Genomic DNA, 70288 nt, shown 5'->3' with positions numbered 1-70288 from the left:
CATAATGATGCCAAAGTAGTGTAGCTCCTCGACAATCCCTTCGCCCCCCCACCACCCACACCCACTAACCCACACACACTTTTCTTTTCTGCCTGTCATGTACACACTCATCGCATTCACTCGCTGTAAATGACAACATTGGCAAAGTGACTCACATTCTCTCTTGTGGGATTTTCCAGTCAAATGGAAAGAAGCTTTGTTCCCGAAGCAGTAGATCAGCACATAATTACTGCTGAATCGAATTCGGGGTGTGTTTGTGCGCGCATGTGGTGACGGTAGAGACGACTGAGCTTCTTGATTGCACCTCCAACCGTTTAACTAAATTTTTATTAATTTTTTTGGTGTTCCTTCCGGTTTAATTTGGCTTACGATTCATTTTCATCATAACAGGCTGGTCCCGCTCCATTGGTTAACGGCTCCTCTGTCTCCTTTTCAATTAAGGCGCGGAGGCTACGAGTGGTGCTCTAAACCAATTTAGGATCTTCACCATCATCATCCAACAAGGGTTTGGGCTCCAGATCCTTTCAGGCCCACTAAATTATCATAGCTAATGGCTTTGGTGTAGTTACAGTAAGATTTCAAAAGTTCTTGACAGTTGCAACTTTGGTTTTGGGGTTGTCTTAGCCAAAGCTTGCACTCTGGAATGTGCTTTACCGCCAGTTGGAACACAACACAAACAGAATTTACGAAATGCTTTGGATATATGCTCACTCAACCAGAAACACATTTTTTGAGGGGGGTGGGGCATATGAAAGGGGAGGAGCTTCATTCAGACAGCCAATAGGTGCATTCAGATTTTCGCAATTTGCAGCTTGAGTACATATACCACCTTCCATTTCGCTGTGGACAATTTCTCCTCTTAGTATTTGAGGGATGTTATGTTCATGTCGCATTAAACATTTTTTAAATTTTTAATACAAAATTGTACCAAACGGTCAGGGCAACGTGCTATATCAGGGGTGTCAAACTCCTTTTTGTCGCGGGCCACATTGTAGTTCCGGTTTCCCATGGTGGGCCGTAATGAATTTTGGGGAAACCATATCAATGTTTTCAATTGATGGATAACTAGTTTTAAAGTCTGAGGTCAAAAAATAATCACTGTTATTGTTGATTACGAATGACAATTTGAAATTTTGGTTCAGACTTTAGCAAGCATCATTGAACTTTACATGCTTGATTTGCTCTCACGGGCAACATAAAATGATGTGGCGGGCCAGATCTGGCCCCAGGGCCTTGACTTTGACACCTGTGTTCTGTATGATGCCCTCCCATTTTTGCAAGGTGGTCAAGGTTGTTTTTAACCACAAGCCCCTGGACCAACACCATCCCGCTTCCTCGACTGGCCTCATCTGCTGCGACGCGTTCACTGCGCAGATGTGTCACAGGTTGCGTTCGTTTGCCAAATCTGTCGGCAGCCCGTGCGCGCATCATTAGGTAAATTCATCTTCCTCCTCTTCCTCCTCCCACCGCCACCGTTGTTTTTCTGCTTGAAATCCACGAGGCGGCAACTGTTTGCACCCACCCCCACCCCGTCCCCCCACGCGCCCCCTTTACTGTGCCTTCTCTGAATCATCTAGTTCGCTCCCGAGCGATTGTCTTGGAGTCACTCGTCTCTTATTTCCAACACACTGCTCCTTTCAATTTTCTGTCATCCTGTCTTCATCTCGGTGCAAATTGCACTCTGATTGACTCCCACAATGCACCTCTCTTCCTTCCCCTCCTCCCCTCTTCCACTTTGCAGGAATTGGTGGGTAGCAACCCGCCGCAGAGGAACTGGAAGGGAATAGCGATCGCCCTCCTTGTCATTCTGGTCATCTGCTCGCTGATCGTCACCTCCGTCATCCTGTTGACGCCAGGTACGCCGCACAGAACGCCCACCTTGGGGTGGGGTGAGGATAGAGGGGGGGGGGGGGGTCATCGGTTCGCGACTCATTTTGCGCAGACGTGGCCATTAGCTTGCCAATAAACCAACGATCGCTTTTGGCCAAGGTGGCTCATAAAAGTCCGAACATCAAAGGGAATCCTTCTCGCACGGCTAGCCAGTAAGCTAAGGTTGACCTTGAAACGTGTGTTTTGGCCTTCACGAGTTCACTGAGCTCGATAACTTCACAGAGGAGATCACATCATTGCAAAATGACTCCTAAACTTTGTCCAAAGAAATCCAGCTCAAATTTGACGTATTTCCAAACTGGTATGTTATTTTTATTTTTTTAACAGAGCGCAGTGGTTTGGAAATTGCGCATCTGGGAGAAACACACACTGAGATAATCCTTGAAAATTCAGTGCTGCTCGGGTAAGGTCTCGGATTTAATTAATAAGTCACTTCCTGTCTTTGGCGCTTCCACTTCCACTTCCAGATGAGGCGCTTTGTATGGTATTGAAAATGAGGTCAGTGAGCGATAGCATTGGCGTATATGAACTGCTGACGCCGCCCCCATTTTGAGATAAAGGGTTGAACCTTAGCCACGGAAAGGGATTTCTTCTTTGCTATTTATAAAAACGAAGTCATCTGTCCAAGTCGGCGGTTTAATCCGTACATCTGGTTATCGTAAATGACAAAAAAAAAAAAAGCGTCATTTATCCTTCGAACCTCACCATCTGACATGACTCGCCTTGAAAGATAATCTCTCGGTGGCGAGCAGCAGCAGCCGCCATTAACTCATTCAGTACCTGACAATTCTGGACCAAGTCTGAAAAGACGTTTAAAAACGTCTTTGGGAGTGAATGAGTTAAAGGTGTTTGTCTTTCCGTTAAGACGTCGCTGAGGATTAGCGGGTGCGCGTCCATCTGTTAGATGCAATATGACACACAAACTCACACACATTGTTACACAAACACACACCGCCGCCGTCACAATGCACCTTTTGGATTTTCCTGTCTGACGCCTTGCTACACTCATATCTTTGTGTCATTGCACCAAGATGAGTTACTGCTCGCCTGTCCTCATAAACTCCTGAAAACTTTCAACCCTGATAGTGCATTTGGCGTCACACTATGTTGGTTTTATCACTCAAGATGCTCTTTGATGTTTTGGGGGCTCTCGCTCCAAAGCCAAAAGGCTGAAATGAAACACGATTCAATGGGTTTTAGGAGGCAATCGCACTCGATGCTCCGCTGTGGAGAAAACATTTCTGGAGGAACCCCAAAATATCACATTCCATTACAATAAACCTGCATCATAACCCACTGAGCACATAGTTAATATGAAATAGTCAACACAGCTTGTATACTGGAGCGAGCTGTTGTGGTGGAAAATCTCAATGATGCCATCTGTGAGCTTGCAAGTTTGAGCCAGTCTTGTTTTTGAGGGCTACTATCTCGTCAATGTGGGTCATACCATTAATGGTCCTGCTTTTGGTAACTTAAAATTGGACTTGCAGCTTGGGTCCTGACCCTAATTTATCCTGTACATACTAAAGTTGTTTATATGTATTATTTTTTTAATGCATGCAAATTTGCTCCTCCCATACCAGATCGCTTTTTACAGTTCTCACTCGCAACCCCAGAAGAATCGATTGGAATTATGAAAATAAAAGCTATAGTACTTTTACATTTTTGGATAATGCGTGTTGGACCACGGCCCGGCCGACATGCTAACTCCGATTTTTTTTCTGCATTGTTTGGCAGTTGGGACAAAAAAATGTTACATTATTACTGGCATACAAAGACATTGTGGTGTCTTCATGGAAAGTTAAAATCAGAAAGTGTTGTTCTGTAAACAATGTCATTTACTTACTTCAACGTAAAAATACGATCGATAACCGGAGTAGATTTCAAACTTTTGGCCCGGCCCTCCACAAAATATTCTGCTTCTCATCTGGCCCCCCCGGGGGGGGGGGGGGAATAATTGCACACCCCGGTCCTATACGGTCACAGTTATTAAAGTTTGAGAATCCATGCAAAATATGGTCGTTTCAACTCTGCTGAATCGGCTCCTTTCAGATCATGTTTTTGCTTTTTGCCGTCTGCAAACATTTTGAGCCGAAGTGTAGCCACCTGTGTAATTAGCAACTTTCTCGCAAGCCTCTCCCTCCTTCGCCTCCTCCGTCTTTCAACACGCTCCGGCGTAAAAGACTTGAGACGAAATGTTGCCTCGTCCGCGCCAACTGCGGTTAAGCTGACGGATTCCCACCGATACCACGCCAACTTTGATCGCAAAGTGCTGCTATGCCTTGTCTTGCCAGGAGATTCCTCGCGGGTGGAAATAAATCCCAGCCAAATGTGTTTTAAAGAGAAAAGCAGCCAAAGGTTAATCACGTCTTCCAGTCTCGTGCGTGTGTGGAAGCGATGTCGAATGAAAATGCAGACGAAATGAAGAGTTTGCGGTAGCTGTGGCGGCTCATGCTTCCTGTGTGTGTAAACTTTGAACACTTGCAGCCCGCAGGTACCTGTTGAAGATTCAGGCGGCAATCCAGACAGTAAAATATTCATGCTCATGTCCCCCCGCGCTGAAAATGTTTGTTTCTCTGCGTTTATAGGTGAAGATGACCGTCTGGCTCTCAAGGGCAAAGTTAGCATCGAGGACCTTTTCCGAAAAGATTTCAGGATCCGTGACCCCAAAGCTCGATGGATCAGCAGTAAGTACGCTAATGCTTTCACGTAACGGTCCTTTTTACGAGCCGCATGTCGAGCCTGCCGAATCTTAACGGACTGCAAGATTTGGAGGGCATTTGCATCTGGACCCCAAATTGTGGTTCTTTTGGCCGTGCGAACATATCAGACACACATCAACACATCAGAAGGGAAAAGGGGGCTGCTTCAGTGGTTTGCATAATTGGGATTTTCGTCCTGAGGGCGAAGCCTCCCTCTTGGTTTCGAGTGCAGCGATGTGTTGAGAAATCATTGCCAGTTTTTTGGAAGCATTTGACATCTAATTGTGGACGGTAAAGGCCGGTTCTACCCCCCCCCCCCTCCCGCAACCGTAACGCCCAACTCCGAAAAGGTTTTGAGCATCGCCTGTTGTCAGCCTGAAATTGCGTCTTTAACGCCTGATCAATTCTCATTCTTGTCCTCGTAAAAATCAGCACCGAAACATTTGACGTCCATCCCCCGCCCCCACCCCACCTTTTTTCTTTCCTGCAAATCACATGCAATCTTGTGGTAGGCGGATCGTCCGAGATAGACGCTCACTTGTAAATCAAATCAGCCAGTTTCTCCTGATTGAGGGGACAGCAAGAAAGTGCCTTGAGGGTCCAGAAGTGCGCTTCAAAAATATCTTTACGTATACCGACTGTTTCATTTGGTCTTGCCATTCCGAAGTTCAATTTGGGGAAGAATGCTTTTAAACCAAAGTCTTTGCATTCCAAACGGCATGTCGTTTGTCGCGTGGCGTAATGCTGCCCAAGAAATACGTCAAACACGGTTGCGAAACAATAAAGCGGGCATGCCCGAGTGTCTTCTATTTGCGGCGGCCGGCCATCTCGTCCGTCGTGGAACTCGGCTGTGCGTTTGCATCCGAGCCGTTTCTTCTGCACGTCCAATTACCTGCGAGCGCCGAACTCGTATTTTCTCCCGCAAGAGGCGGCCCGCTATTGCCGCAATAAATAAACCATGGCGCAAACACTCACTTGGCTGCAGGGGACCGGCGGCGAGGAGGCGGAAATTATAGACTTGATTTTCCTCCGCGCTAAAAGCGCCACCGGGCATCACTACGCCCGGACGTGATGGGATAACGAGGCTGATTTTCTTTTTAACCGACGCGGTGGAGGGTCGCGCGATTATAAGCGGCCCCACCGATTGGCTCTCGTATTGTTCCCCATTTGCGGCCCATCCGACGCGCTGATGAGCGCCGTGATTGTTGGGCCTCGTTGGTGTGATCGCGACCTCTGTTCGCCGTATGTTGCGGAGGCACGAGACGCCTCCCAGGCGACCCGTTTTTTTTTTTTTTTTTTTTTTTGGCGCCACCGCAAATGCGAATCCATCGTGCTCCAGCGGGCTTCGCGGAGAACAAAGTGCTCTTAACACATCTGGAGCCCGACATCTGTTCCGTGTCGAGCTGAACAGAAGCCGCGCGGCAGGCGGGCTGAACCGTACGCGATCTTATTATCTCCGCTGGCGATTAAATATGTTGTCGCCGAGAGTCAAGCGGTGCAAAATCGTCGGGTGGCAGTTTCAGCGAAGGATTCGGCGAAGAACAAAATGTCGGGCTAATTCAGGGGTCGGCAACCCAAAATGTTGAAAGAGCCATATAGGACAAAAAACGTCCACAAACGCACCCATAGAATTTATTTTGTAATTTCCTCGCTTGATTTTTTTTGTTTTGGTGCATTTTTTTTGTTTTTCATAATGTCAGTGAAGTGATCATTAATTTCCGTTTTTCGGAGGCTGTCTTTGAACGCCTCTCGAGTCGAACGAGAAGAGAGAAAGCACGGAGTCGCACGCAGACGTGCGTGTCGAGACTGTTAAAAGCATAAATAAAGTGTGCGTTTTAAAAAACCAACACCAAAGCTCTCCTTTTTCGGAGCTGCAACATGTATCTATATTTGAGCTATATTAGCCTACTATCAAAATCTTTTTCCATTTTCAAAATTTTTTATAAAGCTCCAGGGAGCCACTAAATGTCGCTAAAGAGCCGCATGCGGCTCTGGAGCCGCGTGTTGCCGACCCTCGGGCTAATTTGAACAGCTTTAAGTTGGGAACTTAACGTCCAACGTAATCTTTGATGATCCAGGTGGACGTTAACTACCCGTTCACTGCCGTGGATGTTTCTATTTGTCAACTGGACGGCACCATTTATTGCCAACGATGTCGAATACATTCATGGAGTATGTTTTGCGTTAGGTAGGCATGGGAGAGGGTCTCGCCGGCTTGTGGGTGCAGGAAGTCTGCTTTGAAACCGGCCGGCGGTGAGTAATTTGAGCAGTGAAACATTTTCTGTCGCGCTGTCAGCGCATACATAGCGCCCCACGCGCACACGCAGATGTAGCCCCCAGCGGATTATTTGGCCTCGTTCTAACCCCCACCACCTGGCCTCCTTTTTTTTTTTTTTTTTTTTTGGGCATTCGCAGCTTCCACTGATAAGGGCTGAAAATGGAATTATCAGAGCGGCGACCGTCGTTCGGCCGCCGCTTTTTATGTTTTCCTTATCACGATTAAGACGCTAAATGAAGTGATCGCGCCACTCGATCATCACGCAGTGTAAAACGTCGAGATGATAAAATAATGAATTTGCGCTTCATCCGTTCCTCGCCAAACAAGCACTCGAATGCTTTTTATGGTCGCTATCGCAAAAGAATAAGATATACCTTGCGTTCTTGCGACCGCTGCTTCTTCGGAAATGAGGTGTCCAATTAGCCGTTTATTGTTTTTGGGTCAAATAAGTTCCAACGCGAGGCACACTAACAACATCCCGCTAATGATGATCATTTTGTTTAAACGGGATGTTATGGAAACTATGCGTGTTAATTGCTTGAATCTAAACATGCTCTCAAGTGTGAAATTAGACAGCCAAGTAAATATTTGGTTAGCTGCTCCTGTTTAAAAAAAAAAAAAAAAGTGTTTATACAAACTGCTCACATTTTGACCCCACTCTGACTCTTAACATTTTAGCGATTCTCTTATTAGTTTTTTTCTTGATCACAATGATTTATCAACAGTGTACGACGTGTTAGCATGTTAGCATTCACGCTCATCAAGTTCCACGGGTTTGAAAAGTCTTGATATTCAGGCAGCCGCAGAGCAAGGGCGGGAAGCCGCTTCGTCTCGAAGAGAATGAATTATAGACGCGCAAAAGGTCAATTTGAATAATAGAGAAGCAAGGGTTTTTTTTGATGTCTTATCGGGCAGCGGAGACATCGCAGGGACGTTTGAGATAAGGCGACAAGGACTTTTACAGCTGCTGCAAGTTTCCGTGGCGAGAACGGGATTATCGCTTGTTATCACAGATCGCCGGATAAAGAAATAAAAATTAAAAACAGTTCCAGGAAGCTGTCGTTGCTCGTAGACGATGTCATGTCGTTTATTTTTGGTTGATCACACGGTATGTCATCGTAATCGCTTGCCAAAAGGGGACATACTGTGGGAAATTATTTTATGTATTTATGTCTCCAGAATGTGTGATTAAATAGCAAAGTACTCTCGACTCTTCTTTCACCAGAAAAAAAATGATTGTTTTTAGCTTTTTCCATTCTTTAGTCATTGGGTTTCTGACCAAAAAGTGGAGAAAACAACCTTTGCATAAAAATCGAAATGGCGAGCAGAACAGTGACACGAATATAAACCAAATATTATTCTACAAATCAAAAAACGCCGTGAAAGATACCGCCACCTACAGGAATATTTTGGCTACGACAATAATTACAAACCTGAATTACACACTAAAGTACAGGGGAAAAAAAAAAGAATATCGCCGTGATGCCTGAAATTCCAGCTCGCCGCCATCCGCGTGGCGAGCCAGCAAGCGAGCGTGTGCTTCGGCCATCATTATAAATCTCCTGCGCAGTCAGGTGATTGCAGTTCAGGGACGTCGCATTATCAACATTATTCTGTCGCCGCCAAGGTGAAAGCCAAACCCCCGTGGGACGCCTCGCTGGGACTGGAGCAGCTGCTCGCCATTTGAATACGGCAAGCGAGAGCCGTTTAGTGCCGCACTTAGCCAGCTGCGGATCCCACAATGCAATGTTGACTTTGACAGTGTCCCGTAACCACGATGCGTGTTTTGTCCTTGTAGCTCATGACGCAAGTGAAGCCCGACCATGAAGAGTTGAAAAACTGCAGGCAATTGATAACCTCCGCTTTCAAAGTAAGGAGTAAGGCTTTAAAGTCGGGTTAGGACCTGACTTTTGACACCCTACTACAAGCTTCTTTCCAAGGTACTTAGGCCTTCGACAGATTTGTGACACCTGAAAGGGGTTTCAGGACGGCAATCGCAAAAAATAGCAACATTGTTGAGTTTATCAGCAATCAGCTGAGGATAAGTTGAACAGAACAACAACAACAACAAAAAAACACATTGATCTTATTGACTTTCTTTTCGTTTACCCGCTACACAAGTAACGACGCGAGTGTCACCTCTTAATGGCTTTGCGCAACGGGCCATTCTCTTGCCAATGAGACAGAGCTAATTAGCACAAACATTAAGTGTTAAGCGCGCGGTGCTGATTTAGTGTTGTGGAGCAAGCGCGTTAGTCAAAGGTGGCACCGAAATATTCCGTCTTATAAATGCCCATTAAGAGACGAAAAATGGCCTTTCTTTTGATAGCTGTCAATAGGCGTATTTTATTTTTTTTAAATACAAACGTAAGAATAGGAAAAGCATCAGTGGGCCTCTCAAATTCAGCGCTACGCTAGCTACTAAGAACAAAGATGTTACCCTTGCGCATGCCATCCTCCATAGCCGTTTCTGCCCCTTAGCTTTTGACTTTACCAGTTTTCAGAAGTGCTTTTTAACCGTCAAAAAACAAAAACAAAATATTAACTAAAGTTAGTGAGTTAGTAGGCTAAAGTGTGAATTGACAGGCAGAATGGATGCTAGCCAAATGCTAACGTTTCATTTTAGAAACCCCGTAAAAGCAGCGAAATTGGTGCAGCTGTCGTTTCATCTGACAGAAACAAGCTGTCGATATTCATGTTCTGTTTTTAACACAAAGGGGAGGAACATAAACACGAACGAGCCGTCCTACATTTGTAGCAGAGTGACTCATAACAATTTTAGAAGTCTCTGAAAATTGTTGCCTTTGAACAAAGATGTAAAACCAGTGGGGGGGTTTTTTGTTGTCATTTCATGCAAGTAGAGCTGTTTTTCTTCCAAAAATCTAGACAGATGAGTTTTTTTTTTAAATAACCACGATTCCTTTCCTACTTCCTTTCTTTCTTCATTCTCACTTCCCTTCCCTAGACCTACTTGGGACTGACTGTTTCTGAACATTTGCGTTTTTACTCGTCTTTGTGTATTTGCAGGGAACGCTCCTGTCACATTTCCCTTATTTTCATGCGTTTTTTTGCACAATGGCCCGCCGCTTTGCCAGCGCATAATAATAGCCTTCAACAAGCACTTGAAAGCCATCAATTGTCTGCAGGCACGAGGGAACGAGACGAAAGGGGGCGTGAAGTAACGAGGAAGGCAACTGCGGCCTCCGACGCGCGCAGGAAAACAAAGAAATAGTCTTTGCTTCTGCTTTTATGTACACGAGGGCGCTCATTGAACTACAAAAACATGGTGCGATTGTCAAGGAGTAAACCGCATTGTCACAAAGAACGGCAAGGTTATAGCTGAGTCTTTCTGTGATCGTCTCATTTTGCAGGCCAAATGAGCGTAAAGACAGATGTTTGTGCCAAGCCACACGTAACAAAATAATGACAGGTAGTGAAGGCTGATTGACATGCCTGATTTTAAAAACATTGGCAAAAGTGTCCCGGCAGCAGATTGCCTGCAGCCTGGAATGTGTTTCATAATTTGATGCCTTTTGCTCATTTCTTAGCGCGCTCATTTGTCAAAGAATTGAAATTCCACTCGGGCTCTTGAACAGTCAGAAAAAAAAAATCGATTGCAACCTTTTTTTTTTTCATTCGACGCATAAAGGGAGAAAAAGGCTATTTTTATATTACTTTATAACACATAAATGCCGTTTAAGATATTGTCGAGTGTTTTTTGAATCGCATCTGTGCCATTAGACGGCTGGGATTAAAGATCGCAGTCCTGCTGTTGACTTTATGCGCGCTCGCATAGACGGCGTAATTCACGCTGACTTTTACGTGCCGTTTATACACAACCACTCGTCTTCCTTATGACCTCGACGCGTCACGCAAATGATGTGGAAACTGGGGGAAGAATGCTATTTTATGTGCACCTTTTAACGTGGTTCGCTTCATCGCTTACCAGGAGGTGTGCAGGAACTAGCGTTTTTTTTTTTCCCTCCACTCCAAATTTTTGTTTAAATTTTTCACTTGAAGTCAAGATTTGAGTCCGTGTCAAACCGCCGCGTCTGATGCACATCTGGAAGCATGTTGTATTGTCATCCCATGAGCCGAACAGGAATAAGTACCACAAAGACCCATTGATGCAACCGTGAGGTACGCAGTGCTCGACCTCCCGCGTGTGGCCCAAGGCGTGACGCCGTATTAATGAGACGTAGCGCCAATGTGAGGAGTCATACATCAGAGTGGCAAACGGCACCGACGCGGCCGCCCCGGCGAGGTTCGCCGGGGAAAAAAAGAGCGGCAGAGCGATGGATGGAAGAGAAGCGGCAATGCCTCAGGTAGTGTGAAAATGTGTGAAAACAGCTGCCGGCCTTGAAGTGCAAGCGAGAATGGAGAGTTTGGGAGGCGATGCAGAGATGATAAGGACTGAAGTGATGAGGCGGAGGAAGGCCTGACAAGGGCAGCTTGGTGGGGGATGGCGGGGGCGAACCATCTTGAAAGAAAGTCGCTGCATCATGATGAAAAGAGGAGGAAAGACAGGCACTTGTGAAGAGGAACTTCATCTCAACGATCTTAATCCAGATCACAGTGTTTCACCTTCAGAGGTAAAGTGTATCAGCCAGACTGTATGGTTACAATTGTGTTGTTAATTTTCATGCATCACCGCAGTGGACAGCTCATCAAGGCGTTTTAGTCTGATGTGCACTTCAGTGGATGGCTGTTGAAAGGGTTAATATCAAAAGTGTGCGTGAGTCGCTACCTGTGCTGCCACAGTTACCTTGAAGAAGTAACTTAGTTACTTGACTCATTATTTTAAAAGTAACTACGTTTCCGTTTTAATGAGGTTTTTTTTTTTTTGGACATCATGGAAAAGATCTTGAAGCTAGATAACACCTTGCCTACAGCACAGAGTACGCCACCTACCTTTAATATTTTCTTCATCTGACACATTCCATCTTGAAAAAAGCAAATCTCTCCTTTTCCGACAATATTGTTCATGCGGTTGGAACGTGACATGGCGCATGATAGCAAAGTTTACACATCAGCGTTGACAGTCGATGTGAAACTTGAGCATCCGTCTCGACATTTGATTTGAAAGCGGTTGCAAATTGCACATCAGCCGGCAGTGGACAGCTACTCAAAAGTTGCATTCCATATGAATGCTGTCAAAGTTGCCCATCAGTCGCTACTGCGGACAGCTTTTTTAATAACCGCTTTCTTCCGTTCCTTCTCCCATCTAATGCCAGCTCTCTCCAAGGAGGTCTTGGGGGAGAACACGCCAAAGTCGCATAATGAAGCCACTCTGCTTTCGATACATAAGCTCATTGTTAGCTTCTTAGTATTCTGCTGGATTTGTGTAACAAGGAGACGAGGAAATGGGGAGAGTGACGGGGAGGGCGGGGTTGGTCCTGGGACTTTTCAGAATCTAAAAATATCCGCCTTTGCTCCCACGAGCACGTTGCCAATCAAAGCCTCTCTAATGGTAATTTAGTCACCTCTAATGGTCAATTAGCTAGCAGCTAGCAAACACGCCGCATAACAATCTCCGGCTGCTAATTAGTTGTTGGAGGGAGGGAAGGGGGGGGGGGTTTAGCATCGGAAAGCTGCTGGACTGGAGGTGGACGTGGAAAGCTTGTTAAACAGGAGAACAAGCAGTGTCAACTTCCAGCGCCTTCCTTCCTCGGAGGGCTTTACGCGGTTGCTTTTCATTTGACAAATGCGCAGGAATTGTTCAGCGTGGCCAAACGTCCGATTGATTCAAATATTTATTTTTTCAAAAATGTAGATAAACAGGTGTAATTTTACAAGTCGCGTACGTAGCATAATGTAAAAATTTGTAATGTTACACAATTAGTAATTTTTTGGGGGGGGGGGGGTTATATTCATAATCTTTGAAGAATGGCCACATTCTGTATTCTTTTTAGACAGAAAGTCATAATATTAAGAATGCCGCCGTGTTATATGAAGGTTTTGACATTCCTGAAATTTGACAGTTGTTTTTTAAAGAGATCGTATCAAAGCCGTTGTGCGCTATTTAGAAAGTTTCACCACCTTAAATAAGCATACAAAAAACCTTGTCGAGGATAAATGGCAAATGGCAAAATGTTTCGCACTATAAGGTGCATCGAAAAGTTTTCCATTTTCTGAAAAGCTCACAGCACGCCTTAAAATGATGCACTGGATTATAAGACGCAATCTACAATGCATCCACTAGATGGAGCTACACTCCTTCCGTTCGACTCGAGAGGCATTCATGACCGCCTCCGAAAAACATAAATTAACGATTAGTTCAATGAAACTACGAAAATTGAAAATACTGCATCAAAACAGAAAATCAAGCGAGGAAATCGCAAAACAAATTCTATAGCCCCCCCAACAGAATTTATTTTGTAATTTCCTTGGTTTTGGATACAGTACACAACAAAGGAATAAATTACACCCAATTCTGAGACAGTCCAGTCTCCTACATTTTACTGACATTTGATCGTTCAGTTGGACCCAAGGCCGTATTTTAAAGGTGAAATTCGTTCTGTGTTTGGTCGAAGGATGACGCAATGTTCCCCAAATCGGCAAAATATTGGAAGGAGTAGAGATGAATCGATTTTCACAGCACGTGTAATGTAATTTATCAAACCTCAATCAAATCTTTTCTGGTTGTGTCAACATTTTTGAAATACCAGAAACAAAAAAAACCAAAATTATTTGCATGTCATGTTCTATTCTGCAAAGCAATTTAGAAGCTTCAAAATGATCTAAAAGGCTGACTTTGCTTGTCACAAGAAGGAGTCATGCCTTAACATTTCCTTGCATCTGACTATTGCTGATCTGAATATAAAAAGACAACACTTCTCCTCTGCAGATAATGAGTTGCTGTACCGTGACCGCGACGGCAATGTGGTCCTCTTGGACGTGGACAATAATGACAAGACCATCCTGCTGCATCACAAGAAGTTTGTAAGTCATCCAATCACAGGAAGAGAGGGCGCCAGAGGAATTCCATTCTAATTTTACCGCAGCTTCAGCAATATTCCCCCCCCCCCCCACCCTTTTTTTTAAGCTTCATTAAACCGAATATTACGACTCACAAATGTGCTGCGCACGGTTAATACTCGGCTTGCTTTTTCCCTGTAAACATCTCCGAGGAGGCGCAAAGACGAATGCATCTGGGGCAGCGGCGCGTCGGACGTTTAAAGACTTCATTTAAAAGGAAACGGCGGCGTGCGTGCTTAATGATGTCATTGCTCTCGTATAGGAGATGTACAAAGCCAGCAAGTACGAGGTGTCTCCCGACATGAAGCACGTGCTGCTGGCCTACAACGTGGCACCGGTGAGCTCGCCCTCTTTTTTGCTAAGGCTGCGTGACGGATGCCCCCCCCCAGGCAGCAGAATGAGTTCATGGTGGTGGTGGGAAATGTTCATCATAGAATAGAGTGTTTTTGTCAACAAAGTGGCTTTTTTCCAGGTGTACCAGTATTCCTACACGGCCTTCTACATCATCTGCAGCCTTGAGACGCCGTAAGTCACCACAGCACGATTTTTTTCTAAACAGCGGCATTTTTCTGTGATTTTTAAGCTTGGATTTGACCAGCAATTCAAGTCGAGGTAGCAACTTTGATGTTTTGATGTTAAAAATGTCTGATCGCCTTCAGGGAGACGTGGAACTTGAACCCGCCCGAGGTGCGCAACGCTCAGTTGCAGTATGCCGGCTGGGGGCCGCGGGATCAGCAACTGGTAAGGACCACGTTCAGTTTCACTCCAAATAATGTCGGTGGGGGATTGTGACCCATTCCGACGTATACCGCGATTTCACAACTTTTAGAACAGACCATCGTAACCCTGTAACGTGATAACATGATAAGCAACCACTGTCCCTGAAAGGGTTAAGCTAATTGAACGTTTGCAACCAGTTCTGAAAGTTACCGAGTCTACAATTTGTGAAACAAGCACTAACGGCTTACTACCGAGAGAGCTTACGAGCATGGCTCATCTCAGTTCGTTTTCCGCTCTGACATTACTTCCAAGTGGAAAAGGGCGGAGAAGTACCTTCTCATTCCCTGACAAATGAGTTCAGTTGTTTCTTTTCAGAATCATCTTTATTGGCAAAGTATGTCGAAAACACCAAAGGAATTTGTCTGCGGTAGTATGAGCCACCCAAGTATTGTAGAACAAGCAACAATAAAATAAAATGGGCAATCAAATTGTTTAGGGAGTTCATGGCAGAAGAGAAGAAGCTATTGAAATATCTGCTGGTTTATACTTTCAGGTAGGCAACTATGTACACAAAGTACATAGTTGCCTACCTGAAGGAAGGAGCTGAAAGAGGTGGTGACCAGGATATGAAGGGTCTGTGAGGATTTGGCCCGCGCGTGTCTTGGTTATTTTCTTTTTCCATTTCCTGATGTACCGACAGAGTGTGCGCTTATTCCTATTTGAGGTCCGGAGAAATTATGCAGAAACTAAATTTCCAGCTCTAGCCTTCCTCTGTGGAGTTTGCGTGCGTGTCCTCAGGTGTCCTCTATCAATCTCATTCCAAAAACATTGAATACGCTAAATTGTCCATATTTATATTTATTAATTTTGCCGGCCTGCGATTGACTGGCAACCAGTCCAGGGTGTAGCCTCACCTCTTGCCCAAAGTCAGCCAGGACTGGCTCCAGATCAGCGTTACAGAAAATGGATGCCGTTCCTCTTCTTCGGGGGACGAGGGGGAGGGTCGATCTTTCAAGGATTGACGACGTGGACGGAAAGACTTGAGAAATATTCTCTCCTTCCCCGCGCGCTCGTAAAGTGCGACGGTTTACGAGCGTGCCGAACGATTGACTGTGGCACAGTGCACGATGGGGAAAAAGGCCACATCGGCAAAGCCCTTCAAGATTCTTTGGGAGGGTTTTTAATTCTTTTTTTTTCTTAAATGGTTGTTAGTTACTGGAGCATTTTGAAGCTGAAGTTGACTTTGCCAGGTAAACAAACTTCAGCACTTGCCGGTATGTAATTAGCTTTGGTCTGGGAAATTGATGACATCCCGCAGCACAATGCTATTAATTATTTGTTATCAGGTCGGTAGATTAATTAGCATGCTGGCTAGATAGGTTTTGCCTGGAGATGGCTGGCGCTCGTCATGATTTAAAGAAAAAAATGATAAATTAGGAGGGGGGGTAATTAGAAAGCCAGAATCGTCATGGTGAAAACACACAGACGTCAAGGTTGTCGAGTTTGAGAGCAGCTGCAGCTTGACAAAAGTGGCTTTAAAGCATAAATGGGAAACACTAACCCTAGCCTGGCTGTAAATCAGATTAATAGAAAAAACCCAAAAAACAAAACCCTGACCTAGGCTTGAAACCTAAATTGGAAATGAGGTTTCAAATCCTAATATTGAAATGCAGCCCTGTCAAGGGATCCAAACTTTCAACTGAGCAAGGCTAAGAAATTTCACACCAGGCTTCCAAACACTTCGAACCCTGACTTTGACCTCCATTTCAAGCCTTAACACGGCCAAGAGAGCTTCCCTCAGCTTCTCCTCTGTTGCATCCATTCAGCCTACCGCCGCCATGCTGTTAATAATTCTCCTCCTGTATTAATGAACCTGTCCTTGCCGAGAAGAGGACAATGTGAAGACAGGGTAGCTGCGAGTGTAATCAAAGGTCTGCTCTATTTACCCAGAAATAGGGTCAGGCGTTCTCCCTGTGGCGCGACCTAAAAAACGACTCCAGCTGCACTGTAGCGACACACATGGGACCTCGTCACACCGAAGAACAAAGTGAGAGCTCGAGTGAGAGTAAGCCACAAGATGGTGCCAAAGCGCTACTTTTATCCAAATAAAGCTGTCCAATATAATTTACGAGAGCGCAGACCTCCACCAAGGCCAAGCAACATTGTCTGAAAATGGTTAGAAGCCATCGAACCAGGTGAGAGCCAGTGATGAAAAGCCACAGTTTGCTTATCAGCATGCAGAGCAGGCCAAGGTGGGGCGCGCACACGCCTTATCATCAAAGGGGGGGGGGGGGGGGGTCTGACCCTGGTGGCGCAGCAGTCACCTTATCACAGGTGAGAATCCACCTTGGGGTGCCGACATGCATTAATGTGAGGCCTTTTAACCTGCCTGACACCAGAGATCAACGTGCGGATTTCAACTTTTATTTATGGGGGCAGCCAAGAAAATGTTAAGCAATGGGGTAGGGGGGGGGGGGGGGACTTTACTCTCATTTTGAGATAAGGCGGCGAGCACAAGGGGGAGCAGATGTGGAACTGTATTCCACGCGGGGAGATTTGTTGAGCCGAGGAGGCGCGATAACTCGAGCCGAACTGTTGACTTACGGACAACAACAGACGCTCGTTTTTACACCTTTTCAATCCCAGCCCCCCCTCCCGTTGATTCGTAAATTTGGCTAGGGTTGCAAATTAGGGTTTCAAGACAGTTTAAAGGTAGCAAATTAGGGCTTTAAGCAGGGCTGTATTTTCAAGTTAGGGTTTCAAGCTTGATAACATAAACCTGTCCACTGTAGTAACTGCTGTCCCTGAAAGGGTTAAAGTTTTAAATTCAGGTCTTCAGACAGGTTACGGTTCTAAATTGGGGTTTCAAACCTGACCTTTGTCTTCATATTGTATGTGAAACATGACGCTGAGTGCTGATGTGTATCACCCCCTGACCCCTCCTCGGTTGTGTCTCTTGAAGATCTTCATTTTCGAGAACAACATCTACTATCGCTCGACGGTGGAGAGCCGCTCCATTCGTCTGGTGTCCTCCGGCAAGGAGGGCGTCATCTTCAACGGCCTCAGCGATTGGTTGTATGAAGGTAAGGTGTTTATTGCCTACAACACCGATTCGCAAACTCACCAGTTTTCCGAGTTTGGTCACGTGACTTTAGCAATGCGAGCCCGAGGGCACTTTGACGTCCATTGTCGTCAACGGCAGGGGACGGTGCTGCATAAAATGTCCGCCCCCTTAGGTGGCTGAAAACAATTTTGTTTCTTTCGAATTTTAGTGCGAAGAATATTTTGAAGTAGACTCCTACTTCCTACCACTGGCAACAACAGTACGTGATGAAGAAAGTAGACAAGAGTGAGAGAAGCAAAAAGGGGCCAGGTTCCGCGTTAGCATCCCGCTAATGAATTTGTATGGGCGGCCTTGGAGTGCACGCTCTGCTCCAGTGGAGCAGACAGGTTCAATATCACGGCCGCGTGGCAGAGAGTGAGATAGAAGATGGAGACAAACTAGTGCACACTGTACAACATGTTGTAAGTCGTGAAGCAAAAGCTACGTTGTTGGTGGCGTAATGTAATTTAATGCCACCATGCAAAGGTTACCCACTGCGCCAGGATTTAGCCCGCTTTTAATTTCGTGTCGAAAGCGCCTCGTAGTTCGTTCTTCAGGCTGACATTTAAAAGGAAGCGAGTGCGTGCTTTTGGGGCACGGTTCATTCGCTGCTGTTTAAGCCTCAAACTGTGCCGCGGTTGCTCAGCAGCTGCTTCGTGTTTATCGCTTGCTTACTCTGAGGGATGGAAGAGAATACAATGGCAGTGTTTCGATTTCAGGGAATTCATGCGCTGAATGTTTGTTTATTCCGCTCAATTTGACCATTATGTGGCTGAAAGGTGTGAATTAGACTACAAAAAACAAGAACTACAATTTATTGGGCTGCTCCTCTTAACTATGTGGAGTCCCGCAGAGGTTCTCTCTTAGGTCCATTCATGTCACATGAATCCTGCTGAGTGTATCTTGTGTTTAGAGTTTCAACATGGAGTTTCAAAATATGCTATAGGCGTTCAACTTGAGGTATCAACCAGGGTTCAAGGCAGGTTCAAGTTAACAGTTTCAATTTGTAGTGCTTATACGCTTAAACTGTTCGGTTGTCAGGTTAGTCGTCCACGTTTCCCCAAGACAGAATTGCTTGACATCTGTATTGTTAGCATAACCCCTGAATGCAAATGGTTCTCGGAAAGATCCCTGGGGCACGCCAAAGAGCTAATTTGAACCTGACTTACAGAATGCAATCAATGCAAGCCATCCCCTCCTTTTATCCTTGCATCGCTGAGTCAAACCCTTTTCCCAAAGCTCGACCGTTGTGAATGGGCGGCAATCGAAAGGCGATGTCATTTATTAAAACTGAAGACTCCCCGTTCTCACCTGAAAAACTGTTTAGTGATGCTCGCTTTGAAATGGGAATCAGCTCGGGCCATTTGTGTATTCACACTCGGCCGCCGCTGATTTTCCTCCCAATGACTCAGACTCTTCCGGGGGGCCAAGGTCAAGCGGAGGCTCAGGCCGCCGCCGAGGCGAAATGAAGCTTTAAGCCGCATCTGCCTGTCACCGAAAGGGGCGGGTGAAAAGGTAGGCGAATAATCTCCCGGCCTTGAATATCTTTTGGCCCTTGCATCGCTGCCTTCATCTTCCGTATGTGTGTGGAAGGTGGAGACTGCAAATATGAAAAGCATATTGAAAGAGTTGTGTGCAATGGACACACAGTGTCTTGGGGGCTTCTGCTATTTGAATTACATATATAAAAATGTGTGTGTGTGTATGTATGTATATTCATCAGATTCTGCTAGGGCCTGATAAACGCAAAGAAACACCCGCCGTGACTTTGATTTGGGTCCCTTTTGCCTCGCAGGTATTTGTGTTCCTGCGGGCGGCTTCCAAGTAGTAAAGATATCAACTTCAGATTTCCTCCCTTTGAAGTGGGGCGGCAGGCATTTTTAATAAACTGACATGGAAACACAATCAAGAGTGCACCGCCACTCAGGCCGCCACCGTCGCCGTATCAACTCCTAATCCCACAAAAGCATCTCTAATGAGATTTTCCTAACACCGCAGTCGAGGCGGAGGGAACGGCGCTCTATTCAAATCAATTGTTGGCCGGCTACATCACAAACAAAGACGCCCACTCAATGGAGCGCCGCTGGTAGGGCCAAGTTTGAAAACAGACAGTCGTCCAAGGTCAATGCTTATGTGAAGTCAAGGGAAAAAAAATCATAATAATCACAAAAGATATACAGTATATGGAGAAAACCTAAATAATGATGATGATGGTGGTGATGATAATACTGGTTAACAGCCAATTTTAATCAGAGATGGCTTTTCGTGTCACAAAACATATTTTGGAGGCTAATTTCAGCATTCCCAAATGTCTTTTTTTTCTGGCATGCCAGATTGTTGATTTTATAAATAATTAAAATGTGGTCCACGTGCATGTAAAATGTATCCTTTTTCAAATACATTATTTCTGCTTATCTACACTAAATGGATGGATTTGAATATTCACCAAAATGTATCAAATGTTTTCAGTCTGTAAGTATTGTCTTTCGCAAAATGTCCAACATGTGCCAGCGGTGCCGTCTGCTGAACACATCAAGCAAATTTCCCCTCATTGGAATGCACAATAGCGCCGGCAGCTAATTGCCCGAAATGAGTCCAGTGGCGTTTGGGGCAATGATTATTGGACGTTTGCCCGAATGCGTTCGCCAGACGGCATTTGTTATGCGGCGGTGGACGATCACCTTGAAGGCAAAGAGGCACCATTAGCACTCGTCAGGGTCCGGCCTCACGGTGCTGAAGGGTACTCGAGCCAAAACGTCAAATCGGCCGTGAGGAGCAGGCGTGCCGCTCGTGCTTTCAAGATGCCGTTGAGGCCACGCGTGGCCAAGAACATTCTTGAAAAGAGCCAATTAGCCCAGGGTGACGCTTTGCACTTGTCGGTCGGGAGTCAAGTGGAAAGCCATGTGGAGACTTGAAACCGTGACGTGAAAGATGCAAAATGGGGACGACTGCGTGCAGCTACACGAATGGACAGTGCTACATAGAAGTCAATGACAACAAAATGTTATCTTGTATACTGTCTACGTGGATGTCAGTGTCAAACTATGGATAAATAGATTTTTTTTGCGGCTTTACTGCACTGCAGTAGGTTTTTTTTTTTTTGGTAATTTCAATCATGGGCACGAGATTTCATTGTGTGTATTGCTGACTCGCATCGCAATAAACAGGAGCCTAAAAGAAAGAGTGCTGTCAAAACAGAAATGTCCTAAGTTTGGGATCATTTCACACTTAATAAACTCTTTCATTCCACAAGACGTATTTGTACGTCTTTTTAAAATTAGGCCCCGCTTACTAAGGACGTACTTGTACGTCTAAGTCTTTTTTTGCGTCATAGAGAGAAGGAGGGTCTGATGCAATCTGTGAATGAGAATACACCATTTGCATTCTAAATCATGTAAAAAAGCGACCAGTAGGTGGCAGTGGTGCCTCACGTGGTTGAAATGCATGTTTTTTAAAAAAAGCTTTTTCTCAGTTTTTTGCCCAGGAATCGCCATTTTCATGAAACTTTGCCATTTTGTAATGCCGATTGCTAAAGAATGGAAAAAGATGTTTTTTTTGTTGTTGTTTTTTTACCCTTTCAGGGACAGTGGTTACTACAGGAGACAGCGTATTATCTTACACGGTGCATGAAAGTCTTCTTAAACTTACAAAAGCAAATTGATTCATTGTTGCCCAGGGTATAGAAGGAGCGACCGCTCAATCCGGGAGGGCAAATGAAAAAAAACCCCCAACATATATGACACGTTGCCAGTTTAAGTCGAGCACTTGGAAGCCCGTAGCGTATTTGCATGCAAGTCAAACAAATATGCGTCCAGAGGGGCTTTGCTGCTGATGAAGTCTTTCCAGCAGGGTGCACACTTGATGAAAATGCTAATGTGGAAAGTGTGACATAGATATTGGCGCACTTGAATTTCAACTATTGATATTCATGTTTAAACTTGTTAAACGGCATGTTTGTTCAACGGTTGATCTTAGGGCGCAAGCCATTTTCTACACTTTAGATTGGTCCAAAAATTTTTTTTTCAAGCTAACATCCAGACGTGGACTAACCAAATTGATAAGGGTGTTTTCAGCCCTGACGCTAGCGATATGTCAGCATTAGGCTAGCAAAATTTAATTCTTACCTGTTTGAATTTGTCGCATGTAACTGTCTTTTGTTTGATGTTTAGTTTGACAGTAAGTTCAATGCTACACCGCTTTCCTACTCCCTCACTTGAGGTACATTTAAGGCTTGGTGGGAAACAACACGGAATGTATTTGTAATCATAGGCTGTCACTTGTTAGCTGTCAGACAACAAGAGCGTTAGCATGTTAGCATGCAGCCATGTCATTCAAAGGCCTTCTCGTTGGCTCCCTTCACATGTTCATTTACGCCGTTTCCCCCCCACCCCCCATCTCATTTCAGAGGAGATTTTCCATTCCCATGTTGCCCACTGGTGGTCTCCGGATGGCGCTAGGTTGGCATACGCCACCATCAACGACACCCTGGTGCCCAAAATGGAGCTTCCGATGTTCACCGGCATGCCCTACCCGACGGGCAAGGAGTACCACTACCCCAAGGTTGACTCCTTTTATTTCACGCAAATGGTGTTTGTTCAGTGATTCTCTACGTTTTTCGATGCGAAGGAATCGTCCGTCTGAGCATAGTTCAGTTCTAGTTAATGTTTTGGTTGTGCGAATTTGTGTCAAACTCATTTTTGTCGTGGGCCACATTTTAGTTACCGTTTCCCTTGGAGGGCCGTGATGACTGAAACTATATAAAGAATAAAGTTTTATTCAACTATTTAAGTAATTGTTATGAGGGGTTTGGTAACAAGAAAATGTTTACAATATGTCACTGATTTATTAGATATGGAAATTTGAAATGTTGGTCCGCATTTTAGCAAGCATCATGGAAGTTGTCATCTTTGATTAGCATTCGTGGGCCACTTAAAATAATGTGGCGGGCCACATCTGGCCCCCGGGCCTTGTGTTTGACATGGGGTCTAAGAAGTCATGTTATATTTGGCTCAAATTCATTTGGCTGCGTGCAGGCGGGCGAGGAGAACCCGGTGATCACGTTATACGTGGTCAACCTGAACGGGCCTCTTCACACTATCGAGATGAGGCGACCCGATGACGCCAGAATGAGGTGCGAAATCCCAAATCAGCTGTGTAATGCTGCCATTTTTCTTTTTCCTCTCCATCCTATTCATCATGTCACTCGGGTGTTGACGGTGTGCGTTTCAGTGAGTTCTACGTGACCATGGTGAAATGGGCCACCACCACCAAACTGGCCGTCAACTGGCTCAACCGAGCCCAGAACATCTCCATGCTGACGCTTTGTCAGGCCACAACGGGGGTCTGCACCAAGGTCAGCCTCGATGTGTGTGTGTGAGGGAGCGGGGGGGGGGGGTGCTGCTGCTGCTGCTGCTGCTGCTGCTGCTGCTGCTGCTCGACAATTCTAAAAACATCCTCTTACAGAAACACGAGGATGAAAGTGAAGGATGGCTTTACAGGCAGGTGAGAACATCGGCATCATCGAAGGAGCGAGTGTCCTTTTCGCGTGTAAAATAGCGCCATCAGATTGACTTGAGGATTCGCTCGTCTTTGTAGAACGAGAAGCCTCTGTTTTCCAAAGATGGTCTCAAGCTGTTTTTCACGAGGGCCATCCCGCAAGGCGGCCGGGGAAAGTTCTTCCACATTTCCATGGCCATCTCGCAGGTATGACTCGCTGCCACCCGCGGAGGAAGTTATAGACCAGAGGTGGGCATACTACGGCCCGCGGGCCGGATCCGGACCGTTGATCTTTTTAATCCGGCCCGCCGAAGGTTGGTACGCAATTAAGGTTTGATGTGAATGATTGCATTCATTTCATTTGGACTGGTAATAACATAATTTCAACACCAGATGGTGCAATTACTTCAAATTGCAGAGCACAGGGAGGGAGGGGGAGAAGAAGAGGGAGAGAGTAATGACCGCGGAAGGGACATACTGTATACCAAAGTTGTTTCACTTTTGTCATTAAAAAAAAATTAAATTAAAAAGAATATGTTCACACTTTAATGCTTTTGTTCTGTTGATGTTTGGTATGGACTGTCAACATATGCAGTTTTTTATATGTAACTTATCTTGTGCTGACCCGGCCCACCTGTCAAATATTTGAAATCAATGTGGCCCCCGAGCCAAAAGTTTGCCCACCCCTGTTATAGACTCATGGACACGAACGGGTCCGAGTCTCTGATGGACCGGATCGTGACTATTTCCTGGTTTTCGAACTCCCGATTGAACGTTTTGTTGTTGTTTCATATCGTTTGCGCAGCCAAACACCAGTACAGACACCCTGCAGTCCATCACGTCCGGAGACTGGGATGTCACCGAGGTCCTGGCCTATAACGAGGAAAGCCAGCTCATGTGAGTCCACACGACCGATGCGTTTGTTGGGACCAGAGCACGGGGTTAGAAAATCTAGAAAAGTTTTCCCGAAATGTGCCGGCAAAGCTCTGACGAATAACTCTCAGGGACCCTTGCAGGAAATGAAACGGGAAGTCAGCCATTTTGGTTTGAAGAATTCCGAGACAAACTCTTACAAGGGAATTTGGCCAAATGACCACCAATTAATCATTTTGAGAACAATGTCATTTTTATAAGCGGTGATGTCTAAAATCTGAATGAATGACAACCTTCTCTCCCCCCACCCCCCCGCCCCATTCCAGCTACTTCCTGAGTACAGAAGACGGCCCAAAGCGTCGTCATCTCTACAGGTGCCACTTGAAATTTTGAGATACGACAACTTTACTTGGTCAAGCTTGACATTTATTTATTTATTTATCGTCGTTTGTCTCCTCAGCGCCCACACGTTCGGCTCGTTCAACCGCCGCTGCCTCTCGTGCGGCCTGGCCGACGCTTGCGGCTACGTCTCCGGCTCCTTCTGCCACAATATGAGCTACTTCCTGCTCCACTGCCAAGGTGACACTGTGCTCGCGTTGCTCACTTCGTACCCGCATACATCGACATACAATATGTGCAAATCCAGCGGATGCGTGATAGGGGTGAACATGAAATCACATCGCGGCTCCCATTTGGCACACGGGCTCCCGCTCGCGCCGGGGAGGGGATGAAATTCCTTTCCTTCACCCCGCCGGGGTAACACAAGGTCCACGCCGACCCGCTCCCGGTGGGCCGCTTTGTAAAAATGATTTGATAAAGTCACGGCATCATCATGGCCGCAGTGCGGAGTGGAAAAGTGACTCGTGGTCCCAATTTTGCTAAGAGCATCACTACATTGATTTGTTTTGCTGTTTTCAAGACGGGCATCTTGTCTTCCTACTTTCCTAAAATGGGATGAAGTTGTCTTTGGAATCTTCTGGTTCACGATTCATCCGAAAATGACTTCTTATGTCTCAAATCTTGTTGTGATGCTTTCTTTAGGACCGGATGTGCCGTTTTTCACCATCTACAAGACGCAGGTGGACGAAGAAAACGCAGACGACGATGCAGAGTTGGGGGACAGAGAGAGTGAGTGAGACCGAAAACGTAAGACGTCGAACCAGAGGTCACCATTTTGCTTCACATTTGCGATGAGAAGGAAAGAAAATATACCGCGTAACAGTATTTGTTACTTGAGGCGCATATTCCAAGAAAATCTGACTAGCGCAATAACGACATTAACAACGACCTTCCGCGAGTGGATGTTTGTGCTGCTTTTGTGGTAATCTGATTACTCCTCTCCAAGGATGTGTTTGGATTCAATTACCGGCGTGCGCCGACGCCATCAGCACATTGTAATCGCGCGTGACACGTGTCTCGCTCTTTGGCTGCTCGAATACAACGTCCCCGACGTGTTTGCATCACATTTGCACCTGATTTGTTTTCACATCAATCTTCTAAAAGCAGATAGATGTTGTCGCCTTGCGCCAGAACAAATTTGAACGCTGGTTCTCCCTTTAGATGTTACAAGATGGCAGCGCAACACTACCTTTGCTGGAAACGAAGCTCCTCAACTCACGACAGTATTATACGCCAAGTTGGTGGCAAAGCACTGCTTTTGTCGAAAGGAAGCCCCTCAAACTCCATTCAACCGTTTCTCGGCCCTGAGGCGGCGGCGAAGCTCCTCTGATGGCTTTCGTGGGTTTTGCAGGGTTCCCACCGGTCCTTAAAGTTCATAAAAATCCATTAAAAAGAAGTTGTAAAATTATGTTCTTAATTGTCCTTAATTTTCAGGAAAAGCTTCTAAAATCAATAAAAATCGTTTAAGAATTATTTTTATTTGAAAATAAATAGAAGTTTTATATTTTCTAAATTTACATTGTTCTTAGTGTACTTTATTTGAGAATGAATTCAAGTTTTTTTCATTTTCCGACCTGTTGAAAATTTGACATGCAGTATATCAAATAAAGGGTTAGCTGATTGCCCCCCCAAAAATAGATGTGCCCTTCCTTTGGCAGCAATGATTTGAACACCAGCTCTGTGAGATGTGGCTTTCTGTTCAACCCGCATATTGCTAAGCGCGCATTAAATCCACCTCGAATCCCCTGCTGAATGGAGAAAAAAAGTCCTTAAAAATGGCTAAATTAGCTCTCAAAAGTCCTTCAAAGGTCCATAAATAAAAAGCAAGTGGAAGAGTGGGAACCTTGTTTTGTGGCGCGCAGGTATGGCGGAGGTGCGCAAACTGGAGAGCAACGACGTGCTGAGGGCGACGCTGGCCAACATGCAGATGCCCGCGGTGGAGTATCGGGACATCAGCATCGATGACTACAGTACGTCGTGTTGGCTTTTCAAGCCGGGCGAAGCTCAGTCAACAGGAACAGGCGCGCGTGGCGCATGTGTCGGATCTGTGTTGGGCTACTTGATGTATTTGGGTGTGTTCCTCTCAATCTTGCCTTTTCAGCTTTATCGATGCAGATCCTCAAACCTGCCGGCTTCGTGGAGACGGCGCACTATCCTCTCCTACTGCTCATGTAAGTGATGCGCAGGCACACACAAGACTTTGTTGGAGAAAAAAAAATACAAACTCACTCATAGAATTTAATTTATGTATTCAATGAAAGTCTATCTTCATTTTAACCATACGGTGTCACGTAGCTATTAGCAATGATGCGGCACATTCCAGCCCGCCCGTGTTTATTTGTGCTGCTCCTGCGTGCAGCGACAGCACCCCCGGTGGCCAGAGCGTGTCGGAGCGCTTCCAACTGGACTGGGCCACGGTGCTGGTGAGCAGCTTCGGGGCGGTGGCGGCGCGCTGCGACGGGCGCGGCGGCGGCTTCCAGGGCACCAACCTGCTGCATCGCATCCAGAAGCGGCCCGGCGTCCTGGAGGAGCTCGACCAGCGCGAGGCCATCAAGTAGGTGGCGCCGGCACTGTCGTCAGGCGCGCCGACACTCGGCTTGACGACATTTGCCGCATTTGTCGTAGCGTTATCCTGAAGGAGCCTTACATCGATAAGACCCGAGTGGGAGTCTTCGGAAAGGTAACGAACGAACCTTTGTTTCCATTTAAATGAGGAGTCAAGTAAAAAAAAAAAAAAAAAAAGTCTTTCTGATTAATCTTGTGTCGGAGGATGATGAACAAAATTTCATTCAAGCTGTTTTCTGGATTTGGTCATGTGACTGTGATGTCATTTTCCGGCGACAGCAAGCGGGCAATACAAGACTAACAAATTCCTGGAAACTTTTTTTTTTTTTTACATTTTATATTTATCTTCACTTTTGGCAGTGCCAGACAGAAGAAAAAAGTGTCATGGTGGATTTTGAAATTCGAAATTTCATCATGTTCATGTTGCCTCTGCGCTGTTTTCAGGAGTACGGCGGTTACGTCGCCAGCTTGTTGCTGAGCGCCGACCTCTCCCCTGCCAGATGCGGCGCCGTCCTCTCGCCCGTCACAGACTTTGAATTATATGGTGAGGCTCCTTCTGCGAACCGGTCCAAACCCGACCTCTACTTGCAAATTGGGAGCATGGCCGCAACCTCTACTTGAAACCCTAACCTTTGTTTCAAAACCCTATTTTTAAACCCCAGCCCTACTCACCCTAAGCCAACCAAAAATTTGAAAGCACTCACCCTTATTTGTAACTGTACTCGAAACCCTAACCCTTGTTTAAAATGTCAAACACAAAATGTATTTGGAGATCTAAGCTTTGCTCGAAGCCCGACTTGCTAATGCGAAGCCTGTCTTCTTTGTTTCAAGCGTCCGCCTTTTCCGAGCGTTACCTGGGGATGCCCAAACCTGATCCTCGGGCTTACGCGGTACTCACTCCACATTCCCGCCGCTAAAGATTCTTGTCGTCTTTGCCCGTTTCCTCCTTTTTCACCTGCCGTCCTTTGGTATTTTACTTCCCACTCAGATGGCCAACCTGGCGCACCGAGCGGCTCAGTTCCTGGACAAGAAATTCCTCATCATCCATCCGACGGCAGACGGTAAGAAAGGGCTGCGCTGAGGACGCCGGACCGAGAGGCTGAATTTTGGCCTATTTTGTCCTCTCGTAGAAAAAGTTCACTTCCAGCATTCGGCCAAACTTATTGCGCAGCTCATCCACGAGAAGGCCAACTACACCTTGCAGGTAACCGGCACCGGTGAAATGAAAACACAGAGTCATAGATTTGTCGTGTGGTCACTCGGTGGCAGGAGCAATTCTGTTGGTCCTCGTCAGATCTACCCGGACGAGGGCCACTTCATCCACAACGAGGCCACCCAGCAGCACCTCAGCCAATCGCTGGTCAACTTCTTCGAGGAGTGCTTCAGGCTACCTGAGCGACTTTTGGACGACGAGCTAGACGACGACGACGACGGCGGCGAAGAGGAGGGTTAGCCTGACCTGGTTTCGACCCCCAACCGCCCACCGCACCGCCTCGCCCGCCCCGAAAAAAACCCGACTAGCTAGCTACCGCGCCCATCTTGGACCAAGCGCATATCCACGGTTTTATGCAACGTTCTCGTCCGCAGATTGGACTTCAGACTGACTCCAGAGCAGCTGAGGATCACCGCCATCTATCCTCTGTCATTTTGTCCTCGGACCCCCCAAATTGTCCCAAGATAGGCTGAAACACTCTGGAATATTCCGCCGGACGAGCTCCCACATGGACTTGACGCTTGCTAAGGGGACGTTTAAAACCAGACTGGCGGACTTGTATTATACTGAAAATCAGATACAACTGCGTTTTATGGGACTTGCGATTTTCTAAAGTTGTGATGAACTTTTCATGTTGGACTGTTTCTTTTTGTTTTTTTTGGTCGACTTTTGTCAATGTAAATAATATAGCACAAACGTCCATGTGAGTATGAAAAGATGCATAGAATGTTCATGTTTTCGCCGTGTAGTCCAAGAACTGTTTGGAAAAGAGGACCTTATTTTTTTTTGAACAAATTTCCTTACTTTTGTCACCTGACTGCCTTATTTTGTCAAAAAAATAACATCACAGGAACGGTGTGCACGAAAATTAAAACTATTAGCCGAGCTTTAGCGTAAAGACCAAAGCTACGCTCGTTCGTGGGAGACTTGGAGGGAAATATAGCGAGCACAGCTAGCCTTTAAAGCTAACACGGATGTGTCGAAATTAACAAAAAAATTTACCGACAAATGGAAATAACCACAATGACGCAATTTTTAGTCCTAACAGGAAGTGAATGTGCGAACGAGCGAGTGCATTTCTGAAAGCTCTTTTGAATTCAAACCCGAAAAATGATGCTGGATATAATGTTTCTGGAATTGTTGTTTCAACATGCCCCCCCCCCCCCTCCTCCCCTTTTATCGGCTACATGTCACATTAGCACAAGACTAGCCTGTACAGAGTCTGCATGGTTTGTTTAAAAAAAAACAAAAAAAACGTCTGAATTTATATTTGAAACAAATACACCAATGCTGATGTTAAAGACATTGTTCAAAAGACCGTTCCGGCTTTTGCTCATCGTAGCGTGCGTGCGTGCATATGTGCACGAGCGCATAGTTGGGCACGCGCGGAACGCGGTGATGCTCGTGTGCGCCCACGTGTATGATGTGGCTCTTTGCAGTAACACAGTAAAAAATTGTCTCTTACTCTCTGACTGGTTGGCCACCCCTGATCGAGAGTGTTCATGACCTGCATGTTTTTAATCCCCCTCCAGAAAGACAAACTTGTATAGTAAGGCGTTTTTTGCCGAAAAAAAACCTAATGAAAAGGAAGGCGTTTTTAAGACAAGATAAGAAAACCTTTATTAGTCTCGCAATTTAGCCGGCAAAAAACGCCTTACTATACATTGTCGTGGGGTTTTTTTTCGGCTAAAAACGCCTTAATATACATGCCAAAAACGCACTGTCAAATGTATAGTAAGGCGTGGACAGTGAGGCGTTTTTGGCCCCAAAAAACAACCATGTATACTAAGGCAAAACAATTTACGGGAATGCAACACAGGTTATAATGTAAGAGAAACATTTTAAGTCTGACTTTAAATAATTTAAGAAAAACTGTTAAATCGATGTCATTGTTTTTATTTTGAAAAATGCCATTCACACGTGTTGTATTTGACTTCAAGGCGGAGTGGAGCGAATGGTGAAATAAATAATTTTCATTGTGTTCTTTTTTTTTTAAAATACACACACAAAAAAACATGGATTGAATTAATTACTGGCGCGAAAAGAGTTGCTCAGATGAAGGAAATAAAAGCAAAGGTATTTTAAAAGCATTGGATAATGCACATTGGGCCACGGCCGGTCGCTGTCTTGGAGGAGGAGAACGTCAGTCGACATTACGAGACAATTTGAAGAGTCTGGGAGAAGGGAGATATTCGACGATTTGCGAGCTAAGCTCGTCAACAAGGCTATTTGACCAAGCTACGCCGAGCCCGGGAAGCAGCAACCAATAACAGCTCTGTGATAGCCCACATTACATAGAGCACGAAGGCATTTTCGGGAGGAGGGAATTTGTTCAACAGTGCTTGGTGGACTCTGCGGCGCCGATATGTCCGGAGCAACAAAAGAAGTTCAACAAATCCAGGTACAGACCCAATTTTTTCAGATTCTCATTCGACTATGTAGGGGTTTTATGACCAAAAAAATCGACCATGAAAAGTAAGGCGTTTTAAGCTTTAAAAAAGTGTAGGAAGTTGATGTGGCTGTAAAAGAGCGACCATGTATTTACAGTATAGCAAGGCAGTTTTCACAGTGAAAAAACAAACCATGTAAAGAAAGGTGTTTTTATTTTTTAAAAAAAACACGTATACATGGTCTTTGGCCCCCAAAATTGACCATGTATAGTAAGGCATTTTTGGCCCAAAAAAAACGACCATGTATACTAAGGCGTTTTTAGCCCGAAAAAAACGACCATGTATAGTAAAAAGAGTCAAAAACGCCTTACTATACTATGTCGTTTTCTTCATGCCAAAAACGCCTTATATATATACTATGTCGTTTTTTTCGTTCCAAAAACGCCTTACTATACTATGTCGTTTTTTTCGTGCCAAAAATGCCTTACTATACTATGTCGTTTTTTTCGGCTCAAAAACGCCTTACTATACTGTCGTTTTTTTCGTGCCAAAAACGCCTTACTATACTATGTCGTTTTTTTCGTGCCAAAAACGCCTTGCTATACTATGTCGTTTTTTTCGTGCCAAAAACGCCTTACTATACTATGTCGTTTTTTTCGTCTCAAAAACGCCGTACTATACTATGTTGTTTTTTTCGTGCTAAAAACGCCTTACTATACTATGTCGTTTTTTTCGGATCCAAAACGCCTTACTATACTATGTCGTTTTTTTCGGCTCAAAAACGCCTTACTATACTATGTCGTTTTTTTCGTGCTAAAAACGCCTTACTATACTATGTCGTTTTTTTCGGCTCAAAAACGCCTTACTATACTATGCCGTTTTTTTCGTGCTAAAAACGCCTCACTATACTATGTCGTTTTTTTCGGCTCAAAAACGCCTTACTATACTATGTCTTTTTTTTCGGGTCAAAAACGCCTTACTATACTATGTCGTTTTTTTCGGGTCAAAAACGCCTTACTATACTGTCGTTTTTTTCGAGTCAAAAACGCCTTACTATACTATGTCGTTTTTTCGTGCCAAAAACGCCTTACTATACTATGTCTTTTTTTTCGTGCCAAAAACGCCTTACTATACTATGTCTTTTTTTTCGGGTCAAAAACGCCTTACTATGTCGTTTTTTTCGGCTCCAAAACGCCTTACTATACTATGTCGTTTTTTTCGGCTCCAAAACGCCTTACTATACTATGTCGTTTTTTTCGGCTCAAAAACGCCTTACTATACTATGTCGTTTTTTTGTGCCAAAAACGCCTTACTATACTATGTCGTTTTTTTCGTGCTAAAAACGCCTTACTATACTATGTCGTTTTTTTCGGCTCCAAAACGCCTTACTATACTATGTCGTTTTTTTCGGCTCAAAAACGCCTTACTATACTATGTCGTTTTTTTCGGGTCAAAAACGCCTTACTATACTATGTAGTTTTTTTCGTGCCAAAAACGCCTTACTATACTACGTCGTTTTTTTCGTGCCAAAAACGCCTTACTATACTATGTCGTTTTTTTCGTGCTAAAAACGCCTTACTATACTATGTCGTTTTTTTCGGCTCCAAAACGCCTTACTATACTATGTCGTTTTTTTCGGCTCAAAAACGCCTTACTATACTATGTAGTTTTTTTCGTGCCAAAAACGCCTTACTATACTATGTCGTTTTTTTTCGGCTCAAAAACGCCTTACTATACTATGTCGTTTTTTTCGTGCCAAAAACGCCTTACTATACTATGTCGTTTTTTTCGGGTCAAAAACGCCTTACTATACTATGTCGTTTTTTCGTGCCAAAAACGCCTTACTATACTATGTCGTTTTTTTCCGCTCCAAAACGCCTTACTATACTATGTCGTTTTTTTCGGCTCAAAAACGCCTTACTATACTATGTCGTTTTTTCGTGCCAAAAACGCCTTACTATACTATGTCGTTTTTTCGTGCCAAAAACGCCTTACTATACTGTCGTTTTTTTTGTGCAAAAAACGCCTTACTATACTATGTCGTTTTTTTCGGCTCAAAAACGCCTTACTATACTATGTCGTTTTTTTCGGCTCAAAAACGCCTTACTATACTATGTCGTTTTTTTCGTGCCAAAAACGCCTTACTATACTATGTCGTTTTTTTCGGCTCAAAAACGCCTTACTATACTATGTCGGGGGTTTTTGGGCCAAAAACGCCTTACTAGTATGTCGTTTTTTTCGGGCCAAAAACGCCTTACTATACTATGTCGGTTTTTTTCACGCTCAAAAACGCCTTACTATATACTATGTCGTTTTTTTCGGCTCAAAAACGCCTTACTATACTGTCGTTTTTTTCCGTGCTAAAAACGCCTTACTATACTATGTCGTTTTTTTCGGCTCCAAAACGCCTTACTATACTATGTCGTTTTTTTCGTGCCAAAAACGCCTTACTATACTATGTCGTTTTTTTCGGCTCAAAAACGCCTTACTATACTATGTCGTTTTTTTCGGCTCAAAAACGCCTTACTATACTATGTCGGGGGTTTTTGGGCCAAAAACGCCTTACTAGTATGTCGTTTTTTTCGGCTCAAAAACGCCTTACTATACTATGTCGTTTTTTTCGGCTCAAAAACGCCTTACTATACTATGTCGTTTTTTTCGTGCCAAAAACGCCTTACTATACTATGTCGTTTTTTTCGGCTCAAAAACGCCTTACTATACTATGTCGGGGGTTTTTGGGCCAAAAACGCCTTACTAGTATGTCGTTTTTTTCGGGCCAAAAACGCCTTACTATACTATGTCGGTTTTTTTCACGCTCAAAAACGCCTTACTATATACTATGTCGTTTTTTTCGGCTCAAAAACGCCTTACTATACTGTCGTTTTTTTCCGTGCTAAAAACGCCTTACTATACTATGTCGTTTTTTTCGGCTCCAAAACGCCTTACTATACTATGTCGTTTTTTTCGTGCCAAAAACGCCTTACTATACTATGTCGTTTTTTTCGGCTCAAAAACGCCTTACTATACTATGTCGTTTTTTTCGGCTCAAAAACGCCTTACTATACTATGTCGTTTTCTTCGTGCTAAATACGCCTTACTATACTATGTCGTTTTTTTCGGCTCCAAAACGCTTACTATACTATGTTTTTTTTTGGCTCAAAAACGCCATACTATACTATGTCGTTTTTTTCGTGCCAAAAACGCCTTACTATACTATGTCGTTTTTTTCGGCTCAAAAACGCCTTACTATACTATGCCGTTTTTTTCGTGCTAAAAACGCCTCACTATACTATGTCGTTTTTTTTAGGCTCAAAAACGCCTTACTATACTATGTCTTTTTTTTCGGGTCAAAAACGCCTTACTATACTATGTCGTTTTTTTCGGGTCAAAAACGCCTTACTATACTATGTCGTTTTTTTCGTGCTAAAAACGCCTTACTATACTATGTCGTTTTTTTCGGGTCAAAAACGCCTTACTATACTGTCGTTTTTTTGTGCCAAAAACGCCTTACTATACTATGTCGTTTTTTTCGTGCAAAAAACGCCTTACTATACTATGTCGTTTTTTTCGGCTCAAAAACGCCTTACTATACTATGTCGTTTTTTTCGTGCTAAAAACGCCTTACTATACTATGTCGTTTTTTTCGGCTCCAAAACGCCTTACTATACTATGTCGTTTTTTTCGGCTACAAAACGCCTTACTATACTATGTCGTTTTTTTCGGCTCCAAAACGCCTTACTATACTATGTCGTTTTTTTCGGCTCAAAAACGCCTTACTATACTATGCCGTTTTTTTCGTGCTAAAAACGCCTCACTATACTATGTCGTTTTTTTCGGCTCAAAAACGCCTTACTATACTATGTCGTTTTTTTCGTGCCAAAAACGCCTTACTATACTATGTCGTTTTCTTCGTGCTAAATACGCCTTACTATACTATGTCGTTTTTTTCGGCTCCAAAACGCTTACTATACTATGTTTTTTTTTGGCTCAAAAACGCCATACTATACTATGTCGTTTTTTACGTGCCAAAAACGCCTTACTATACTATGTCGTTTTTTTTGGCTCAAAAACGCCATACTATACTATGTCGTTTTTTACGTGCCAAAAACGCCTTACTATACTATGTCGTTTTTTTCGGCTCAAAAACGCCTTACTATACTATGTCGTTTTTTTCGTGCTAAAAACGCCTTACTATACTATGTCGTTTTTTTCGGCTCAAAAACGCCTTACTATACTATGTCGTTTTTTTCGGCTACAAAATGCCTTACTATACTATGTCGTTTTTTTCGGCTCAAAAACGCCTTACTATACTATGTCGTTTTTTTCGGCTACAAAATGCCTTACTATACTATGTCATTTTTTTCGTGCCAAAAACGCCTTACTATACTATGTCGTTTTTTTCGGCTCCAAAACGCCTTACTATACTATGTCGTTTTTTTCGGCTCCAAAACGCCTTACTATACTATGTCGTTTTTTTCGGCTCCAAAACGCCTTACTATACTATGTCGTTTTTTTTTCGGCTCAAAAACGCCTTACTATACTATGTCGTTTTTTTCGTGCCAAAAACGCCTTACTATACTATGTCGTTTTTTTCGGGTCAAAAACGCCTTACTATACTATGTCGTTTTTTTCGGGTCAAAAACGCCTTACTATACTATGTCGTTTTTTCGTGCCAAAAACGCCTTACTATACTATGTCGTTTTTTTCGTGCCAAAAACGCCTTACTATACTATGTCATTTTTTTCGGCTCAAAAACGCCTTACTATACTATGTCGTTTTTTTCGTGCTAAAAACGCCTTACTATACTATGTCGTTTTTTTCGTGCCAAAAACGCCTTACTATACTATGTCGTTTTTTTTCGGCTCAAAAACGCCTTACTATACTATGTCGTTTTTTTCGTGCTAAAAACGCCTTACTATACTATGTAGTTTTTTTCGTGCCAAAAACGCCTTACTATACTATGTCGTTTTTTTTCGGCTCAAAAACGCCTTACTATACTATGTCGTTTTTTTCGTGCTAAAAACGCCTTACTATACTATGTCGTTTTTTTCGGCTCAAAAACGCCTTACTATACTGTTGTTTTTTCGTGCCAAAAATGCCTTACTACACTGTCGTTTTTTTCGTGCAAAAAACGCCTTACTATACTATGTCGTTTTTTTCGGCTCAAAAACGCCTTACTATACTATGTCGGGGGTTTTTGGGCCAAAAACGCCTTACTATACTATGTCGTTTTTTTCGGCTCAAAAACGCCTTACTATACTATGTCGTTTTTTCGTGCCAAAAACGCCTTACTATACTATGTCGTTTTTTTCGTGCCAAAAACGCCTTACTATACTATGTCGTTTTTTTCGGCTCAAAAACGCCTTACTATACTATGTCTTTTTTTTCGGGTCAAAAACGCCTTACTATACTATGTCGTTTTTTTTCGGGTCAAAAACGCCTTACTATACTGTCGTTTTTTTGTGCCAAAAACGCCTTACTATACTATGTCGTTTTTTTCGGCTCAAAAACGCCTTACTATACTATGTCGTTTTTTTCGTGCAAAAAACGCCTTACTATACTATGTCGTTTTTTTCGGCTCAAAAACGCCTTACTATACTATGTCGTTTTTTTCGTGCTAAAAACGCCTTACTATACTATGTCGTTTTTTTCGGCTCCAAAACGCCTTACTATACTATGTCGTTTTTTTCGGCTCCAAAACGCCTTACTATACTATGTCGTTTTTTTCGGCTCAAAAACGCCTTACTATACTATGTCGTTTTTTTCGTGCCAAAAACGCCTTACTATACTATGTCGTTTTCTTCGTGCTAAATACGCCTTACTATACTATGTCGTTTTTTTCGGCTCAAAAACGCCTTACTATACTATGTCGTTTTTTTCGTGCTAAAAACGCCTTACTATACTATGTCGTTTTTTTCGGCTCCAAAACGCCTTACTATACTATGTCGTTTTTTTCGGCTCAAAAACGCCTTACTATATACTATGTCGTTTTTTTCGGCTCAAAAACGCCTTACTATACTGTCGTTTTTTTTCGTGCTAAAAACGCCTTACTATACTATGTCGTTTTTTTCGGGCCAAAAACGCTTGACTATACAAAAAAACGACTTCAATAAGCCTTACTTATCATGTTGGTCAAAGAAAGAAGGGATATGGTTGCAACCTCTGGGGATTGAACACCCAACCGCTGGATTTGGGACTTCAGCTTTCTACCACTGAGCTAACCCACCGCAATGAACCTTTGAGTTGTTTAGGGTTTTTCCTCAAATAAGTTGTATTTGGCGGTTAAAGAGTAGACATTGTTGCAACAACCAGGGATCGAACACTCAACCTCTGGTGTGGCACTCCATCACGCTACCACTAAGCCAAAGCACCACATAGAGGAGTGGAGTTGTGTTTTTTTATTAATCATGGTCGTTTCTTTCGGCGAAAGTGACATGGTCGTTTTTTTCAGGCCAAGAACACTTTACTATACAAAAAAACGACTTCAATAAGCCTTACTTATCATGTTGGTCAAAGAAAGAAGGGATATGGTTGCAACCTCTGGGGATTGAACACCCAACCGCTAGTTTGGGACATGGTTTCTCTACCCCTGAGCCACACCACCACATAACTTCTTGTTTGTTTTGTGTTGTCTTCAATAAAGCTGCAAATAGTGGTTTAAGAAAAATGTGACCTTGTTGCAAACACTGGGAATCGAACACCCAACCACTGGATTTGGGACTTCAGCTTTCTACCACTGAGCTAACCCACCGCAATGAACCTTTGAGTTGTTTTGGGTTTTTCCTCAAATAAGTTGTATTTGGCGGTTAAAGAGTAAACATTGTTGCAACAACCAGGGATCGAACACTCAACCTCTGGTGTGGCACTCCATCACGCTACCACTAATCCAAAGCACCACGTAGAGCAGTGGAGTTGTGTTTTTTTATTAATCATGGTCGTTTCTTTCGGCGAAAGTGACATGGTTGTTTTTTTCGGCTCAAAAACGCCTTACTATGTCGGGTTTTTTTCGGCTAAAAACGCCTTACTATACTATGTCGTTTTTTTCGGCTCAGAATATCCTTACTATACTATGTCGTTTTTTTCGTGCCAAAAAATCCTTACTATACTATGTCGTTTTTTTCGGGCCAAAAACGGCTTACTATACTATGTCGTTTTTTTCGGCTCAAAAACGCCTTACTATACTATGTCGTTTTTTTCGGCTCAAAAACGCCTTACTATACTATGTTGTTTTTTTCGAGCCAAAAACGCCTTACTATACTATGTTGTTTTTTTCGTGCCAAAAACGGCTTACTATACTATCGTTTTTTTCGGCTCAAAAACGCCTTACAATACTATGTCGTTTTTTTCGGGTCAAAAACGCCTTACTATACTATGTCGTTTTTTTCGTGCCAAAAACGCCTTACTATACTATGTCGTTTTTTTCGGGTCAAAAACGCCTATACTATGTCGTTTTTTTCGGCTCAAAAAATCCTTACTATACTATGTCGTTTTTTTTCGGGTCAAAAACGCCTTACTATACTTTGTCGTTTTTTTCGGGCCAAAAACGCCTATACTATGTCGTTTTTTTCGGCTCAAAAACGCCTTACTATACTATGTCGTTTTTTTCGTGCCAAAAACGCCTTACTATAATATGTCGTTTTTTTCGGCTCAAAAACGCCTTACTATACTATGTCGTTTTTTTCGAGCCAAAAACGCCTTACTATACTATGTTGTTTTTTTCGTGCCAAAAACGGCTTACTATACTATGTCGTTTTTTTCGGCTCAAAAACGCCTTACTATACTATGTCGTTTTTTTCGGGTCAAAAACGCCTTACTATACTATGTCGTTTTTTTCGGCTCAAAAACGCCTTACTATACTATGTCGTTTTTTCGGCTCAAAAACGCCTTACTATACTATGTCGTTTTTTTCGGCTCAAAAACGCCTTACTATACTATGTCGTTTTTTTCGGCTCAAAAACGCCTTACTATACTATGTCGTTTTTTTCGGGTCAAAACGCCTTACTATACTGTCGTTTTTTTCGGGTCAAAAACGCCTTACTATACTGTCGTTTTTTTCGTGCCAAAAACGCCTTACAATACTATGTCGTTTTTTTTCGGGTCAAAAACGCCTTACAATACTATGTCGTTTTTTTTCGGGTCAAAAACGCCTTACTATACTATGTCGTTTTTTTCGTGCCAAAAACGGCTTACTATACTATGTCGTTTTTTTTTCGGCTCAAAAGCGCCTTACTATATATACTATGTCGTTTTTTTCGGGTCAAAAACGCCTTACAATACTATGTCGTTTTTTTCGGCTCAAAAATGCCTTACTATACTATGTCGTTTTTTTTCGGGCCAAAAACGCCTTACTGTACTATGTCGTTTTTTTCGGCTCAAAAACGCCTTACTATACTATGTTGTTTTTTTTGGCTCAAAAACGCCTTACTATACATGGTCGTGTTTTTTTCAGGCTAAAAACGCCCAACTATACTATGTCGTTTTTTTCGGGTCAAAAACGCCTTACTATACTATGTCGTTTTTTTCGGCTCAAAAACGCCTTACAATACTATGTCGTTTTTTTCGTGCCAAAAACGCCTTACTATACTATGTCGTTTTTTTCGTGCCAAAAACGCCTTACTATACTATGTCGTTTTTTCGGGTCAAAAACGCCTTACTATACTATGTCGTTTTTTCGGGTCAAAAACTTCTTACTATACTATGTCGTTTTTTTCGGCTCAAAAACGCCTTACTATACATGGTCGTGTTTTTTTCAGGCTAAAAACGCCCAACTATACATGGTCGTTTTTTTCGGGCCTAAAAGGGCTTGCTACACAGTCGTTTTTCGACAAAAACGCCATATTATGCATGGTCTTTTTAGCAGCTAAAAACTCCTTTCTATACTATACATGGTCTTTTTTTTTTTTTAGATTAAAAACACCTCACTATACATGAGCGGGTGGGGGGGGGGGGGGGTTCAGCTTAAAATGCCTTTCTATACATGGCCTTTTTTTTGGGCAAAAAAACGTCTTACTATACATGGCCGTTTTTTTTCGGCTAGAAACGCCTTACTATACATGGTCTTGCTCCTGGACTCGGATCATAAGGTGGTCAATGACACAGTTAAATAGGTCAGCAGCGGCAACGCAGCCCTGTCTGACCCCGCTGTTCGTGGGGAACCACTCTGAGTCCTTCCCATTCACACAAACACAGGTCTATGAGTTGTTGTAGAGTCGGTGGAGCAATGTGGGTATTTTGGGTGGCACTCCAAGGTATTTCAGAATTGTTCAAAGGGAGAGGTGGTCAACTGTATCGAAGGCAGTTTTGAGATCTATGAAGGCTATAAAGAGTCTTTTTTGACTAAAAACACCTTACTATATGCATGGTCCGGTTTTTCGCTGTGAAAACTGCCTTGCTATACTGTTTATACAGGGTCGTTTTTTGACTGTTAAAGCAACTTCCTATACTTTTTTAAAACGCCTTTTCATGGTAAATTTTTTGGCCAAAAAAACGCCTTTCCATGGTCGTCTTAAAACGCCCACCTTGGTCAAATGAGAATCAGAAAAAAACGTTACGGGCCAAGGCTCAAAGTTTGAGATCTACTCTGGTTACCGATTACATTTTTACATTGAAATTTACAAATAACATTTCCAGACGCTGTTAAGAGTACATGCTAGTTTTAGATCATTGTGCAACACCCCCCCACCCCCCCCAGTCAGTCACTCCAACAAGACACACTTTCGGATTTTAACTTCCCATAAGAGAGGGTCTGTACCTGGATTTGTTGAACTTGTTTTGTTGCTCCAGACTAAGCACTCCTGAACAAATTCACCAGTCCCGAAATGGCTTCGTGTTCTTCGCGATCTTGTGGGCTATCGCAGAGCTGGTCTTGGTCGCTGCCTCCCGGGCTCGGTGGGCTATCGCAGAGCTGGCCTTGGTTGCTGCTTCCCGGGCTCGGTGTAGCTTGGTCAAATAGCCTTATAGCCTTGTTTATCAAGCGTCAATAGCAAATCGTTGAATATCGCCGCGCTCCCAGACAGCAATTCATTTAATCCATGTTTTCTCTGTGTTTTTAAAAAAACAAAACAACAATGACAATTATTTATTTCACCATTCGCTCCACTAGGCCGAGAAGCCAAATACAACACGTGTGAATGACATTTTTCAAAATAAAAACAATGACATCGGTTTTACACTTTTTCTTCAATTATTTGAAGTCGGACTTAATATGTTTCTCTTCCATAATAACCTGTGTTGCATTACCGTAAATTGTTTCCGAGTAGCATAAACAGCAGCAGTTGTACACACACTAAACTTAACTCAACGTTTATTGTACAATGCCTCGCGAATCCACATCCAGACTTTTTTAACCTACCTTCCATCATTCACCGGGAATAAAGAAAATTCTGTTTCGTGTCCAAGCTAAAACACAACATAACGTTCTAGCGCCATCTAGTGGCAAGTAACTACGTTGTCGTGACAAGCTTCATTTTCCAAAGCCCTAAACCGAATTCAGTTCTTTGTAGATTACTTTTGCTTTCAATTTTCCTTCACGGGAAGAACAAAGTGTCGTTGACGCTTTTGTCAACTATTTGTGCATTTCATGAGGTATAGTAAACAATTCTGCATGGCGGCAGCAGTTGTGCAAAGGTGTCAGAAATAATAGATTTGCTCAAAGATGCTCTTTGCGCTACTTTTCACAGGACTGAAGTTGTAAATGAGCGCTTGGTTCTCTTCGTCCTCTGTGGCAAATCGGTGGAAGTTCTTCCTGGCTGTGACGTCACATAAAACAAAAAGCACCAGACATCAACTACTCAATTGGAGGGAGGCAATAGCGAGAGCCACTTCCATACCTTCGCTCACAAAGAACTCCGCCATGAAGAAGGTGACGCGCACCCCCGAGGGAGTGTGCGCCACGAACGGCCGCCTCCACTCAAAGGCGTTTTTCTCCGGGTGCCACTGCGTGCCGTAAATGGGGTAATCGAACGCTAGGGAGGACACAAGGCGTTCCTTCCGTCAGTCACAAAGGGAGAAGAAGCACAACATTGAAGTCAATCCTACCTTCCACCGTGGACAGAAACTCTGTTTTTCCATCTGTGTTGGTGGAGAGAACTTTGTAAAATGAGGTCAGTGTGTTGCTGCTGTTGAACGCCTGTAAAACATTTTTTTTAAAAAGGAACAAATCAGGTATTTTTTAAGAGAAAGAGGCTTGACATAGGCTAGCTTGCATGCATGCTACCGTATTGTTTAAGCTAACGTACGTTTTTTTTTTTCATGCCTGCGTCCAATAATCCAGCGCGTGTTACGTTTGCGTTAAATGCAGAAATATCGCCCGTGACTGGCACAGCGCCTCTTTAATGCGGTGCGACGTACGGTTGTGAAAATACGATACCTCCATGGCCAAACTCCACTGGTGCGAGTTCTCGGTGAGAGGTTCCAAGGCCAACGCATCCATGAGCTCAGGGGGGAACCCTCGGAACATTCTGCTACCTTTGGCCTCTGTGGGAGGAAAAAAAAAAGGTCGATGCCAATGTCAACGACCGATAAACATTGCTTGCTCTTACCTTTGGTAAACTCGAGCGGCAAGGACACGCCGGTGGTGTTTGTGCGCGTGAGGAGTGAGACGCCGTTGGTCAAGAGAAAGAGCTGCTCCAGGCCCAGGCACGTCCCCCAGATGGGGAAGTAGTCGCCTCTCCGATTGGCCTGCGGCAGGCGACACACGTGCGTTTTGACATGTTTGGCTCCAAGGCGAGCTCGCTTTGTTGCGCGATCGACCCGATTACCTCCAGGGCCATCTCGTAGAAGATCTTGGAGCTCCTCTGGTAGCCCGATGAGAAGATGCTGGCCCCGCCTCCGGGGAAAAGAACGCTGGTGGTCGGTCACAAAAGTGCAACAATGACTATTAGTAACGTTTTTTTAAACAATTTCTACGAATTTTGCCAAGTCTCCATTCTCTATGAGAGGAGGCAATTCGGAACTTGTTCTCCGTCTAAAATTTGTGACAAGATTGGGCTTGTTTAAAAAATAAAACACAGAAAATGCAGTGTGCAAATATTTTAGTTGGCCCGTGTCTCTTTGCTTTGTTTTAATCTTCTTCTCTGCTTAATCTAAATATCACGGCACGGTGGGAATGTCTCGATATCCCTGTATCCGTCCCAAAATAATAAAATCTGCAATCTGGCATCCCATACTTACCCGTTAATGGACTTGAAGAGTCTCCTGTACTCTTCATCGGTCTGGTTGATCCTGCAAAGAGAGTTTATCATGAAAATAATGATGATGCTGGTGGCGGCGGTGATTTGAATTGTCAAAACTGACATGACGGGTACCACTCTGGCTCCTGCCGCCTCCAAGAATTTGACGTAGGAAGCAGCGATGTAAGCATTCTGATTTTCTTTGGGCGTGGACAAATCTTGCGCCAGTATACCTTCACAAGAGCATGGACACAATAATACATACATTAGAAATAAATCCTTTCGGAAGAAGTGTGGAAACGGAGGAGGTCGTGAAGGAGACCCACCGATGATGGGTTCGTCATTTCTGCTAGCTTGCGGAGTCGAGCGAAGCGACGGCAAGCAAAACAAAACAAGCAAAGAAATGCAACACGTAAACCCAAACATGTTTCGGAAAGAGAACCAAGAGGACAAAAACGACTCGAGTGCGCGGCAGCCTCTCTTGGGGAAGTCCTCGTCGATAAAAGTCATGAAAAACAAATCGGGCAGAATAGGTGAAAATCGACCAAAAAGGTGTTTGCTCACCTTTGGACTTTAAACCCCAACAGTCAAGCATAATCCAGCGTCCAGCGTTAGCCCGAATGTGCATCGGCGATAACTTCCGCTTGGGGCACTTCAAAATAAAATCATTTACTCAACAAAAGCGCATTGGGTTGTCAAAAAAACAATTATACCAACAAGACAGGGCATATAATTTGTTCCTTTTTTTTCATCAGATTAAAACAAACTGTTGGAATGACGCAGAATTTGGCCCTACGGTCGCGTTAATTCCGCTTTGCATCTGATGGAGGAAAATTTAGAAATAGTTGTTTTCGATATGATTTATGTTTAATTGTGCACTTATATTACTGTGCGAAACGTGCTCAACTTTACATGGCTCCAAGGAGCCTATGGTTGACAGTTGATCAGATAAGAGGAAACCAACCGAGGCGACACTTCTGCATTTCTCAAGATATGCTGAATTGACGTATCAAAAGTACTTTGACGTATTAAAAAAAAAGGATTATAATGCTTATGCACTTGCTAAGGATGTGATGAAATATTGAAACATGTACTTTGGAGTGAGTCAGTTGGCTGATACCACAAACTTCCCCTGAGTGGCCTCACCATGTAACCTAGGGACCTCAAGAGCGGATAAAAAGAGGTTTCGGGAGGGGGGCTGCTTTAGGACAGCTGAGAGAAATGTGCTCTCCTCGCAAACAAAAACAAAGAGAGGTCTCCTCTCTTCGTTTTTGGAAATGCATATTTGTCAATTAATATTATAAACCTGACAGCATTCAACAATAAAAAGCTGACACTGTGGCCAAATTTGCATGTGTGAAAACGTTGCTTTTCTCACTATGACTTGTTAGCACTTCCTGTGTGTTGAGCTTGAGTTCTCCCCGTGCCTGCGTGTTTTTTTGTTTTTGGCTCCTCCGGTTTCCTCCCACATTCCCAAAACATGCATGACAGGTTCATGGAACACTAAATCGGGCATGTGAAGCTCTGGAAATGGAGGGCCACTGCCGTGCCTGTTTTCCAGCTCTCCCGGCTGCAGCACCTGATTCAGAAGATCAGCTCTGAAGCAGCATGACAACGATCCTGATTATTTGAATCAAGTGTGTTGCTCCTGGAAGAGCTGGGAAAACAGGCAGGACAGCGGCCCTTGAGAACCGAGTTTGGACACCACTGCTCGAAATTGTCACCCCGTGACCCTCGTGAAGATAAAGCAGTTCAGATAACGTTGGATGAATTTTAGGACCTGTAAAGACTTTTAAGCGCTACGACACCAAAGAGATGCTGACAAGTCGTTTTCATGATTGAATGGCGACTTTTGTGCCGTCAATAAAGAAAACCCACACACACGCAGATGTCATGAAAGGAGAAAACTTTATTGTTTTTAACAAAGCACCAACCGACTCTCGGAATTTGTTTTTCTCCATATTTTTTTTCAGCATGAAAATATATAGCAAGACACATGGAAGGCTGAACCTTCCAAAATAAGCATCCTGACTCACCTCCATTCTACGATAGTAGCAAAACAAATAGAAAAACACACAAACAAACAAACAAACGATAAATTACATTACTTAGATTTTCTCTTCTGATTTCATGTTTATGTGCTCTGACAGTATAAATAATGGATTTAAATTAAATAACCCGGTGCTGAGCCAACACCACAAATGAAAACAAAAGGAAGATTTAGCAAAGAAATGAAGTACAGTGCATCAAATTTATCGGTCGCTGGCTGTCTGATGGAAAGACGCAATGAAAGTAGTGGAAACTGCTTCAAACATCTCCGTGACAACCTGTAAACAAAACAGCCCTCAAGAGCTGTCTTTTACTTCCCTTGGAGTGGACAATTGGTGACGATTTGGGGATCATAGAAGAAGAAGAAAAAAAAAAGGTCTCTTTGGTTGGGGCAGCAGGAGGTGTAGCAACCTAAAATCTAGCACATTCCCTACCAGAGTTGGCAAAAAAAAAGTGAAAACTGGCCCCAGCAATGCTTCCTTTTATGTGCCAAAGGGACGACGAGTTGTGGCACGGGCGGGAGGTCTCGGCACTGTGCCCTCAAGGTGGCTTCAGACTCCTCGGGGGACCGGTTCTTAGGTGTTCTTGTGGGTCTCCACGCAGAGGACCACATAGTCGTTGGAGCAGCTCCGCGTCTGCTGGCCCAGCAGCAAACCGGAGGTCAGGGCGGACGACTGGCCCACCACCGACACGTGGTCGGCGCGCCACATCTCGCAGTGCTTGTCCACCACGCGCAGACCTCGCGGGCTGGAGCCGTGCCAGATGCTCTTCTCGGGCCTGTCGGCACCCAGAGAACGGGAATTGATTTCGTACCAAATGGTGCCCGTTTAAATGTTGACTTTAATATTGAAACATCCATCCATCCATTTTCCGATCCACTTCTCCTCACAAGGGTCGCGGGGGGTGCTGGAGCCTATCCCAGCTGTCTTCAGGCAGTAGGTGGGGGAAACCCTGAACCGGTTGCCAGCCAATCGCAGGGCACACGCAGACGAACAACCAAAAGTTTTTCTTTCTCATAAATATCTCAAAAAAATTTGGGTTCCAAGATGATTTTCTTGAAAAGATTCTTAAAACATAGAATCGGAGTCTTTTGAAAGGCGCTTATAAATAAAATGTATTACGCACTAAAAGGCGCACTGGCTTATGAGGCGCACCTTCAATGAATGGCCTATTTTGTAATTATTATTATTTTTTTTATATATTGGACGCACTGGATTACAAAATGCAATCTACAATGCATCCACTAGCTGGAGCTATGCTTCTTCAGTTTGACTTGAGAGGCGTTCATGACCGCCTCCGAAAAAGGTAAATTAACGATTCCTTCGATGAAATTATGAAAATTGAAAATAATGCATCAAAAGAGAAAATCAAGCGAGGAAATGACAAAATTAATTCTATAGCCCCCCCCCCCTACAGAATTTATTTTGCCATTTCCTTGAGCGTAGCTCCAACAGAACGAATCAGATGTCAGTAAAATGTTGGAGACTGGACTGTCTCAGAAGTGTTTGTTGTTTGTTTCTTTGTTGTGTATTCACAAACGAGGAAATCACAAAATAAATTCTGTCGGGGGGGCTATAGAATTTATTTTGTGATTTCCTCGCTTGATTTTTCGTTTTGATGCATTATTTTTAATTTTTGTAGTTTCATCGAAGGAATCGTTAATTTACGTTTTTCGGAGGGGGTCATGAACGCCTCTCGAGTCGAACGGATGAAGAGAAGGCATTAAATAGTTAATTCTTCAAATAATTATTCTTCCAAGACACGATAGTCGTGGTAGCAAGGAAAAGGTTTCCTGACCAGAAAGGATCGGCCATCACGTCGCGTCCGTCAAAGGAATAAATGGGTATCCTGGTGTTGAAGGCACCTCCTTCGCCAGTGAAGACAGACTTCCAGTTCCTGAAGAGCACGTCTCCCTGTGAGGAGGTATCACGCGTCAGACACATTCGTAGCCACTGACAAACCCCAGAGAACTAAATCCACTTCTTTTTTTTTTTCAATTTTCAAATGAAGTGCAAAAATGAAAAGAGCCTCTTACAAGATTGACCACTCGTCAAAATGATTTCGACTCACCCTGAGGTTGGTGATGGGCAGAGTGTCCCTGAAGCCGGGGTAGACCACGTGGACCAGGTCCTGCTTGTTGGAGGAAACGAAGGCGCGGTAGTTGGGGGCGAGGCCCATGGCCTTGGCCTGCTCGTAGCACAGCCGGTCGGCCGTGTCCAGCCCCGTCATGTCTCCCGTGTGCGGCTGATTCAGGGCCACCAGGTTGAGCTGAAGGAAAGCGCGGCGGCGGGTTCGACACGACAATGTGATGAAACAAATTACAAAATAGGAAATGGCGTGAACATGACTCACCCTGTCGGTGACGGAGCGCACTCGTTCAATGGTGCCGCCTGATGTTTGCTGGGCAGCACGAGGCTAAATGGACACCAAAAAAAAAAAAAAAACACGTTCATACTTCAAGATCCCAAACTCATCTTATCATCAAATCATATTTCGATATGCACCTCGTCTTGTGGGAGGATGTTACTGGAGAGTTGGAGCAGACTGCCGAGCTAGAGGGAAGGAACCGTCTCAGTTGTGCACATGGAGTGGTTTTGGCACTAACACAGCCTTTGACAGTTTATTGAGAGAGGAAATGCTCGCACCTGGATCTCCTTCCAACCCTTGGACACCTTGAGGAAGAGGCTTCCTGTGGACATGACATAGGCCAGCATGCCCTCAGCCTCTCTGGCCGTCTTCTGCATCATGGACTCGACTGTGGAAAACGTAGTCACCTGCCAATACACACCATCACCTTCAGAAACAGGCCTGACTGCATTTTGAAAGCCATTTTCAAAGAGCCGCGTAAATATGGAAGCTTTCAGATTTGAGGGCGGAGCCGGGAGAATGAAACCCATTTCGCGCAATCCAATCCGAACCGCAATCCACGTTCATGGTTTTGCAAGGGGCCATAAAGGGCAGACAGTAATCTGATGATCATCAGCAAACCGCTGACATATTTCGAGAGCTGAATTTAGAAGTCGCTACATTTGCATTCACGTAATCCGATCCAGTGAGGATTGGTGTGCATTGAACGTACAGCAGCAGAACCTCCGAACGGTCCGCGTGGGCCAGGGGCTCCGGTTGGGCCAGGAGGTCCAGGGGGTCCAGGTGGTCCAGGGATACGCACATCTGAGCAAGACATAAAAAGTCATTCAAAGTTGCTGCTTATTGGATACAAAGTAAGATGATGACGATCCACACACCTTTTTTACCAAAGCCCAACGCCCAGCTTCCGGTTTGCCCTGGAGGTCCGGGGGGTCCCGCCGGACCAGGTCTGCCATAGCCCGGCGTACCCGGGGTGCCCGGTTCTCCGCGGGGGCCTTGTGGTCCGAGTACCGACTCGCCTTTGGGTCCCTGGAGGATTGGCAAAAAGACATCAAACCCCGAGTTGTCTCATCCGAACATGGTGCGGTTGGGTTGCCACGGCAACGGCTCTCACCACTGGCCCTTGATTCCCAGAAGCACCCGGTTGCCCGGGCAAACCTGGCTCGCCCTTTTCTCCTTTTTCTCCATCGATGCCTGCATCGCCCTTCACTCCCTGACACACACCCACAACCACACCAAAGACTTCGTGTTTTGGCATCGACACGAAACACTCATTTTTATGTATTTAGAACTTACCAAGCGTCCTCTGAAAGTGTCTGATGTGGAGAGAACAAAAAACGAAATCAATGTAATATTCTTGAGACACTTCTGTGCTGTGAGCACTAAATATGCATTTTTAAAAATGGAAAAGCGAGTGGCAACTTTGGACTCACTAGGTGGCGCCGGGATGCCAGGAATGCCTCGTTCTCCCTTTTGTCCTTTCATCCCGTCCTGATAGTCACCTTGCGTGACATAAACGAGATTGCATTCCAAAAGCCATCTCATCACAAACAACCATTTCGAAACACGCCACCGTTGTTGGGAAACGGACGGGTTTTTGCTTACCGATCACGGCGCTTCCGTTGAGATTGAGCTGGAGGATGAAACAGAAGCTGTCAGTCGTGACTTTATTCGTAAGTCGAGATGTATTCAAGATGAAGCGTGAGAGAAATAAGACAATCTGGTCTTAATTATATATATCGTCCGCGAAAAAGTGACTGACCGGTGTTTTGCAGAAGGGTCTGGCAGGGACAGGGAACACGGTCTGGAAAGGCAACGGAGTTAGTTTGAAGGTTGAGAATTCCAGCAACATTGATGCTAATTTCTGTTAGCCCCTCTATGGTGTTGGCATTAGCATTAAGCTAATCGGGATGCGTTTCGCTAAATGAAATGATATTGTTTGGTTGATGTTTAAACATTACATTACATTGAAAACTTATTATATATTATTATTTTTATTTTTTTTAATTGCTTCCTTACTCCGTTGGGGCACCGGAACATTCCAGGGCGGCCCGGTCGTCCGGGAAGGCCTGGGAGTCCCTGTAGAAGGAGCCGCATTCCAAAAGAAATGATTGGAACACTTGGTTCACTTGTATATTTTCTCTGAATGATTTTTCACGCCGTGACTCACGGGTCTGCCGACAGATTCTCCTTTCTCTCCTTTGAGTCCCGTCACGCCAGCACGACCCTACACATGCACACCAATACATGATTGTGAAATATGTTGCGTTATTATCATTGTGCTAATTTAACTGAGTTTGGCATTAAATAGATTCCAAAAAAAAGAAGATGCGTATGCGAAATTTCCTGTCGCTAATGAAGTATCCTGAGGGTGTACGGGCTTCGCTAACGCTCTAAAATCAAGCATGTGTATTCGTTTTTGTAAATATTGACTCATGCTTGTAAATGCCAATAAATCCTTCAATTTACTCCAAACAAACTGATTTGTTTTTTCACACTCTTATCACCGTGCACAAATGCAATGTTTGTTCAAACACGACCGAGTCAATTAGCCCAAAGGCAGTGCAGACAACAGCTGCGATCCAATTTGAAGCCACCGAATGGCTTCAGGCAGTTTTGTTGTTGTTGGAAGAGAAGTTCATTGTGAGTGAAATAAAAACTTTTGTTGAACTTCAAGTGCTTACGGGTCTTCCGGGGAAGCCAATGTCCCCTTTTGGTCCTGGCATTCCCATCGGTCCCTGTTTGGCAGTAAAAGACGGTCAATTCCTGCAGCCCTTGAGCGCATCGCCATCAATCATGGTTGCAGTATTCAAAAACTCACGAGTGGTCCGGGAAGTCCAGTTGCACCGATGTTGCCCTACAGACAATTGTAGAAAATAGATGTTTTTCCTCTTCAGAACATGTCTTAAAAAATGTGTTCTGAATCTCACTTTGTATCCTTTGTCCCCCTTTAGAGCAGACAGGTCATAGGTGGATCCGTTTCCAGAGATGATAATTGCCGGCTCGCCTTTCTCCCCCTGAGCAAAAGTAAACTCAGTGAAAGCCAGACACTAATACATGATTTTTAATGTACTGTGCTCGCCACTGAGGCAATTTTTTTTCCAATTAGATTCTATTCTAGGGCTGCTTTGAGTGATTCAAATCGCTTAGGTCACAAAAGGAAGAGGCAAGTTATTTTTTTATGCTCTGCTGCCACTGTGTGGTCATGTGATGAAGTGTACGAAAGCGTCATAAGGCCGCACTGACCAGAAAAATTCTCAAAGGGGATCAAGTCATGTTTTTTCATGATTTACTTGCCCCTGAAAAAAAATACTGTATATTAATTGAAGAAAAAAAACATTTTTATAAGAATTACAGATTTTGGTTTCCCATATAAAAAGTCATAATAGTTAAGAATTCAAGAAAAAAAGTCATCTTTTTACAAAAACAATCTTACAAACATCAAGTCATATTTCTTGTAGGGAGAAAACAAATCTATTTTTACATGGGAAAAAATGTACAAGGTTAGAATCTTTTTGGGGGGAAATGCTTTTTCAAGAGAGAAAATAATATTTACAAAAGTGCTGTATGTATGGTACGTCTAAAGTGATAACTAGATATGTAAAATTGGATTTTTTTAATGCAACGAATAAAAAGAAATTTACTGTCATTGTATTTGTTTTTGCTTTGCTCTACTCCAATATTTTGCAAAACCAGCCGCCCCATTTTAGACATGGCTTGATCCCACCTGTGGCCAATGTGGTGCATTCAAGTTGCATTGTGGGCGCACACTTGCCTTGAGTCCTGGAGGTCCTTCAACACCTTGCACTCCTGGATCTCCCTTGGGGCCTTGTTTTCCCTGCGTAGAGTGAGGAGAGACAATCACTGCATGGTCCTTGACACTGGAAACCTTTCCTGGACTGCAACCACATTCTAATCCTTTTTCTTGGTGTGTTTGTGACACTCACAGCCGATCCCTGAGCCTCAAAAATCCCTGAGAGGTTGAAGACGCCGTCCGTGTCATTGAGTAGGAGCTGAGAAAGAGGAGAAGAGGAGGCATTGAGAACAAACAAAAGCTTTCGGACTTACGCGGCCTCGATTGGTCGTGTCTGACTTCATTGAGGTTGACAACGGGTCCTGGAGGTCCGGGAGGTCCTGGAGGGCCAGGTCGTGTGAGCCCATCGCGTCCTGGCTCACCCTGAGGAGCAGGTTGGTTGGTGAGTGAGTCAACAAGTCAACCCAAGTCATGTGTGGTTATTACCTTTTGTCCAACAACGCCGGGATCTCCTTTAAGACCCTGAATGCAACACAAACCGAATTAAATCACTGCCTACAAAGTGCCTTTCTGTGAGTCTTTCAGTCTCGATATAGCCGCCTGATAATGACTCAATAGTGGCCACTTCCCTCTCAGTGTCACACTGTGTTCTTCAGCGGGGTGCAACAGGGACACAGAAGAGTCACAGAAAGGCATGGAAGTGGACTTTTGTTTGTTGAGGTGGCGCATTCACCGACCTCAGAACCTTTGGATCCCTCTGGTCCTGCTAAACCTGGTGGACCTGCAACGCCAGGCTCCCCCTGCACACGGCAAGGACATGCCATGCGTGATCACAAACAACCATTATGTATTATTAAACGATCACACTGAACACTTCCATCATATTTCATATGTATGACCACGAATAATGGATTCATGACGTGTCATGGATTACACAAATTCGTCATCATGCATTTGTCACATACAAAAGATATTTGGCCATGAATGCACCCACATGTCACTCATACAACGTGCATGATGTTCAATATGCATTCCTGATATACATATCTGGGCACACACCTTAAGACCTGGCTCTCCAGCAGGACCTTGGGGGCCTTCTTCACCCTATGAGGCAAACAAAATTATGTTGAACACAAGTCATGGACAATCACACTCAGAGTAGAGTTTCACTCCAAATGGGAATGATTAATAATCCTGAGTACGAATTAAATATTAAAGTTGCCGTGCGCGTTTGTTACCTTTGGCCCTCGGAGTCCAGGAGCTCCTGGATGACCCTGTTGAAAACACATTATATAAATATATTCATCTCATTTTCTCATCCTAGTGACATATCTGAAACAGTTCTGATACAGGACCCCTGAGCAATGGCAAAACCATCCTGGTCCTAAAAATATCAAAGTGTGTTGTCAGAAAAGCGTGTGTATGGCACACACGGCACAAGCGCACACCGGCACAACGCAACACGTCTACGGTCGATTGAATGACTAAAATGTGACACATTTTTGCCCAAAAAACTAAGACTTAATTTAAAATGGCTGCAAAACAACACTGAGGCTTATATATGTACCTCAATGTCAAGCGGCAAGCCTTTGGCTGGGGCGCCGGGTGGTCCAGGAGGACCCGCTGGACCCTGGGGTCCGACCCTGCCCTCTGGACCTTCGGGGCCAGCAAGTCCTGGGAAGCCCTGAGGGCCCTGATCTCCCTGGAATATGACAAAATAAAGCACAACATTTTTCAGTGGAGCAAAACAACACACATAAATCAGGCTCAGTCAACACCCCCCCCCCCCCCCCCGATTATCCATGGCTCAGTTTTCATGAATTTCCAGATTTTTATAATCCATTATTTACTCAGGCCAAAGCCATGTCCAATATAAAAATATTTCCCTGGCGCCATCTTGTGGCATAAGGGACAAAGTACTAATTTGGGAAAAAAATGCTTTTCCTTTGCCGCCACCTTGTGGCATCTATAGGCAATTACAAACCTTTTTGGGTGGACTTCAAATTACTCCGATTTTTTTTTCTGCAATTCACAAAATAAATATGTACCTTAGGTCCTGGTTGGCCATCCACTCCAGGTTCTCCCTGTTGAATTCAAATGAGAAAGTTTGATTCCAATGATCAGCATTTGAGCGACAAAAAAAAAAATGGAAATCTATACAATGACAACTTCACCGTGTCTCCCTTTTCTCCAGCAGGTCCTTGTTCTCCTTTGTGTCCATCCATTCCCTGAAAGTTTCAAATGTAATTTATTTCTTGATTTATTTTTAAGCTGTCCATTGTTAGTCTATGTTTTGACTGATTGAAGCTGCAAGCTGTTGTGAATCAGTGACCATTAACATTAGCGGCAAGTGGCGCAGTGCCACACCACACCCGGGGGGCGCTATGGTAACTTTTTTACATTTCACACAGATCTTGGATTCAGTTTGCACCTTTTCAATTTTTTTGCTTTGCTTTATTGTATCTTCCTGCCCTTTACCCGGTGTGTGAGGCAAGCACCCATAGAAACGGATTTATTGATATATTTTTTTGAATAGAGCCTTGAGACAATTTCCACCTAGCAGCAAGTAGCCATGTAACAAATGTTTGATGATACTGGCTCGAAAAGCAAATATGTTGATCAGAATTCTTGTGCCTGCTAGTGAGCTACAATTTGGAATGTGTAGAAGATGTACAATATTTATGTAAAACAACAGCATAGTTTTCAAGGTTTTGTGGAATTGTCTATCCCAAACGGGCATTCTTCCAGTTAGTTGAAGCGTTTTATGAAGACACATTTCTCCCAACAAGTGCTGCCATTGAGTCCTGGTTTTCAACCAAGCTTTGAAGCTCACCGCTTCCATCTCCAATATGTTTAATTCAAACATATTGAATTGTTCCTGCAAGCAGTTCAAATGATGAATCAACATGGACTATTTTTAAAAAGTTGGGAGAAATTGTGTCTTTCGGGTCCATTCAATGCGATGGAACCCAGCAGTGATACCTGACCAGAACCAGAAGCAGAAGCACTAAACCACTCGTCAGTACCCTGCAAGAGTTCCATTTGTAATAATATACTTGTTATTTTTAAAAGGTGGTGAGCATTTAAGAGATTGTATGAAAGGCTGATGGGCTTACAGGAAGTCCAGTTTGTCCTCTTTCTCCATCTTTCCCGGGAAGTCCAGGTGGTCCAGGTATGACTTCCTCAGATGGGGTGCCGGGGGGGCCGCGGGGTCCTGGAGCGCCGGGGGGTCCCTGACAGAGGAAATAATTAATAGCTCAGCAACAACGTGGTGACGTTATATATATATATATTTTTTTGCGGAGGCTTCGTTCTCACTCGAATGATCTCCATATCGGCGTCCAAGTCGTCAAAGCCCAAAGCTGAGCCTGAGCCCTCCTGACAAGAACACAGCGGAAAAATGATTCAACAACTAAATGTTAAGATTACCAAAATGACAACTTATTACCAAGAATTTGGAGGAGAAGCGGCCTGGAGGTCCGGGAGGTCCAGGAAGGCCTGGCTGTCCCACCCCAGTATCGCCCTGAAGGCAAATAGAACATTATATTGAGTGACATTTATGTTCTCTTTGCGCAAAGGGGAATTTCATGTCAACGTACTTTTTCTCCTTTGGGTCCGGGCTGTCCTTCAAGGCCTGGGAATCCTGGAGGGCCAGTGGCTCCCTGAAATACAATCATCTCATGATACGCAAATCATGTTACAGCAGCGTTTGATCTGGTGGACCACAGTATTCTGTTGGCTCATTTTTAGCACCAGGTGTGCAAATCTGCCAGAAATTAGCCTTGGTCACGCTGAGTCCTGTTCTGCCCCACTGTGATTTGGTGTTCCACAGGGTTCCGTTTTGGGGCCCCTTCTGTTTTCCCCCACTAAATGTTGGGCAACCCCCCTGTTTGTCCATTTTTAAAACTTGTCTTAACAGATTTTTATGTGATGGCTTTTGACTTAGCATGAGACATTGTTTTTGTGTTTTATGGTGTATACTGTTTTTATGTTCACTGTTTTTCAATGTCAAATTTTTACTACATGTACAGCAGTGATCGTGGTTTCTAAAAGTGCTCCATAAAAAGTTAATTTATACTAATTAATGTTCAATTTAAGCCTTTTACTTGACTTTTCAATAAACAAATAAACAGAGCAAAGATTGTTATGAATGACACTAAAGTAATGTAAGGCTGAATTTAGCCCTAGTTAGCATGTAGCGTTAACATATGACATACTAATTTACTTACTGGAGTGCCATTTTCTCCTTTTGCTCCCTAGGAGAGAAAAATAGTTACAGAATGTGTTTTATTCCATCTTTTCTGTACACCATATGTGTGAAAACACGCATAAGCAAAACACACATGGTGTCCGTCTTTTCCTGCAGCTCCAGGAGGGCCCTGAGGGCCTGGCGGACCACGTGGTCCAGGTTCCCCTGCCAATTCCGAGCCTTCTCCCGGTGGGCCGGCAGGTCCTGGGGGTCCTTGCACACCTGGCTCACCTCTCTCACCTTTTTGTCCCGTAGACACCTGTGACACACGTGTGCAAAGAACTCAATTATTGTACATTTATAATTTATATTTCTGTGGTAAGCACTGAGCAAAACACCAAGAGTAAAATGGGGCAATGAGCCTTATGCTGCTTCACCGAGTCTGGAAAGGTGATTGTGGACTTACAGTATTGGACTTGGAGGGTGCTGTTGCTGAATGGACTGGTCGCACTGTAACTGAGTTAAAATGTCAAAATATGAAAATACTATCACCTAACATAAAACCGAATAATAGATATATCATGTAGTCTTTCTTTACCCGTGGGTGTGGTCGCCTGCATTTCCTGCCCAGAAGCCTCTTCTATGTCGTCTCCAGTTTCATCATCATCATAACTGGTAGGCATCTCGGTGGGGGGTGCTTGGACTGGGCTACTGAGTGTTGGGGGCAGCAGTTCCTAATAAAATGACATGGAACTTTTTTATGAACAGTGTACAATAAAAATGGCGGAGTCATAGAGGCCATTCAATGGTCTATTGTGTGTTCAAGAATGGAACATCCTCTGTCGCCATGGGAACAGCGTTCACGTTCAAGAGCCCTTCTGCATGCCGGTAGGTAGTACTCTCATCACAAACAAGCAAAACAATTGGGAGTGCACTTTTACAGGATACTTTGAATATTAGTATCAGACAAATTCAATAGGTTTAAAAAAAACTCCAGGACATTCAAGTGTTGCTATTTTTCTGATTATCGAAAGCCTGGTGATGAAGTGAAGACATACAGTATAGAGTGAAATACAGAAAAACCTGAAAACAGGCTACATTATAAAGCAAATGTGTGTGTGTTGCATCTACTTTTTTGTACTCCTTCTCTTCCACAACTTTCTTGACTTCCTCTTTTCCCTCCATGTCCTCGTAAGTGTCATCGCCGCTTCCAGACACCTGATGAGGACAAATGAAACGGGAAGAGCTGATTTTTTAAAAAACCTTCTATTAGTCATTAAAACACTTTTTTCCCCCAGATCATTATCAAATTTGTGTGAATGTTTTTTTTAAACACACAATAAAACTAAACAAATAGCAACCACTTTGTGGCATTTATATTTTCCCCCCATTTATTTTTAATGCATTTTGTCCTTGACATGGTGAGCGTATCACTATGCAAACATGACAGAATTGAGGGGTACACTTTGTGGTCAAAAGTCATCAATTGATATTCCTGCAATGCACATTTTGGCCAGCAGACGGAGCCCGCGCGCTCGTGTGTGTGTGTGTGTGTGTGTGTGTGTGTGTGTGTGTGTGTGTGTGTGTGTGTGTGTGTGTGTGTGTGTGTGTGTGTGTGTGTGTGTGTGCTTCTTACGTCAGGGTCGTCCTCCTCGCACTGGTCGTCACGGGCCGTGGGATCCGACTTGAGCAGCAGCTGCTGGATGGAGCCCTGGAAGGAAAGAAAGAAAGGTGATTACATGTACAGGACCACCCCCCGCAGTCCCCCATCAGTCGTTGCAAGCAATTAGCAGGGAGCCGAGCGTGGCATTTCCCACGCAGGGCAGCACAATTGACGCACTTGACATCCCTTCGCAGATATCATTGCGTCCATGAGCAATGTGGGAATGTTTTGTCCGTTTATTAGGTGATTCTTTCACACCAAACTCAACCAAGCAAGCCATTATGGAGTCTTGGGAACAGACAAGGAAGTTTCCAAAGTGAAAATTGTTCTCTTCACTTTTTGTACATTTAATCTTTTGGAAGGTCTTGTTCTCAAACATTTGTTTTGGTGAAATTCGTCTAACTTTAAAGTACAGCACATTTCAGTTGAAATAAAATTTGTGATGAACAACTGGGCCGATTATGCTCGTCTAATGTTTGTCAGTGCGGCGGTACTATTTTCCTTCGGCCGAGTTTATTTCATGTTATGAGGCAATATTCTGTGGCTCGTTTGGCAGAATTGTTAGTCATCAGCGCAAACAGCTGGAACCCAACAAAGAGGAGCCGGGGGGGGGGTGTTGGTGGGGGTCTACTGGAAGATAAGATGAAGTCGAAATAGTTCACAGTGTTTCTGGGTGATGTCACTCAACACCAATTTCTTCTTCTTCTCCATGACGAACCTTTCAATCAGGCCCCAACGCAAACATGGGTTATTGCATCCCTCGCTATATGTTGTACTATTCCTGTACGCCATCTAATCTTGTGCCAGATACTTGAAAAAGCATCAAGATGTTTCCCACATCTGGTTACAAAAAAAAAAAAAGGAAAAAAAAGGCCACTGAGATCATTAAAATTCCACATCAGAGTCACTGAAAGAAGCCACGAGGTAGAAAAACCTACTTGGGCATGTTTCTCCATGACTTTAATCGACTTTTTGCACTTCACGCCAGTTGAAGCTTTAAAATGTAAAGCGGGCAACGGCCAAGGAGTCGACGAACTCACCACAAAGTGGGGCAGGCCCGTGGCCCCCGCGCTGCCCACGAAAACACCCGAGCTGGCCTCGAAGGTGAGGGGCTGACGGCTCCTGATGAACGCCACGCGGTGGTACTCCTCGCAGTCCATGTAGAGGCGCACCTGAGACAATAAAGACGAATGGGGCGTCGTCATCACTGGAAAATGTGCGACCTCAAGAGGCAGTTAATGGAACTACCACTACGCGGTAAATGGCATCGGTGAGCTCCCTGCGGTCTCCTTGCCAAATTTGATCATATACGCTATATGCAGGAGCAAACTGTGACTTTGCAAAGTGACTGTAGTCAGATTATTTCACCGAGAGAATTAACGTGTTACATTTTAAGTAACGCGTGACCGGCATCACTGCTTACAACTTTGACTTCAGGGAAGCAGCAAAGCCTCACTGTAACTTTTTTTTTTCCATTGGGTTTGAGCTGCTTGAAAAAAAAAAACAAATTGGGAAAATTTGGACTGGTACTGTCGGTGAATTGGCGCATTGCCAACCTCACTACTCAATTAAAATTGCATTGCGAATCGGGACTGTGCGGCTTGTAGGGAACACAGCGGACATTTTGTGTCGTGCGAGCACACTTACCTCGGCCCCCTCAACCGTCAAGGTGAACCTGGCCCACCTTCCCGTCAGGTCGCCCATCTTGAAGGAAGCCGCCTCCTGGGTCTTGCCTCCTGTGGTGGGGTCGGCGTAGTAGAAGACCACCCTCTGGGAACCGTCCTCCACCTCAGAGAGCGCCACGCCCAGTTGGACCACCTGTAAGACAAGAAATGGAGGGGCCGGGGGGATGAGTCAGCCATTGTGGTTGACAAACGCGCTGTTTAGGTGAGGACCGGTTACCTTTTGGGACGCATCAGTGATGGCGAACAGGACGCCGCCCTGTCGCGTGGTGGGCTTGGCCATGACGGTGACGGCAAAGTCGTAGTAGAAAGGGTCGGGCAAGACGGACTTGGTGACGCGGGCCACGTTGGCGTGAGGTCCGAAGCTGTAGGCGGGGTACCCCTGGAAGCCCGTCACGAAGGAGACGGACTCCGGGAGGGGGAAGCCAATTAACTCGGTTAGCTCCAGATTGTTCGGAGAATCTTGACCTGGGGACAAAGACAGAAGAATGGTCAGAGTGAAGGTGTGGTTCAGTTTAAATCGACTCTGGCCAACAAATGGGACAGTTCCATCATCCGTGGTTCCGCTACAGTCCTGTAGATATAGCGGTGGAAACTCTAAGCTAAGCTAACACAGGCTAAACTAAGCTAAGATACGTTTTTCACAACTAAGAGCCTTTGGTCAACAAATGGGACAGATTTACACAACAGCTGTCCTACTTAAGTCTTGTAGGTGACAGTTGGGCATTAATAAAAATCAAGAAGGCGGCATTTACAACCTTTGTGGACCAAGAATGTTCATGCTAACAAGAAAGCAATGGGAGGCTAGCATTAGCTCTGGTGTCTCCTTGCAACATGTTTGTGTTAGCAGAGAAATTCAGGATAAATCTCCTGGATTGAAGCGAGTCAGTGTTCCTCATGAAATGTTGACTGACCGTCGACTTAAACGTCACTGGAACACTGTATCCTATTAGATGTCTTTTCCATGTAGCATTGTACTCTCATATGGATTTGTAGCGTATTTTTCCAAAATTTATATCTGCTTTGCTTGCTGGAAAGTCACAGTCTGTCTTTTTTTTACGACTCCCTCGAGTCTGACAATGTGTCAAATACGCCCTATAAATAACACGCATGCATCCACGTGTAAAACCCGCTGCCCGCCGTGCATCTTTTTGCCTTTACTAGTACAATAAACAAAAAAAATAAATAAAAATGGGACAGGCCAGAATAATGTACACACACGTGCAAAACGGCTGGGGACAATGCCGCTATAATGTAGCGCCCCTTAGTGGCAGCATGTCGTTGCACATCTGGAAGACATTAAGGGCAAACTAATATAGTTGTGCAGCACAAAGGCAGCTCCTGTAAACGGGACTCACAGCGGGCGAGGAGCCCCGCGGGCCAGTACCGCCCCCCGCAGGAAATCAGGCGCACTTCTGCCACATGTCCTAATTGGACCGCAAACCCCCACCATCGCCCTCAACTCGACTAGGCGCCATGTTTTTTTTCACTTTTGGCTTTTGAATCAACCATCTGCGGTTTTGAGTTTTTCCATGCTAGGTTGTGTGTGTTTATAACAGGGGATGTCGCTAATATTCATCAAGCCCAGTGAGGCTTTTTTAAAAAATTTTTCTTTTTTTATAATGACGGGCTAGCCAAACAACTTGACTTTTAGACCCTAGAAGCAAAAATGGGGCTCGGCTGACTCAGCTGGCCGTCGGCACTTCCTGTTCCATTTGACTGCTGACTAATTGTGAGAAAGTCTGACTGAGCGGGACTTTAAACTGGGTAATGACGACTGTTGCCGTTCTTCACATTTCACTTCTGCATTAATCGCGCTCTTGACCGCCATTCCTATTCCTCTCCACTTTACTGCCGTAACATTGGAATTTTCCACTGGTGGACTAATTGAGGCTTATTTCATGATTACTGTCCCCCCCACCTCCTCCGCAAGCCTGAATGACGCGTGAGAGGATGCAGCCGGTTCCTGGCGCGGTTCTTGGGACAACATTCCCACAGCTCGGTCCATGACATCACTTCATGTTCTGACTAAGCAGCTGGACACACACACACAAAGACATTGTGTGTGATCCCATTCAACTTCTCAAGGAGCTCCACCAGGTCGCCGATTGACAATGTTTTTCGCTCGCATGTCAGCAGTGAGAAACCTAAACTCGGTCCGGGTCTTTTCCCATTTGCACCTGCAACTAAAGCGAAAGTTGACGATGTGTCATCAAGCCATGGGGGAATCGATGGGGCTCGAGCGAGGTGAACACCCCTTTTTTTTTCCTCGTCAAATGGCATTGTAACAAAGACAACAGGCCATTCTGGTCGGATTACACACCGACATTCATTCCCCACATGTGGATAGCAACCAGTGTTTACATGCCTGGTTTCGGCCCCGTTGAGAGAGATCCAAACACTCCACAGAGGGAGGAAAAGCTTACTCGGTTCGATAGAATGTGTCCAATTGGGTGAGCGGAAGCTCTCACGGGCAGCTAGAAGTGCTGTTTGTAATAATTCGACGACGTACGATCGGGGGAACCAAGAATCACTGAATAGCGAAACATAGCGAAAGTAGAATTGCCCACAGATGGCACAATACAGCCATTAGACAAGGCTATGGCTTTCCTTCAACATAGTTTCTTAGCACCGAGATGCCGCAAAAAAAATCTGCACTTAGTCAGTGGAGTGGAAGAGCAATACAACCTCAATAGAACGACCCACCAAAAAATGTCAAAACTCACCTTTGACAGCCACTGAAATCAGCGACGCCCGTGATGACAAACAGGCGCAATTAAGATATGCACACGTGTCACGCGCTCATGCAGATGAATGCTCGATGGCGGTTGCATGCTGTGAGATCACTTCAACATTTGGTTGCTGTTAACATGACAAGCATATTCATTAAAGGAGAGCAGGTCACACACACGCGCACTCACACACAGTGCCACGATCATCCCAGTGCAACGTACGCGCGCACGCAACAAGCGCTTGGCCGATGCACAGCAAACGGTCGGTGCCAACTGTGACGTGGTGTTCATGTTTTCAGTAAACTGAGCAGAGTTGAAAGATGACTTCATTCAGTACTGGGAACCAATCATGAGAAAACAACAATTGAGAAAAAAAAAAAAAAAAAAGTCCGATGACCTTGTTGGCTCGGGAGGAAATTAATCTTCAACGCCAAATGTTTGGAGGGAAATTCCGCTGCCGGCCATCGCCGGATGAGCAAGGCGGCGGTTTTAATCAAAAACTGGATTAAGTCACAAATGAAGACGCAGGAGTTCCGTTTCCTGTCCTATGTCTCCGTCTTAAACCTGTCAACGGACCATCCGGGATCACGATCTGATAACCGAGGCTTATCGCAAATCCTAAAATGCATTTGCGTCGCCTTCAGTGCTGTGGTGAGTCGGCGAGCGTTCCAAAGGATGACTCAGTGTTGCCGCCGCCGCAAAACCAACCTCGCCCCCCCCCCTTTTTTTTTTTTCGCTATCTCATCTCGACTGAAGCCGCAAGACGTTCGTTAATCAAGCTGTCTTTCCTAATGACTACTTCTGAGCAAGGCACTGAACCCCCAACCGCAACCCCGTTTGTCTCCAGCCACGGGATGGAACTTCTAAATCGCCCTCCCCTCAAGGGATAACAAAGTCAATATTATGATCATACAAACAGAGCCAAAAAAAAAAAAAGGGTGGGGGGGCGCGTTCACCGGCGACTCAGCCTGCTTTGTGTCCCGCTTGAGTGCTGCTGAGTCACAGTGAGGAAACGTGACGGAGCAAAAGCAAAGCTGGAAGGTTCATATAAGGAATGTTAAAAGTGGGCTGCGCTGTCAAGTTCTCTGCTTGATCCATTGACGTATGAAATAGACACATGAGACATGAAGACGGGACCATCAAGAGAGAAATATTCTGTTTACTAATTTGGGTGGTGGGGTCGGGGGGACTAAAATGAGGTTCCGGTTGCTATCAGTAAATTATCTTAAGAAGGATTCTGGAGATTAGGTGCCATGGGGTTTGTTTTGGGGTCCGGAATAATCCAGACTTGAGACCAGGGCACTTTGGGACACAATGAGGGCTTTCTGTGGGACAGGTAAAGAAGCGAGAGAAGGGGAGGCAAAGAGGCTCTGCGGTGTGAGGAGCGCATTCTTGACTTTCATCCAAATTTCATTTTAAGCGGGTTCAGGGCTTGACTCTTCTTGGCGGCCTGTCCCCAGACGGCAGCGGTTACTACAGTGGACAGCTCACCACGTTATCAGGTTACAGGGTGCAACGAAAGGCTTAAGAAACATACGTTCGATTGAACGCATTGGCGGCTTCACTTGTGTGAATCCGCGACGGTATGTGGGAGGAGGACGGCTCGGGTCCACGGATTCGAACATTTGTGTCAAAACATGAGAAGCAGTTCGTAGTTGACCAAAATGTGTCAAACGGGGTCAGTGTTTTGACTTCCCGGCATGCTCACACGAGCTGGCAGGTTAAGTGATTCCAGGAGCCAAAGGCCAAATAGTTTAGCCAAGTGTGCCTTTTCCAAGTATCCCCAAAAACAAACCCACTGAGACACGAGTTGGAACGCAAAAAAAAAAAACGGACATTTAAGTCCAGCGAACATGCCGAGGTGTGACTCAAACGTCAACATCTGTAACTTAACGGCGAGCTTTCATCTGAGTCAGCACTGAGCCATAAAACAGCCCCCCCCTGCCCCCCCCCCGCGACCGATGCCAAAGCTTTGGAGTCAACTGAAGGTCCCGCCATGTTTGTGTTCATCACATTGGAGATCACTTGTGTAACTTATCCAAACTGTTTCTCTCTGGGAGGGGGGAGGGGGGGGGGATGGAAAGGGAGAAGAAAGGGTGGGGGGGGGGGAGATTCTGAGTGATACCATCTGCTCTGGCTCGACTCAGTCAGCCGAGTGAATGGAGACTCCAACGCGGGACACTTCCAGAGAGTCCCGGTCAGCCTGAAATCCTTGGAAAACATTCTGACGCGGGCCGACACTCTGGATAACTCACAGCGCTTACGGGAAGTGGAATTAAAAAAAAAAAAAAAGTGACGTCGTAACATGTCCAATTCAAAGTTCCTCGGGTAATTAATTTGGTCCGGATACCAAAACAAACAACCAGCAGCGGGATAGGCCAAGTGGCCATTTAAAGTCACTTGCATGACTACCGAGTCGAGTCAGCAACCCCGCAAGGTCCCTGCAAACTTTTGAAAACGTCTCAAGTTGAAGTTTAAGCAATGTTTCAGGTAAGCGTGTGTATGTTTTCTCAGGCCGTAAAAGCTTTCCAGATTTGGAAGCGACGGCATCTCTCCTTCCTAAAAAAAAAAAAAGAGCAGGTCACGTGCGTCTGCCAGCCACTCAAAAAAAAAAAAGGACCTGCTGGCAGCCTGTCAGCTTCTCCGGCTCCTTTTTGGACTTCTTGCTCCAGCGGACCAAATGACAGCCGCTTTGCTGTGTGTTTACGTACTTTCTGCCTCGAAACAAGTTTAGCCGGTGCGAATGATTTGCGAGACGATTGGTTCCAGGTCGTCCCCTGCAAACAAATTGGTTAGGGATGCTGGGAAATGAAAGCACCTGGTGTGTGGACGGCAAAGTCTGATTGCAGAAAGTCTCACAGTGAGATGCTGCCATGGAAAACATGTTTTGTTTTTGTTTTTTTTCGCTTGCTTTGTCAGAACCTGACCATTTGTCTCTCGGGCCTTGTTGGATTTGACTACCAATTTCAGCGATATAGATGAAATACCGCCGAGTCAGCTTTTGGGTGGAAATGCTTCTACTCACTAGACCGATCCAACAACGACAGATAATACACATCGACTTGGCTTTTGCCAGAGACAAAACCTCGTCTAACTCCTCCGGTTCGGTCACGCTAACCACCGCGATGACGTTCGGTTAAACACTACGGCGTCCAACTCGCTCGTAACTTTCGCTCTCCTTTTACAAGTCAACCGCAAAACCAGAAGGAAGCCGCCGCAGTATTGTTCAGGCTCAAATGTTCCTCTGATGAATAAATAAATCTCAGTCAGCATTTTATTTTTCTGTCGGAAAAAAAAAAAAGACGAGAGGCAAACAGCTCATTCACATATTTTCCCGATCCTCACCTCCCTGATAAATATCAACACTGCAATTTTTCTAGTTGAAATATTTAGAAATACAAGAGCAGCCGGCGGCTCTACTTCTCAGCTTTGGCCGGTCGAGTGTAAACGTTGGTTCACTTCAACGACCTTGTAAGACAGGAAAACTGAATTGTTTCACGTTTACCAGCCAACAATTGGAGCAAACCTTCACTTCAAATGCTGATGGGCTGCCACTTGCTGGGGGAGGAAAGAAAGAAAGAAAGAAATAAAAAAGGCATCTGCAGTCCAGCTGCGTAAACAAAACAAAACAACAAAGTAACACAACAATGTCACACAACATAACGCAAAGCAACGTCACCGAACAAGGGATCAAATCACTCTTTTGTGAGAAGTCTTATTCATATTTTAATATTTAATTTCCATCAGATTTACTGGTTACCATGGGGTTAAAAAAATGCTATGCTATTGGCACAGCATTAGCATGATTAAATAACATTTTAAAACATAGTTTTGAAGATGCCGAAGTCACCGCTTTCTCAACACTCTGTGACCTTCTGGTATGACAGCATCACAGTACCTGCTTGTTTTCAGCTCCATCTTTATTTTCCGCTCTGACTAACTCTTTCCATGCAAGCTAGCGCCGGACACCGGGATGCCAGGCACTCCCGGATCAACAACAAACTTTTTGGACAAGCTAACAGCTAGCAACATCACAGAAGAAAGTCATGACGTTGCTCAAACTTTTAACTGTTTGTGCCCTCAAGCCTGACCAGCTAGAGGCTTTAAACCAGCTCTACACTAGCATGCTAAAAGCTAATAAGATCAAAACGCAAGCCGCGAGGCTTCCATAGCTAGCCACGTAAAACTAAACCACACCAAACTATGGAATGGCTAGGTTACCTGGAAACACACATCATTGTACAAGCCTTTTACCACACTTCAGAAATATCTGAACTAACGTGCTAAAACAAAAGTCCAATCTATCGTCATAAAAGATAACCATCACAAAGAAGCCCTGATGGCTCCCTAACTTTGGACTAGTTAGCGCCCTTAAACCAGGCTAGGAAGTGCCGATAAGTCTGAGCTAACATGCTAAAAGCTAACAACACAGAGAAGCCATGATATTGAGACCATAAAGTTCGACTGTTAAGGGTGATCTACCTCAAGCTTTATTCGCACAACTCAATAAAGTCTGAGCTAATATGCTAACCACTATCTCCCAAACAGCCACTTTGATCTTAATGTATTCTGTTATTTCAATTATAATTAGACTTCATGACCAAAGTAAGGTGCGACCTGACGCCACCACTTCCTGTGTTTGTCCTCACATTTGAAAGCTTTTTTTTTTTCTTTTCAAGCATCCGGAACTCAAAGTTGATTCTTGTTTGATCGCGAATAAATGTAGCCATTCCTGTTTCCCCCTTCGTGTTTTGATTTGTGGCCTTCCATTTAGATAGCACGCCACTCCACGCGAATGTCACTTCCTGCGTGGGAGGTTTTAAACGTTTCCTTTTCAAAACACAATTTGAAGTTTATTTTGTTGCACGCCCAAAAAAAAAAGGAGAAGAAAAGGGGAGGAAAACTCATACACAAACTCATAAGGCATATTTGACTGTTTGGTGGCAAGTGGAATGTGATGTTTGTGTAGCGTAACTCTTCCCTTCTTTATTTACCTCAACTCCAGAGGGGGTGAGCTCTTTATTTAGCTTGTGAAGACCACCACCCCTGATAAAATACTGCATTATCTTTTTACCAGATGGGTCTTGTTAGGTATGGCCCGCCTGTTCTTTAATGCGAGTCTCTGAAGATGAGAGTTTTAGTTATTCTATTATTCACAATAAATCAATTATTTGTGAAAATAAACTTTTTATTAAATGTGGTGAATAGTAATTCATAGTTATGAATGATACCAACAAAAAAAGAAAACTCATGATCTAATTTCTGGAATAACTTCTATTATCACGAGGGGCTTTTAAGAGGATTGTGATGTGACGGTTGGCTTGTAAAGTCATCTTGGATGCTGCGTGACTGCGGACCAGATGATGACCGACCTCAAAGAGCAGCAGAAGCAAAGCCGGTGTTTAGACAAGATCCTGACAGGACGCAGCTTTTGGAAAAAATGACTGAGCTACTACGGATGAGAGGATACCCAGCAGAACGTTCACTGCAAAGTTTACATTTTTTGATTGGGCAAAGACTTTAAAAGACATTGAAACAACAGTAGCAGGCACCCGAGTGGCAATTATGTGCACTGATTTGTTTGGAAAGTCTCGAAATCATGTCCGTGCGGCTAATATCTTCCAGAAACACAACAGTCCTTTTAAAATGTACTTTTTTCAAATGATTTATTTTCACTTGAGTCAATCAGAAAATCCACTTTGTCAGCCAAAAAAACGCTCATGAAATATATTAGCTCCAGTATTTGAGCTTCAGCTGGCAGGATAGCAGGCTGTCTGTTTTTTTTCCAAATTAGCACAAATGTTTTAGCTACAAATGCGACGTGGCTTGAAAACACATGAGAATTAGCAGGCTAATGTTAGCCACACAAGTGTACGGCTGGCCAGTGGCCTTATCCAAGTTAGCAAACAAATGTTGGCGACTTTAGATGTTAAGCTGGCTGAATTTACTGAATTGGCACGTTGGTTTTTGGCTACATTGGCTGTGTAGGTAGCATGATAACGTTAGCTACATTAGCTGTATGATAGACTGTGTGGCTGAATGTGACAGGAAAACACAAACTATCAGTTGTGAGAAAACGACAGTTGCTTGTTTATATTGAAACTTCTTTACATTTAGCCAGACCACTTTGCTACAGCAATGGAGCTGGCTTCTAAAAAGACTTGGGAGAAAAAAAACGATGTACAAGAAGTTCAGAAGATGCTATGCGCTAAGGAAGCTAGGTGCATCAAATATACCATCTTTTGGTGATAGAAACATAAATCAACACTAGTAAGGCGTAGAACGCTGAGCTGAATCATCAATGTCCCAAAATACAACAACTACCCCAACATCAAGTCCAATTTACGTCCTCTTAAAATGAGTTTTATTAGGCGAGGTTCCTTTTCTTTCTACTTTCACGACAAACAATCCTGCTCTGCCCGGATGGGGTCCCACTCTCGTTAAGGAAGGTCCCCAATTACTGTGCGAGAGGTAAATAATGAGCACAATGCCGCTTTTGTCACACGCCGATCACAGCTCCAGATCACCGAACGGCTTGCGTGGCCGCCAGCACCGTCCCAGAGTCACCGGCCAATTCATTAGCGGCGGCACAATCTGACTCCTGCATTCTCACCAGTGGGTCAAAATATTTAGAACATCTCTCAGGGTTATAGAAAAGGTTGTAAAGGGTTTATGTTAATTGCCTACAGATGCCACAAGATGGCAGCAAAACACTAAAATATGTGAATCGTTCACGATATTAGACCATCCGAGCTGTGATGTAACCATGGGAACAAAAAGCGATGAACGTGTCATTTGCACAAACTCCTGATAAAGTTGGCTGGAATTTACGGGGACTTCCACCTTCCCATCAGCTAATTGCGGTGTGTGGTCGCGTTCCGTCCCCCGGGGCGGTCGTCCAATCAGTGCACATGAAAAGCTGATCTTATCAAACGCGGCGCAAACATGCATTCGGGGTTTTTGTCATTAGCGTTGTCAACTGCCGGTTGTCTGAGGTTGACGTGTACATTTAATGAGATGGACTTTTATGAGTTCATTATTAGGAAGGCAGGGTCTCATTTTGTTAGAGAACGAGGCGCCAAAAGAGGTTCAGATCTGCTCTGTTGCATTTGATTTAAAAAAAATATATATATAAAAAGAATAATCCAAACAAGAGACCGGTTGTAAAATGTGAGACTGAAACTTTGCGTGACCAAAAATGCAATAAAAAAAAAACAGTGACACGACCACCCACAGTATTGGCTCACATGTAGGAAGAGATTTCTGCTCTGTTACTTTGAATAAGCTTTCAAAAAGGCAATAACCGGGAAACTTGACTGTAAAAAAATAAAATAATTTGACTTGAAATATTGTCATGCAGCTTAGACACGATGGGTTCTATCCAACAAAAGAGCTGACTCGGCAAACTCCAGACTTTAAACGGCCATATAACAGCGATTCCAATAAGCATAGATCAACATTTACTGGGCTTCACACCCAAAATATTCCCCTGCTATACTCTGCTTTTAACTCATTCACTCCCAAAGACGTTTTTAAACGTCTTTTCAGACTGGGTCCAGAATTAGCTGGTATTGAATGAGTTAAACGGCTGAATGACAAACTTGAAGTGACTCAAAATGAAGCGACTGAAAATCAGCACAGGCAAACTCCGCCAAACACAAGAGGAACACTCGCTCGACTTGTCACCTGTCGGAACTTCAACGCGACAGTCCTTTTGCGATCTCCGTCAAAGTCACAATCCATCCAAAACCGAGCAATCCTCGAGCATCCTCTCAACTTGACACACGATGATGCGTCAACGTAACCGGAGCAACGAGACACTCACCGCCCGCTTGGTCACCTGCTGTGAAACTCAGCATGAGAAATAATCCAACACACCAGGGAGGAATCCTGCACAAAAAAAAAAAACCAAACACAAAAATATTAGATTAAAAACTCACTTCAAAGTTGTTCCATTCAATTCAATTCCTCAGTTTGTTTACCGTGAGTTCATCTTGACAGCTTTGGATCACAACGAAACTCTGCTCATGTGAGTGAGAGAGAGAGAGATGGAGTCCACTCGGACTCCTGAGGGTTCGCTCCGAGCTTAAAAGCCTGGCTTCGCCTCCTCCTCTTCCTCCTCCTCCTCCTCCTGGTCCAAACAAAGCAGCTTCAGTGCACCGGCTCCCTAAAAAATGGGCGGGAAGGGGAGTTTGAAACCCGATTCCGGACCACCGGCATCTTACCCTATCCCCACCTCCTCCCAACACACACACACACACGCGTGCACAGCAGTCAAGTCCTCCTCCTCTTCCTCACTTTCACTTTGATGTAAAGTCCCTTCCCGCGTGGCCTTGACCTCAACACATCCTCGCAGCCATCGATTTCTCTTTAATTATCTCCAAACTGACTCAAAATATACATTAAAGGCTTCTTCTTCGATGTAACTCAGCCAACATCGTTTTTTTTTTCAAAACCAAAGGACGGGAAATTCCTCCTGCACATGAGCAGACCTCATATTTATTAATATTGAATTTGGTTATGAATGATTGAGCAAGTCATCAGATAAGTGCAATAAAGGGCAATCTGCCTGTTGCCAAATAGTGATCCCTCATAGAGTTCTCATGTTTTACCCTGGCTCATTATTTAGCAATGATAGGCCTGACACTTGACGATACGACTCGCCTTTGACCGTAACAGAGGGAGAATTTTAACACTAAAGTGAGAAAATTGGACAGTACACATTAGCCAAAAAGTGGAGGAATACCGCATACAGTACGTTTTGTTGATGTCGTCCCTAATTTAAGAATCTAAACAAAAACACTTTTTAAAAAAATCATTGTTGGCTCACATTTAGGCGTATCCCTCAAGACTTTCTCAACCATGAAGAAGCAGCTTGACTGCATTTTCCAATATGAGGCTCACTATTGTGTGCGGATTTTAAAAAAATGGTTTTTTTTTTACATTGATCTCTACGAGTCAGTGCATTAAGATCCCCCTTTCAGATTCCCTGAAACATTCCTGGTGGGATTGGAAATGCTATCCTGCCTTGTTGACTTATGCAGAAGACCTGAGCGGCGAGAACCCCCGCCGACC

General features: G+C 44.3%; 3 protein-coding genes across 6 annotated transcripts in view; 1 reads left to right on the top strand and 2 right to left on the bottom strand.

The window, feature by feature from the left end:
• LOC147187015 (A-type potassium channel modulatory protein DPP6-like) overlaps window positions 1-30196 on the top strand; it is an 83685-nt gene extending 53489 nt beyond the window's left edge. For all 3 annotated transcript variants that reach the window (XM_086101992.1, XM_086101991.1, XM_086101990.1), the window contains exons 2-26: window positions 1742-1856; window positions 4479-4577; window positions 13718-13812; window positions 14111-14185; window positions 14321-14373; window positions 14508-14589; window positions 17531-17651; window positions 22077-22231; window positions 22705-22802; window positions 22901-23024; window positions 23135-23173; window positions 23267-23374; window positions 23973-24064; window positions 24367-24414; window positions 24501-24619; window positions 25082-25168; window positions 26302-26409; window positions 26541-26610; window positions 26799-26993; window positions 27065-27119; window positions 27449-27548; window positions 27836-27894; window positions 27993-28065; window positions 28135-28208; window positions 28299-30196. In XM_086101992.1, the coding sequence (XP_085958118.1) occupies window positions 1742-1856; window positions 4479-4577; window positions 13718-13812; window positions 14111-14185; window positions 14321-14373; window positions 14508-14589; window positions 17531-17651; window positions 22077-22231; window positions 22705-22802; window positions 22901-23024; window positions 23135-23173; window positions 23267-23374; window positions 23973-24064; window positions 24367-24414; window positions 24501-24619; window positions 25082-25168; window positions 26302-26409; window positions 26541-26610; window positions 26799-26993; window positions 27065-27119; window positions 27449-27548; window positions 27836-27894; window positions 27993-28065; window positions 28135-28208; window positions 28299-28457 (2403 nt within the window). In that variant the 3' untranslated portion in view covers window positions 28458-30196. The remainder of the gene's footprint in view (window positions 1-1741; window positions 1857-4478; window positions 4578-13717; window positions 13813-14110; window positions 14186-14320; window positions 14374-14507; window positions 14590-17530; window positions 17652-22076; window positions 22232-22704; window positions 22803-22900; window positions 23025-23134; window positions 23174-23266; window positions 23375-23972; window positions 24065-24366; window positions 24415-24500; window positions 24620-25081; window positions 25169-26301; window positions 26410-26540; window positions 26611-26798; window positions 26994-27064; window positions 27120-27448; window positions 27549-27835; window positions 27895-27992; window positions 28066-28134; window positions 28209-28298) is intronic.
• Window positions 30197-40670: 10474 nt separating this feature from the next.
• On the bottom strand, window positions 40671-43413 carry ggh (gamma-glutamyl hydrolase (conjugase, folylpolygammaglutamyl hydrolase)). 2 transcript variants are annotated; one of them, XM_086102574.1, is made up of 10 exons: window positions 43342-43413; window positions 43104-43130; window positions 42902-43010; window positions 42779-42829; window positions 42367-42451; window positions 42148-42286; window positions 41976-42082; window positions 41645-41735; window positions 41437-41571; window positions 40671-41355 (listed from the first exon to the last, which is right to left on the bottom strand). In XM_086102574.1, the coding sequence occupies exons 1-10, from the start codon at window positions 43403-43405 to the stop codon at window positions 41237-41239; spliced, it is 927 nt and encodes a 308-aa protein (XP_085958700.1). In that variant the 5' UTR covers window positions 43406-43413; the 3' UTR covers window positions 40671-41236. The 2 variants fall into 2 exon arrangements, with proteins under 2 accessions (XP_085958700.1, XP_085958699.1); XM_086102573.1 differs by lacking the exon at window positions 43342-43413 and having other exon boundaries at window positions 43104-43334.
• A 1255-nt stretch (window positions 43414-44668) lies between these two features.
• On the bottom strand, window positions 44669-69311 carry LOC147187013 (collagen alpha-1(XV) chain-like). The gene is made up of 43 exons (XM_086102291.1): window positions 69196-69311; window positions 69039-69103; window positions 58702-58949; window positions 58447-58617; window positions 57840-57971; window positions 56773-56847; window positions 56268-56354; window positions 55735-55870; window positions 55603-55652; window positions 55291-55455; window positions 55177-55203; window positions 54547-54609; window positions 54396-54470; window positions 54266-54325; window positions 54064-54180; window positions 53122-53175; window positions 52996-53031; window positions 52515-52649; window positions 52186-52221; window positions 52007-52051; window positions 51685-51747; window positions 51434-51469; window positions 51287-51370; window positions 51141-51206; window positions 50969-51031; window positions 50124-50210; window positions 50015-50050; window positions 49878-49931; window positions 49364-49420; window positions 49213-49272; window positions 48956-48997; window positions 48799-48826; window positions 48627-48695; window positions 48490-48509; window positions 48308-48406; window positions 48072-48222; window positions 47906-47997; window positions 47472-47600; window positions 47331-47378; window positions 47179-47241; window positions 46897-47094; window positions 46624-46739; window positions 44669-45603 (listed from the first exon to the last, which is right to left on the bottom strand). The coding sequence occupies exons 1-43, from the start codon at window positions 69204-69206 to the stop codon at window positions 45402-45404; spliced, it is 3651 nt and encodes a 1216-aa protein (XP_085958417.1). The 5' UTR covers window positions 69207-69311; the 3' UTR covers window positions 44669-45401.
• Window positions 69312-70288: the final 977 nt, after the last annotated feature.

Source organism: Hippocampus guttulatus, chromosome 21, assembly GCF_054856545.1.
Source record: "Hippocampus guttulatus isolate MCC_2025c chromosome 21, RoL_Hgut_1.0, whole genome shotgun sequence".
NCBI classification, from domain to species: domain Eukaryota; kingdom Metazoa; phylum Chordata; class Actinopteri; order Syngnathiformes; family Syngnathidae; genus Hippocampus; species Hippocampus guttulatus.
This window is presented reverse-complemented; position numbering and strand designations above follow the sequence as displayed.

Bases quoted from the DNA above. Each gene is read 5' to 3' on its own strand.
- ggh (XM_086102573.1), bottom strand. From the start codon at position 43,287: ATGACTTTTATCGACGAGGACTTCCCCAAGAGAGGCTGCCGCGCACTC. The intron at 42,830-42,901 runs GTCAGTTTTGAC...CTCTCTTTGCAG, and splicing joins GCCAGAGTGGTACCCGTCAT to GATCAACCAGACCGATGAAG. The intron at 42,452-42,778 runs GTAAGTATGGGA...ACCGACCACCAG, and splicing joins CTCTTCAAGTCCATTAACGG to CGTTCTTTTCCCCGGAGGCG.
- LOC147187013 (XM_086102291.1), bottom strand. The intron at 54,326-54,395 runs GTAATAAGTTGT...TGTTCTTGTCAG, and splicing joins GCTTCTCCTCCAAATTCTTG to GAGGGCTCAGGCTCAGCTTT. The intron at 53,176-54,063 runs GTAAGCCCATCA...TGAAACTTTCAG, and splicing joins GAGGACAAACTGGACTTCCT to GGAATGGATGGACACAAAGG.